Below are 71,750 nucleotides of genomic sequence, written 5' to 3'. Positions count from 1 at the left end.
ATTCAATGATTCAGGCACATTTATTCAGAATTATGTGAAGAGCATGCAAAGCCATACGTTTCAAAGAGCCATTTTCTGGTTAATTTATTTTTTATATTTATGAATGCATAATTAAGTTCAGTTAGTGCATTTAATACTAATAGCATCCCTTTGGCACAGAGAATCATTCTATATTATACCTCAATATGAAACCATTATGATCCTGCCTGCTCTCTCCCCCCTCCTCTCCAAACCACATATTTGCCTACCAGCTTTCAATGACAGCCCAGGAAATAAAGGATAACCACACAAAAAAAAAATCACGTGAAAGAAACATGTGGTTTTCAGACACGTGAACAAATCAGAATTATATATATATATATATATATTGCTATGTTGCTGGAATGAATGTGCCAAAACTTGCAACTGGAAAAAAAGACAGCGAAAGCAAAGGCCAGGGTAACATAACCAAAGATAGGGAACATTTCTGGGAAAAGGGAGACATTTTATTTAAATCACATTGTCAGTTATTTAATTTTTTTATCACTGAAAAACATTTTTTTGCATCAATTTACAATTAATTTTGTTCTTGCATTTCAAAATGATTTCCTTGCAATATTTAGTTTTGCTGTCAACTTTGGGTTCCTGTTTTTCTTTAGATGTCATTATTTTTTGTTTGAAATCCTAAGAATTTTTGTTCTGGACTTCAGTACTTTTCCTTGATCTTATTGGCACAAAAGTAACTCACTCACTAGAGGATTGCACCATATAATAACACTATTACCCCCTGCCACAGTTTCAGTAAAAACCTGAGGGATGGGGCTGGAGAAATGAGACCACTCAAATCCATTGACTGCGCTATGGATGCAAGGACTGACCATCCGTGATATCAACATTATAGTTATAACCAGGGGCCTGTTGCACAAAAGTAGAATTAAGACATCCGGGATAAATGACTCAGCTGAGCTCAATGAAGCCAAAACATGTGCGTCCAGGCTTAATTGGTTGCACAAAGACCAAGCCAGGATGAGCAGACACGGATTCATTAAGCCAGGTGAAACCAATCCTGGATAGGTGCGCGCTCACGGCTCACTCAAATAGACCCCGCCACAGATCACAGATTAACTGATTTACCATGGCAACTAGAGCCGCGTACTTTTCCCCGTCGGAAGCACAAATCCTCATGGAGGCATACGAGGAGGTAAAAGATATAATTAAGAAGAAAGGCAACACCGCCACAGTGATAAAGCAAAGAGAAAAAGCGTGGCAAAGTATTGCAGACCGCCTGAATGCGTAAGTAGTGCACAATTACACACTCACCGCTCCGCTGAAACATCACAATTACAATTCAAATATTTAATTCACATCTCCAAAAATGCAGTTGTACTGTAATTATGAAACGGTTAATTTTTTTTATTGAAATGCACTGCAGATATGAGTGAAATTGTGTAAAGTAACTCCATCACACTGTATAAAGCTATGATAAAATTTTTGATATTTTTACTGAAAACAAGACAAAAATACCAAGTAATTTTTTGCAGTGTGACTCCATTAAGTGTGTGTGTGTGTGTGTGTGTGTGTGTGTGTGTGTGTGTGTGTGTAGATTAAACATGAACGGGCCAAAACGGACATGGCAGCAGGTCAAAATCAAATACAAGAACATTCTGCAGAATGGTATGGTCCCTGACTAATATTTAACAAAGCACAAGCATATATTGTACCCAGAAGGTGCCTGCTCACACATTGTCTGTACTGTTTTAGCAGTGAAAAAGAATACCCACAGACAAGGCACGGGTGGTGGGTCACCAAAGCCTGACCTTACCCCAGCAGAGGACATGGCCTTGGAGCTAAATAAAGGCAGGCCCGTCTTAGAGGGGATCCCTGGGGGGAAAGAGACGAGCATAGGTTCCTCCCAAGATGCCACCCGCTTCATTCAAGGTATGTCCTTCCATCTCTACATGGGATACAACCACATTCATATTGAATCAATTTGGACTGTCTGACTTTGGTTTACCTATTGCCTTGCAGTGTCTGGCAGCACTGTGTTCCTGTTAGAGCCACCAGCACAAGCACCAGACGATGCTGATCCAGTGAGTACTCCATCAAAGGCATACTGTAGGCCTGGCATGTCTTGTCTACTAGCTTCAATATGAATCCGATTAAATGTGATAGGGTGAAGGCCCCAGTGCAGCAGCAACAGCACATGATGGAGACGATGATGAGGAGGAGACCATCTCTCTGGATTCCAGAAGGCATGAGGTATCATGTTAAGACTGTGAAAGTACTATTTACTCTACAATGGTGAGGAGTCCTCATCAAAATCAAAAAATCTAATTTCTTTTACAGGACCCAGATGCTATACAGTGGGAAAACCAGCCTGGCAACATAGTGCGTATTAATAAAAGGACACCACATCCTGCCAAATTCCAGCTGCGCTAATTGTATTGTGTTCACAGAGCTCACAAGCTATCAGAAAGTTGTATGGCAACCACCTCCGGTGCCAAATAGAACTGGCAGACATAGACATTCAGTACAAGAAGAAAAAGATGGAAAATCTTGCACTGGAGTTCGAAATAAAAAAGAGGACAATTAGGAAACTGGACCTTGAAATAAAAAAACTTGAGAGGGAGGTGAGATATGCCTTCAATGTACACTGTATGCTAACTGTAACACAAATGTATTAATCATTATTTTTCTTTCCTCCCCCAGCTCCAAGAAGATGACACAGCTCAAAATAAAAATTAGGTATATTCTCGTAAAGTCAAGTGAGCCATGACATATGAGCTCTTATTGTGAGCACACAGGACGGTGGCATCTTTCTAAGGTTTTTTTTATTTTCCCAGCAATCAGTACAACCAAGTCATCGTTATAACGCATCGCCCTCTTTTGCCCACCCCCCCCAGCACCAGGTGTGGCCACTAGCCTATATGAAGGCCCAAAATTGTGTGTTCCTTTCTGCTCTGACAATGGCATGCCCATTCGTGCGAGATGTGGTGGATGAAGAAGCACTTGTGCTGAGGAGAGCCTTCAGGTGAGAAAGGGTCTTCAGGGACCGGTTGGACCCACTGGCCTTCCCTGATGACCATCTATATGAAAGATACAGGTTTTCTGCAGATGGCATCAGGTATCTATGCAGACTACTGGGTCCCAGGATTAAGCACCGCACTGCACGGAGCCATGCACTGAGTGTGGAGCAAATGGTTTGTGTGGCCTTGCGCTTTTTTGCTAGTGGAGCCTTCCTGTACTCAGTGGGGGATGCAGAACAGCTGAACAAGGCCACAATTTGCCGCACAATAAGGAGTGTGTGTCTGGCTATCAAAGCATTAGCAGATGTCTTCATCTCCTTCCCTGGCCACAGAAGACTCTGTGACATCAAAGAGGAGTTCTATAGGATTGCAGGTAAGAGGATCTACAAATTACAGGACAACTGTTAACACATAGTAGGATACTCATTACTTTGTGTGACAGGTTTCCCCAATGTCATTGGTGCAGTGGACTGCACACACATAAGGATAAAAGCCCCCTCAGGTGCCCATGAGGCCGATTTTGTGAATAGGAAATCCTTTCACAGCATTAATGTTCAGGTGAACATAACTTTTTGATATTGTCCATTGACGAACACTCTGCATTGCCAGTGATGTGCATTGATTGGTGTAATATTCCTCATCTTATGATTTCAGATGGTCTGCAATGCTGACTGTGTGATCAGCAATGTTGTGGCAAAATGGCCTGGCTCAGTCCATGACTCCAGAATCTTTCGGGCCTCTGAAATCTATCAGTGCCTATCACAAGGTAAGCCACACAACCCCTATTTATAACCATCATGGCTGTGTCAAGAATATCACTGTGTTTATGAGGTAGTAATGATGAGATTTTGTGTTGACAGGTGAATTCTCTGGTGTGTTGCTGGGAGACAGGGGGTATGGCTGCCAGCCTTTTCTCCTGACACCTTTCACAGACCCCCAGGAAGCACAGCAGGCCTACAACCATGCCCATGCCAGGACCAGGGCCAGAGTTGAAATGACCTTTGGCCTCCTGAAGGCACGCTTTCACTGCCTTCACAAATTAAGGGTCAGCCCTGTTAGGGCATGTGATATTACTGTGGCTTGTGCTGTCCTCCACAATGTGGCCTGCCTGAGGAAGGAGAGGGCCCCCAGAGTGCCACCAGCCATGGACTGGGACAATCCGGCAATCTTCCCTGATGACGACAGTGGTCGGCTGCTGAGGGACCAATATGTGTTGAATTATTTTAGTTAGTATGTGTGCTTTCAATTTTGGTTAAATATGTCCTGCGGTGGCAGAGGAATTTGGGTTTTTTTGGGTTCGTTTTTTGACGAATTTGGCCTCTTATGATGTTTGTGCGGTATACTGTGTGTAATACAAGGCTGCAGGGAGGCTACTGCATCCATTCATTTGTCTGTTCAGTTGATGTGTATGGATTTGTCCTGCATTTATTTTAGTGTGCAGACATGCAGGGTGTGTTATACACATTCAAAGGTCTGTATATGTATCATTTTGTATAATATGCTTAGATTCTGTGCTTTCCATCTTGTAGAGTCACTGTGACTTCAGTTTTGAAAGGAGCTGATGGTTTACCTGCTTTGTTTTGTCCTTATTCAATAAAGGAACATAATGTTACACATTGTGTTTTTATATTCATATGGAATGTGTATTTGTTTATATGACAGAGTACTAGGGCCACACTGAAGAAAAAGGATAAAGTCATAAATTTATGAGGCTGGTTCTTTCTGCAGAAAAGCTACATATTGTTTTTACAGTTTTGATACTTATGACAATGTGATACTTAATATTCTGGCACATCAGCATGTCTTTGTTTATGAAACCATACTGAAGTACAATTTCACGAAATGCCCCACATCTGTCATTTTAACAACTGTCCTCCTTTAAAACAACTGGTTACAATATTATGACTTGTGTTTTTTTCCCCTCTGTGGCCCTAATATTCTAGCATTTTATATATAGCCTTATAGTCTATGGGAAACTGTAAATTATCTAATGATAGCAACATCATCTAAAAATCATTTTTTTATCCAAAATCATTGAAATTAATGATCACAAACGTTTAAATAACAGTGGGTCTAGTTATATGTGATAACAATGTATAGTGAGCAGTGAAATAACTATTGGTTTCCATTTGTGGTGACTGCTGACTGACATTAGGGATGAGATTAAATAGATCCTGGAATTTAGCCTGGTCTGGAGCAGGCTAGCTCCACAGAATAAATCTCCATGGTAATTTATACCATAACATATCCTCCTGCCCCCTATCCATCTTTAGTGCAACCGGATTACGGATCAATTGAGCCAGGATCACCAAGATATCCTGGCTTAATCCCTTATCCTAGTTTTGTGCAACAGGCCCCAGGTTTTTAGCCTATACAGCAGTTGTTTACATTTACTTTGTTTACAAACAATGGAGTAAAACAAGTGTATATTTTGGGTTCTGGTGGGTACGACAGTTGAACTAAGCTCATGAGGCATTTATACATTTTATATTTAAGAATCAAATGGGTTCGTATCATTAACTTAGAAGTCCAAAAATGTATGTGGCAACTAAGGATTGCCCCTTTAGCAAGCAGTGACCTTCATACAGCAGAACTATGTCTCCGTTTCAACGTGATCCATTAACCTGCCTACAAAACATTTATTCTGTCCACTGTTCTGTCAATGTCTTGCAAAATCATTCCCTTGTCCCGCATTTGGGCTGTTTAGATGTGGTCACCTGTTCCAGGGTTTTCCTTTCATATTTCAAGGTAGCACGTTAGTAGGTGGGGTGCACCGATCGGTATCACCTCATTAGTAAGTACGTGTTAACACCAGTGCTGGTTTGCCCATCTCGTTAGTCAGAAGGTGCTAGCCCAGGTGGTATTTAAGAGTGGCTGGGCCAGTGCTCCGGTGGTCCTTGAGAGAGTGGGAATGAGTGATGTTGGAAGTGCTTGAACGCGGAATAGCACTTCCTCTTTGAGTGTGATAAAAACAAAGCCTTTTATCATGTGTTCTCCCCTTTGGTTTGCTTAACTTGCCTTTAGCTCCATATTATAACTTGGTGTGGGTTTTTATTTTGGTTAGCCTTTTCTTGGACAAATTTAGTGGGCATAGTCAACGTTGCTAGTCAACATTCAGTGGACAACCCCTGTGAGATTCTTTGAGAACCCCTACTAAAACCCAACTGTATCCGTTTTTTGTTTTGGTTGTCAGTGATTTGCTTTGTTAATTCCTTTTGTTGTGAGCGACATGGAGTTTGTAAGGAGAATAACATTATTTCAACCCCACATGTGAAAGTGAGTTTTTCACCAGCATTTTACATGTGAAACTGCAAATGTGATTTTCATGTGAATGTTTTTCAGATGTAAAACTGCATATCCAATTTTCTTATGAGGTGAAAACATGTTATTCTCCTCACACGTGAAAAAGGTGGCGTTAACATGTGAAATCTAAATTGAATACAGTAAATACGGTTTCACGTGAGAAATTTAAGCTCAATGTGAAAAACAGCTATTTCACATGTTAAACTACACATTTAACATGTGCTTTCTTTGTTGTTGTAAGGGCACAGCATCATTGTCTATCGATATTATATTCAACTCACATTCTGAGATGTTAGACAGTTAGAAGGACATAGTTAAAAGGACATCAACCTAAAAAAAGTGGGAGGAATAATGTTAGGGAGACAGGGAAGAGGGAACAGAAGAAAAAAAGAACAGAGCAGCAGGGAAGCGATACCTCTCCACCATGACTTACCTTAACAACGTTCTCTCCCACCAGGCTGCTGTTGCGTAGACAGTCAAGACAGATGGCTATCTGTGGGTCACTCCTGTGGTAGTCTCCATCCCCACCACCATCATCCTCGTCATCCAGCCTGGATCTCTTCGATCGGGGGCCGTCTTCTATGACAAAATAAATGGATAAGTATGTTACGTGTGAGCAAGAGAATATACAAGTTGAGCTTGTTTTCCTTGAATTCATATAAAACTGTGAAAAGACCATTCACAATAGGGCGGTTTTGATTGATACCGATGTCTTTTGCTTTTCACCTAGAAATGCAATATCATAAAAGGCCTTTGAGACAAACTGTCGATCGTCATATTGCCATGGGGATGGCATTTGTGTCTGGTGGACCGAATCCATCCATCTTTTTAGTCATTCTGTTGTTTCCATGTGATTTGTACATCATAAACAGGGGGATCTCATCAATGCCTTGTAGAGAGTGCTGTTAAAACATCCCCCTTCCTCCTCCCCCTCTCTCAGCCTCACAGCCACCTACAGTCACTGCAACAATGCAACCTGAGTCACAACTCCTCTCTGTCTTTGTCTGCTCACTGATCTCTCCCCACATAGAGCCTCCTTACCCATCGCCTCAATAACCAATCACAGCCCACCTCTGCCCACCCGAGTGGGTTCATTCTGGTCCCTCCTGAGGAGGGTCTTGGTCTTCATGGATACACTAACACAGATCATTTACCTTCTCCATTCTCCTTCCACTTTCGACTCCTCCAGAACTCGATCTCCTGCTGTTGTTCTTCTAGTCAATAAACAAAAAGAGAATATATGAATACACAGGGTAGGGGTTATATCATTCAGGTCAAGTAGAAAACAGCTTGGCCTACGATCAAATGCAAGATTTATATCTGATGTTGGTGGATACTAAAATGACATCACTCACTTTCTCTCAGCCCAGGAACGAGTTTGAAAATGATTTCCTCTAAAGTGTTGTCCAACCTGGTGATAGAATGAGACGTAAAGGAAGAATACAAGTACACACACACTTATTCCCAGACATTGCATCTGTGGGCTGGGCACTGGGTGAGGTCTTCAGCTGTAACCTTGGCTCCAGAATGGTGTCCAGCTGTTGCCTGGATCTCACTCCATCGTCCCCCAGCCCAGCCCACACCAGTCTTACCATCTCACTAGTCGGGTGGACAACTAAAGGGTGTAAACTCAGATCTGCCAAATTCCGGCGCCAGTTCAGTAGTGCAAAGGCCAGCATGTTTTTACTTTACTGATGGTAATCTATTCAGTAGCATTCATTATCATCCTGTGATTCTCAATAGGGAAAATATAAATGCAGATGAGATTCTGTTAGATGTAAAATTGGGTGTATTACCTTAACATCTCCCGAGGGTTGGTTTCATGGACTTGGATGCCACATTTGGGGCAGTCGTTGCTGTCTTCAAAGTGTTGGACAATACAACTTTTACAAACTGTTGACAGATGAAAGGAGAGAGAGACAAAGAATGGTTGATTTTCTCCAAATACAGACCTAAAGTAAATATGGATTTTTATCACACCATTCAGGTGGCAAAGAAATGCCAAGATGACTGCAGTTTCTCTTTTCACATCCATTTCTCTCAGATAACATTCACAATAAAAGGATTATGTGTTGAAAACCAGAAGGAATAGCATTATAAAATCTAATTTCTAAAGTTTGAACTTGATACGCATCAGAGTATCTGTTGAGAAACTGTTGAGAAACTGTTGACTAGCAGGGAGATAAGGAAGTAGTGGGCATAGCCTGGCCGGTTCTAGATGCATCCATCACACTGTAGCCAATACGACAGAACACACAAACACACAGCAACAGCGGTCAATACCACAACACACACACTATAATGTATAGCTTTATCTTTCTTTGAAGAACACCTAATCCGATTCCATGCAATACTGAGCGGAGGATTAGGCCTATATCCTATGATGTGACGTCACCAAACATCAGAAAAAATAAATTCGAAAAAAATCAGATCAGCAAGATCTGTCACAAGAGCAGAAATATAGGTCAGTCTGCACTCTAGCAATTTCCATGTAAACAGTATATGCTTATTCACTATGCACTGGCCTATAGCCTAGATCAACGTATAGTATTATACAGAGCCATGATTACGTTCCATCTCAAAAAACAGATAAAGCAACACGTTACGGCGACACTCCCCCATGTGACCTACTTGTTGTGTGTATATACTGACATGTATGTGTAACTGATAGATGCGCACACACACACACGTTACATGTTAATGTTTTTAAATGTACGTACAGTGACTATTTAGAGCCATTTACTTTTTTCCACATTTAGTTACATTACAGTCTTATTATTTTTACCCCTTTTCTCCCAAATTTCATGATATCCAAATTGGTAGTTAGTCTTGTCGAGAGCTTAATCCAGAAGCCAGCCTGTGTCGGAGGAAACCCCATACACCTGGCGACCGTGTCAGCGTGCATTGCACCCGGCCCGCCACAGGGGTCGCTGGTTCACAATATGACAAGAACATAGAGCTGGCCGCCTGGCCAAACTGAGCAATCAGGGGAGAAGGGCCTTGGTCAGGGAGGTGACCAAGAACCCGATGGTCACTCCGATAGAGGTCTAGAGCTTGTCTGTGGGGATGAGAGAACCTTCCAGAAGGACAATGATCTCTGCAGCACTCCACCAATCAGGCCAGACGGAAGCCACTCCTCAGTAAAAAGGTACATAACAGCCTGCTTGGAGTTTGCCTAAAGTCACCTAAAGACTTTCAGACCATGAGAAACAAGATTCTCTGGTTTGATGAAACCAAGATTGAACTCTCTGGCCTGAATGCCAGGAAACCTTCCCTACGGTGAAGCATGGTGGTGGTAGCAGCATCATGCTGTGGGGGATGTTTTTCAGCGGCAGGGACTGGGAGACTAGTCAGCAGCGAGGTAAAGATGAATGGAGAAAAGTACAGAGAGATCCTTGATGAAAACCTGCTCCAGAGTGCTCAGGAACTCAGACTGGGGCGAAGGTTCACCTTCCAACAGGACAACAACCCTAAGCACACAGCAAAGACAACGCAGATGTGGCTTCAGGACAAGTCTCTGAATGTCCTTGAGTGGCCCAGCCAGAGCCAGGACTTGAACCCGATCGAACATCTCTGGAGAGAACAGAAAATAGCTGTGCAGCGATGCTCGCCATCCACCCTGACAGAGCTTGAGAGGATCTGCAGAGATGAATGGGAGAAACTGTCGCCATTGGCGTCAGCTAATGGGCATCCTAATAAAGTCAACAACAACAAATAAACAATCCTCACATACATCCATCTGCTGTCTTAATCAACCAATAGTATGTCAGAACAACATGTCACATGTTCTTTCAATAGCCAGCACACCGCCGCACACACCTTTGTTTCCATTAAAGTCCATTTAGGGACGAGTGTTGAAAATGTATGTGAGCTACAAACACTATAGTGGAATGCATTGCATTCCCCATGAAATGTGTCAAAGTGGTTATACTTGTCCCATATAAACTAAACTAATGTAAAGCTGTTTAATTGCATTCTGACTACTGTATTTTTTTATTTATTTAAAATTGAACCTTTATTTTTTTTAACTAGGCAAGTCAGTTAAGAACAAATTCTTATTTACAATGACAGCCTGCACCGGCCAAACCCTAACCCGGATGACACTGGGCCAATTGTGTGCCGCCCTATGGGACTCCCAATCACGTCCGGTTGTGATACAGCCTGGAATCGATTCTGGCTATGTAGTGACGCCTCTAGCACTGGGGTTCAGTGCCTTAGACCACTGCGCCACTCTGGAGGTTACAATGAAATAGCGTAGACGAATATCAAAGACATGTTTTGCTGGGGATCTCTGAAATATACTGACATACACAGGGAAAGCAATCATAAAACAGCCAAACCATGCTGTACTAAGCAGCTGCTGATATTTTTCATTAGGGCTAGGGTTCAATCTGACTTCTATGACAGTAAAGAAGTGACTTTGGCTTCAAACAAACTGGACCCAAACTGCTCATCCTGTGTGGAGGATATTTGTTGTCATGGTGACTGAACCCACTGATCACTTGAGATGTGTCATTCCTGGAAGTGAGCTTTTGCATCTGCCGTTCTCTTCCAATAAAACATTCAGTTCAGATGGAGAGGGCAGAAATGGAGAAGGAGACCATGTAATATGATATGTAAATCATGCAGGATGACACAGAGGAGATGGACAGAGCGCGCTCTTGACATTCATAGCACTGTGACTGTGCAAGGCCATTGTATAAAACAACAAATAACACAGCCAACTGATTCTGCGAGCTCTAAATCCCAGCCACTTTTTAGTGGTGCCATAGATGCCATTTGACATTTTATTAAATGTCCGTACTAGACCAAAATAAACAAGAATTTCTAGTAGGGGATGTTCGGTGTAATGTATATCTAATAGAATACACAAATATGCCTGGATATACCGTAACCTATGCAATAGTGAAATTGTGTTTTTCTGGTATAGCCTACATTACATGACGCCATGATGATTGTGGCACCTGAGAGAGCGAAAGAGAGAAGGGGGGGGGGGGTGGTCTTACAGGTGTGCAGGCACTCTGTCACCGTGGTGGGCTTGATCAGGTATCCTTTGCACACGTAGCATGTGATAAAGTGGTTGAAATCCTTGACCAGGTGCTTTCTCGGTGAGGTCATCTTGGACCAGAGCAGGAGTGGTGATGAATGGGAGTGTTGTGTATTTGGAGGAAAGGAATGATGGGAGGATGGGGGCTGGAGGTCAGTGTTCACAGGACTTTCTGCAATGCTCCACACTGTTGGGTTTTCCCCTTCAGTCGCTTCATCTTAATTCAGGTTTCCCCTCCAGGGAGATATCAAGTGTGCTGCATTTTCATCTCTGTGGTGCTGTGGGTGTCTGTGAAATAAAGTAGAAAGCAGTGTTATTTGGGTATATCCCATGCTACACGCATGACATGGTTATGTCAGAAATATATCAACTTGATTGCAAAGTTGCATTAGTTTAATGAAATTGAATAAACATGTACCAAGACATCACTTAATCTTCTACATATTTGACCAAAACAAATGCATACAGGTGCATACGTGCGTTTCACCTTTATGCCCCGCCCCCTCGATGCTTTCTTAGCATCGAAAGCAACTTCAGTTCCTTCCAAAGATTGCTATGATGTAAGTGTTTAATCCCTTAATAGTAACAGTAATATAATGGAAATAGTATTTTGGAATCCAACGTTTGGAGACTACTTTGGTTAGCCTATTCAAGCGGAATGACACAATGTATCGAGAACAATATGTACCCATTGGACTTGCAAGATATTTACGCTGCAGGATCATTATGCTTAGTTGCATGATCCCAACGTTGTTTACAATTACAGTTTAGAGTTCAGGCATTGACTAGCTTGGGTAGGCTATGACTAGAATATTCTGAGAGGAAATGTCATATGATAGAATTGTCACAGATTTGATAGCAAAAAAATCGTCAACACGCAGCAAGGAAATACATCGAGGATGGTCCCCTTTATAGTGACACAATTGTGTCTTATGTCCCTCATCATCACCAGGAAATCATACGCGTCATTCTTTGCGTCACCCACGATATTGCGCGAACAACATTATGGATGGTGAGTTTGACATAGTAGGCTACATACCCTGAAAAACTGATTTAAGATTTAAGTTGCTGCCATTTAAGTCGTGTAGGCAAATTGTTGGGACCGTACACCGTTACGTCGATCACTAAGATATAAAATAAACTAACGCCACGGCACACACTTGACTAAGATCAAAAAGCACATGTCCATAACTTGATAGCCCATATGACACATGATCGCATTCCCAACCCACCCAAACTTTACTATCACAGCACCTACCGGAAAAGGATACGAACAAGCATCGCTTGCTCGGCTTCTGAGTATCGAGTAGTAAACGCATTGCTTACCTTCCAGTTCAAGGCTCCATGGTCGAGATGGTGTGATCTTATCCGATAATTATACAACCTACACGCTGTATGGTGTGCGCACCGACGTTACATTAAAGTAGCGCTGAATACGGAACTGGTTTCAGAATATAGGCTAGATGATAGGAGAGAGCGGCGGAGGAGGATCCAGCGCTTGTTTACGCATTGCTGCTTTATTTTCATTCCACGACAGATACATTCTGATTGGACACAAACTAGGACGCAGCCTTCAATTAACAACTTCTGTAGTCCAGTAAAATGTTGTCTATAATATGATTAACACAACCCACTGGGCACACAACTTCAATTCAACGCGGAAATGTTGGTAATATTAGGTTGAGAAGTTGATCAATGAGATTTCCGCCTTTATTCACGACTCAACAACAGCCAGGAGTTTGTTGTATTCCCAATGTGTTATCACTATGCTTTCAAGAATCTAAAAGCACAACCAAATTCCAAACAATGTCTGATTTTTGGTTTAGTTGTCATATAAATGTGTTAGCACTGCGCTTTCAACCTTTTAAACGAACAAGAAAGTCCTAATCGGAATTAAATGTCAGATATTTTGTATTTATACTAAAACTCAATGAGTTGTTACAGTGTTTCATATAATAGAACAACCAACCAAATGGCCTGGATTGCAGTGAGATTACATTAAAAGTACACAGTGCAAGTGTGCGACCTTTGCAGGTCATCTGGAATATGCAAGCGTTCTATGATGACATAAGAAGACATTTATAGTTAAGGTAACCTCAAAATGTGGCCATGGATATGTTACTCATTTAAAGGTTGAATAAATACTGTTACGTTAGTTTGTAAGATAGCCTTAACTTTAGGCTATTTATTGTATTACAAAAGTAATATTGAATTGTGTTTGGTTAGGACTAAATAGGACTAAATCAAATCAACTTAGGTTTTTGGTTGAGATGGAGACGTGAATTCAACATATGAATTATTAACTTGATGATTACATTTGAAATCAACCAAACCTTGAAACCATAGGCCTATATGTTTTGTATATTTTTTGTTGAACCCTGGGTTGAATAGAAACAATAGATATTGATGACTTCACAAAATGATGCTACAGTATATAGGCCTAAATAGTCTCATTGATGATATATTATAAGTATGGTCCCATTTCATTTGGTCTGTTTAACCTACCCTTTGGAATGACTTCGATAGCAACAGTGAGTCTATTTAGTTATTAAGAGATGCCTCAATAATCATTCTCACAATAGCAAATTGGTAGTAGTCAATGACTAATATCAAAGCAGGGCTTGGTTAAAACCCTGGATGGGAGACCAAAGGGATAGCTGTAGATAGATCAACTCTCCAGTAGGAGGTGCTGTCCAGCCTATTGTATTTTTTTCTGATAGTGGATATAACGTTGAAGATCTTAAGTTGTTTCAAAGGTACAAATTCCACATATTTTATACAAGGTTTGTCTATGTTGCAAATTGGTTACCATGATGACATAATACATTTCACCCTGAAAACAACAGTTTTGTTGGTTACTTTTTGCAAATCCAATGTATTTTTCACAGTATGTTGACAAATTATGTTTAAACAACGTTAATTCAACCAGTTTCAGCCTTGGGTTCATCAACCGAGCATCAACCGAGAGATACTTCCTGCACCGACAGAGATGGCCGCCTCGCTTCGCGTTCCTAGGACACTATGCAGTATTTTTTAATTTTTTTTATACGTGTTATTTCTTACATTGGTACCCCAGGTAATCTTAGGTTTCATTACATACAGTTGGGAGGAACTACTGAATATAAGAGCAACGTCAACTCACCATCATTACGACCAGGAATATGAGGATACTACTAGGATACTACTCTTCAATGTCCAGTCTCTTGACAACAAGGTTGATGAAATCCGAGCAAGGGTAGCATTCCAGAGAGACATCAGAGACTGTAACGTTCTTTGCTTCACAGAAACATGTCTCACTCGAGAGACGCTATCGGAGTTGGTGCAGCCAGCTGGTTTCTTCACGCATCGCGCCGACAGAAACAAGCATCTTTCTCGTAAGAAGAGGGGCGGGGGGGTATGCCTTATGATTAACGAGATGTGGTGTGATCACAACAACATACAGGAACTCAAGTTCTTCTGTTCACCTGACTTAGAATTCATCACAATCAAATGTCGACCGCATTATCTACCAAGGGAATTCTCTTCGATTATAATCACAGCCGTATATATTTCCCCCCAAGCAGACACATCGATGGCCCTGAACGAACTTTATTTGACTCTATGTAAACTGGAAACCACATATCCTGAGGCTGCATTCATTGTAGCTGGGGATTTGAACAAGGCTAATCTGAAAACAAGACCCCCTAAATTCTATCAGCATATCGATTGTGCAACCAGGGCTGGTAAAATCCTGGATCATTGTTATTCTAACTTCCACGACGCATATAAGGCCCTCCCCCGCCCTCCTTTCGGAAAAGCTGACCACGACTCCATTTTGTTGCTTCCAACCTACAGACAGAAACTAAAACAAGAAGCTCCCGCGCTCAGGTCTGTTCAACGCTGGTCCGACCAATCTGATTCCACGCTTCAAGACTGCTTCGATCACGTGGATTGGGATATGTTCCGCATTGCGTCCAACAACAACATTTACGAATACGCTGATTCGGTGAGCGAGTTCATTAGAAAGTGCATCGGCGATGTCGTACCCACAGCAACTATTAAAACATTCCCAAACCAGAAACCATAGATTGATGGCAGCATTCGCGCAAAACTGAAAGAGCGAACCACTGCTTTTAACCTGGGCAAGGTGACCGGAAACATGATCGAATACAACAGTGTAGCTATTCCCTCCGCAAGGCAATCAAACAAGCTAAGCGTCAGTATAGAGACAAAGTAGACTTGCAATTCAACGGCTCAGACACAAGAGGTATGTGGCAGGGTCTACAGTAAATCACGTATTACAAAAAGAAAACCAGCCCCGTCGCGGACAAGGATGTCTTGCTCCCAGACAGACTAAATAACTTCTTTGCTCGCTTTGAGGTCAATACAGTGCCACTGACATGGCCCGCTACCAAAACCTGCGGACTCTCCTTTACTGCAGCCGACGTGTGTAAAACATTTAAACGTGTTAACCCTCGCAAGGCTGCAGGCCCAGACGGCATCCCCAGCCGCATCCTCAGAGCATGCGCAGACCAGCTGGCTGGTGTGTTTACGGACATATTCAATCAAACCTTATCCCAGTCTGCTGTTCCCACATGCTTCAAGAGGGTCACCATTGTTCCTGTTCCAAGAAAGCTAAGGTAACTGAGCTAAACGACTACCGCCCCATAGCACTCAATTCTGTCATCATGAAGTGCTTTGAGAGACTAGTCAAGGACCATATCACCTCCACCCTACCTGACACCCTAGACCCACTCCAATATTCTTACCGCCCCAATAGGTCCACAGACGACGCAATCGCAACCACACTGCACACTGCCCTAACCCATCTGGACAAGAGGAATACCTATGTGAGAATGCTGTTCATCGACTACAGCTCAGCGTTTAACACCATAGTACCCTCCAAACTCGTCATCAAGCTCGAGACCCTGGGTCTCGTCCCCGCCCTGTGCAACTGGGTACTGGACTTCCTGACGGGCCGCCCCCAGGTGGTGAGAGTAGGTAACAACATCTCCACCTCGCTGATCCTCAACACTGGGGCCCCACAAGGGTGCGTTCTGAGCCATCTCCTGTACTCCCTCTTCACCCACGACTGCTTGTCCATGCACGCCTCCAACTCAATCATCAAGTTTGCGGACGACACTACAGTGGTAGGCTTGATTACCAACAACGATGAGACAGCCTACAGGGATGAGGTGAGGGCCCTCGGAGTGTGGTGTCAGCAAAATAACCACACACTCAACTTCAACAAAACAAAGGAGATGATCGTGGACTTCAGGAAACAGCAGCGGGAGCACCCCCCTATCCACATCGACTGGACAGTAGTGGAGAGGGTAGTATGTTTTAAGTTCCTCCGCGTACACATCACGGTCAAACTGAATTGGTCCACCCACACAGACAGAGTTGTAAAGAAGGCGCAGCAGTGCCTCTTCAACCTCAGGAGGCTGAAGAAATTCAGCTTGTCACCAAAAGCACTCACACATTTCTACAGATGCACAATCAAGAGCATCCTGTCGGGCTGTATCATCACCTGGTACGGCAACTGCTCCGCCCACAACCGTAAGGCTCTCCAGAGGGTAGTGAGGTCTGCATAACGCATCACCGGGGATAAGCTACCTTCCCTCCAGGACACCTACACCACCCGATGTCACAGGAAGGCCATAAAGATCATCAACGACAACAACCACCCGAGCCACTGCCTGTTCACCCTGCTATCATCCAGAAGGCGAGATCAGTACAGGTGCATCAAAGCAGGGACCGAGAGACTGTAAAACAGCTTCTATCTGAAGGCCAGCAGACTTTTAAACAGCCACCACTAACATTGAGTGGCTGCTGCCAACATACTGACTCAACTCCAGCTCACTTTAATAATGGAAATTGATGGAAATTGATGGAAAAAATGTATCACTAGCCACTTTAAACAATGCCACTTAATGTAATGTTTACATACCCTACATTACTCATCTCATATGTATATGTATATACTGTACTCTATATCATCTACTGCATCTTGCCATCTTTATGTAATACATGTATCACTAGCCACTTTAAACTATGCCACTTTTATCTTTACACACCCTACATTACTCATCTCATATGTATATACTGTACTCGATACCATCCTCTGCATCTTGCCTATGCCGTTCTGTACCATCACTCATTCATATATATTTATGTACTTATTCTTTATCCCTTTACACTTGTGTGTATAAGGTAGTAGTTGTGGAATTGTTAGGTTAGATTACTCGTTGGTTATTACTGCATTGTCGGAACTAGAAGCACAATCATTTCGCTACACTCACATTAACATCTGCTAACCATGTGTATGTGACAAATAAAATTTGATTTGATACTGATTTGATTTGGTATGGTATTGGTTGAGGGATCTGCGGACCTATAGATCTGAAGTAGCCTAGAGTGGCTACTTCAGAGTGGTGCAGCGGTCTAAGGCACTGCATCTCAGTGCATGAGGCGTCACTGGTTCAAATCCAGGCAGTATCACATCCGGCTGCGATTGGGAGTCCCATAGAGCGGCGCACAATTGTCCCAGCGTTGTCCGGTTTTGGCCGGTGTAGGCCGTCATTGCAAATAAGAATTTGTCCTTAACTGACTTGCCTAGTTAAATAAAAGTAAAAATATATATATATATTAAAATAAAAGCCTATGCCCTCAGCTACCTAGCCCATAAAAATAATTTGCTATATTTCAGGAGTAACTCTTATTCCTATGGAATGTATTATTGCATGTATCAATCAATAACTTTATGTGTCAGCCACCTTTCAGCCCGTTTACGTCAGTCTTAGACAGGAAATGCCCTCAATTCTGTCCAGGGCTGTGTTAAATCAAATCAAACGTTATTTGTCACATGCTTTGTACACAACAGGTGTAGACTAAGAGTGAAATGCTTACTTATAGGCCCTTCCCAACAATGCAGAGAGAAATACAATAGTGAAATAATAGAAAAGTAAAACACCTTTAATAATAAAAGTAATTATAAATACACATGAGTAACAACAACTTGGCTATGTACGCGGGGGTACCAGTACCGAGTCGATGTGCAGAGGTATGATTGAGGTAGATATGTACATACAGTATAATTAAGAGTGAAGTGACATATAGTAAACAGTAGCAGCAGCGTATGTGATGAGTCAAAAAAAGTGTGTGCAAAAAGGTCAATGCGGGTAGCTATTTGGTTAACTATTTAACTAACCATTGAGCCGTCTTATGGCTTGGGGGTAGAACCTGTTCAGGGTCCTGTTGGTTTCAGACTTGGAGCATCGGTACCGCTTGCCGTGCGGTAGCAGAGACAACAGTCTATGACTTGGGTGGATGGAGTCTTTGACAATGTTTAGAGCCTTCCTCTAGAGATCCTGGATGGCAAGGTGCTCGGCCACAGTGATCTACTGGGCTGTACGTACTACCCTCTAAAGTGGGTAGTGCGGTCGGATGCCAAACCTTTGCCATACTAAGCGGAGATGCAGCACATCAAGATGCTCTCAATGGTGCAGCTATATAATTTTTTGAGGATCTGAGGGTCCATGCCAAATCTCTTCAGCCTTCACGACTGTGTGTGTGTTTGTGTGAACCATGTAATTCCTTAGAGATGTGAACACTGAGGAACTTGAAGCTCTCGACCCACTCCACTACAGCCCCATCAATGTAAATAGGGGCTCTCCTTTTCCTGTAGTCCACAATCAGCTCTTTTGTCTTACTGATGTTGAGAGAGAGGTAGTTGTCCTGGCACCACACTGCCAGGTCTCTGACCTCCCTATAGGCTGTCTCATCGTCGTCGGTGATCAGGCCTACCACTGTTGTGTCATCTGCAAACTTTATTGACATGTTAGTCTACCAGGGGTGGACTGGATATCTGGCATTTTGGACAAATGCCAGATGGGCTGATCCATGATTAAAACAACAATGATACATATGTACTTGGGAATTCAAAAATTGATTTAAATACATTACACAACACTATTCAGTGTACTTGATGCTGTATTGATCAAACAGATGGATCAGTGACTTCACTTGGACTCTGAGCCACTTGGTATTGACAGGTCCCAAGACTGATTAGGGCTGCAGCAAGTTCAAGTCACCACTGTAGCTCATTTGAAGGAGAGAAAAAGGCCTGAGCCTTACAATCAATGGGTGGGAGTGAATCTGACACAAATATATTCCTTATACATTCGCCTGGTGCCCTGAAGATGTCTAGTGCTGTCCTCTGTGGGTAACGACCACTAACGGAGGTGCATTATACTCAGAGGAACCTTCAACTGTCATTATCCAAGGAGGTGAAGCGAAGTTGTTTGTGATAGGAATGTAGGAGTTTATTTGGTGCAAAAAGGAAAATAAATTGAGAATGTAAATACAGTTGAAGTCAGAAGTTTACATACACTTAGGTTGGAGTCATTAAAACTCGCTTTTCAACCACTCCACAAATTTCTTGTGAACAAACTATTGTTTTGGCATGTCAGTGAGGACATCTACTAGTGCATGACACAAGTCATTTTTCCAACAATTGTTTACAAACAGAGTATTTCACTTATAATTCACTGAATCCCAATTCCAGTGGGTAAGAAGTTTACATACACTAAGTTGACTGTGCCTTTAAACAGCTTGGAAAATTCCAGAAAAGTATGTCATGACTTTAGAAGCTTCTGATAGGCTAATTGACATAATTTGAGTCAATTGGAGGTGTACCTGTGGATGTCTTTCAAAGCCTACCTTCAAACTCAGTGCCTCTTTACTTGACATCATGGGAAAATCAAAAGAAATCAGCCAAGACCTCAGAAAATAAATTGTAGACCTCCACAAGTCTGGTTCAGCCTGAAGGTACCACGTTCATCTGTACAAACAATAGTACGCAAGTATAAACACCATGGGACCACGCAGCTGTCATACCGCTCAGAAAGGAGACGCGTTCTGTCTCCTAGAAATGAACGTACTTTGGTGCGAAAAGTGCAAATCAATCCAGAACAACAGCAATGGACCGTGTGAAGATGCTGGAGGAAACAGATACAAACGTATATACACAGTAAAACTAGTCCTATATCGATATAACCTGAAAGTCCAATCAGCAAGGAAGAAGCCACTGCTCCAAAACCGCCATAAAAAAGCCAGACTACGGTTTGCAGCTGCACATGGTGACAAAGATCATACTTTTTGGAGAAATATCCTCTGGTCTGATGAAACAAAAATAGAAGTGTTTGGCCATAATGACCATCGTTATGTTTGGAGGAAAAAGGGGGAGGCATGCAAGCCGAAGAACCGCGAAGCACGGGGGTGGCAGCATCATGTTGTGGGGGTGATTTGCTGCATGAGGGACTGGTGCACTTCACATAATAGATGGCATCACGAGGGAAGAAAATTATATGGATATATTGAAGCAACATCTCAAGACATCAGTCAGGAAGTTAAAGCTTGCTCGCAAATGGGTCTTCCTAATAGACAATGACCCCAAGCATACTTCCAAAGTTGTGGCAAAATAGCTTAAGGACAACAAAGTCAAGGTATTGGAGTGGCCATCACAAAGCCCTGGCCTCAAACCTATAGAACATGTGTGGACAGAACTGAAAAAGCGTGTGCGAGCAAGGCCTACAAACCTGACTCAGTTACAGCAGCTCTGTCAGGAGGAATGGGCCAAAATTCACCCAACTTATTGTGGGAAGCTTGTTGAAGGCTACCCGAAACGTTTGACCCAAGTTAAACAATTTAAAGGCAATGCTACCAAATACTAATTGAGTGTATGTAAACTTCTGACCCACTGGGAATGTGATGAAAGAAATACAAGCTGAAATAAATCATTCTCTCTACTATTTTTCTGACATTTCACTGTCTTAAAATAAAGTGGTGGGTTAGACAGTGAATTTTTACTAGGATTAAATGTCAGGAATTGTGAAAACTGAGTTTACATGTATTTGGCTAAGGGGTATGTAAACTTTCTACTTCCAGTGGCGGTTCTAGACCATTTCAATTGGGGGGGGGGGGCAAGCTGGGGCCAGTTGTACTGTTAGAGGGGCCAGTTACATTAGATGTCATTGTTGTCATCGTTTTCTTCACTGCATTGCAGGCATTAGCAGGCAAAAGACCATGTTCATAATCATCATCGTTTCCACTGTCTAATAACCGATGTAAAAAAAGAATGATAGCAAAAATTTGTTATGTAAAAATGATTTCATGCTCCACATTTAGCGGGGCCACAAGGGGGTCCAAAATTGTTGTCACAGGGGCACTGCCCCCTGGTTGTGCTTTTGGATGGTTGAAAGCATAGTGATAACACAATGGGAATTCAACAAACTTCTGCCTGTCTTTTTGAGTGGGTGAATAAAGGTTGAAAACTCATTGATTAACGTCTCAACCAAATATTACCCACTTTTCCACGTTGGAATGACGTGGTATGCCCAGTAGATTGCATCACATTCCTGTCCATTGCACATTCAGCACATCTAGCCTGCTTGTTTAGTTACCATGTCATGTAAGAGGACACACATAAACATCTCCATTCTGTTAGGGTATATTATGAAAGCTTCACATAGGAAGATAGTCCATGATCATTAGATAGTATGCAACACCACGTTGACCAAAGAGAGATCAACCACACTTGTGAGGCTTTGCATTTTTGCAAGGTAATTGACTGGCTGCATTGACAATGTTCCTGTTTCCCATTTTTTCCCCACCAACCAAATACCAAATGGCCACCTGGAAAATGTCTCCCTCCCAGGATTCCTAACAATAATCTTCATTTTAATGAGTTATGTGTCCTTTTATCTAAGATCCGACATTTCTGTGATTAAGCTGCCTGCCCTCTGGGACACCCTGTCCCTGTTTGATGATGAGGAGGAAGAGTTTGAGGAGGCGAATGGTGTTTTTATGGTAAGAACATGTCAAACAGTAAATGACATAATATGCACATTTGTTATTTTCTTTAAATTACTGAGTGACAATTAGTTGTGGCTGGTCCTGTATTAATTTATATCACCAAACAATCTCATGTGACTATACCTCTGTTTTTGACACATCTATAACTGTCCACACTTACCCTATAACCCCATCCCCATGTGATGTATCAATATTTGACATGAGGCGAGTCTTTCCATCACATTTGACAGGCATCATCTGCTGCTTCTACAGTATTGCATGCATAACCCTCTATTTCACACACACACACACACACACACACACACACACACACACACACACACACACACACACACACACACAGGGTGTTCTGCATATTTCCTCTGTGTGTTGCTGTCTTTACACAGCGCAGCAGCAGTCTAGGGTCACACGATTCTCACCCACTCTCTTTGACACAATGCATGCCTTAAGTTACACACAAATCAAATCAAATGTGTCACATGCACCAAATACAACAGGTGTAGGTAGACCTTACAGTGAAATGCTTACTTACAAGCCCTTAGTCCTTAACCAAAAATAGTGCAAATAGTCTGGGTAGCCATTTGATTAGATGTTCAGGAGCCTTATGGCTTGGAGGTAGAAGCTGTTTAGATGCCTCTTGGACCTAGACTTGGCGCTCCGGGTATCGCTTGCCGTGCGATAGCAGAGAGAACACTCTATGACTAGGGTGGCTGGAGTCGTTGACAATTTTGGGGCCTTCCTCTGACACCGCCTGGTATAGAGGTCCTGGATGGCAGGAAGCTTGGCCCCAGTGATGTACTGGGCAATACCCACTACTTTCTGTAGTGCCTTGCGGTCGGAGGCCGAGCAGTTGCCATACCAGGCAGTGATGCAACCCGTCAGGATGCTCTCGATGGTGCAGCTGTAGAACCTTTTGAGGATCTGAGGACCCATGACAAATATTTTCAGTTTCCTGAGGGGGAATAGGTTTTGTCGTACCATCTTCACGACTGTCTTGGTGTGTTTAGACCATGATAGTTCGTTGGTGATATGGACACCAAGGAACTTGAAATTCTCGACCCGTTCCACTACAGCCCCGCTGATGTTAATGGGGGTCTGTTCGGCCCACCTTTTCCTGTAGTCCATGATCATCTCCTTTGTCTTGCTCTCATTGAGGGAGAGGTTGTTGTCCTGGCACCACACTGCCAGTTCTCTGACCTCCTCCCTATTTGTCGGTGTTCAGGTCTACCACGGTTGTGTTGTCAGCAAACTTAATGATGGTGTTGGAGTCGTGCTTGGCCCCGCAGTCGTGGGTGAACAGGGAGTACAGAAGGGAACTAAGTACACACCCCTGAGGGGCCCCAGTGTTGAGGATCAGCATGGCAGACGTGTTGCTACCTACCCTCACCACCTGGTGGCGGCCCATCAGGAAGTCCAGGATCCAGTTTGCAGAGGTAGGTGTTTTGTCCCAGGGTCCTTTGCTTAGCTTCGTGAGCACTATGAGCTTTGTGAGCACTATGGTGTTGGACGCTACCGCCATGAGTGCTATGGGTCTGTAATCATTTAGGCAGGTTACCTTCGCTTCCTTGGGCACAGGGACTATGGTGGTCTGATTGAAACATGTAGGTATTACAGACTCAGTCAGGGAGAGATTGAAAATGTCAGTGAAGACACATGCCAGTTGGTCTGCACATGCTTTGAGTACACATCCTGGTAATCCATGTGTACTCAAATCCCTGCGGCTTTGTGAATGTTGACCTGTTTAAAGGTCTTGCTCACATCGGCTACTGAGAGCGTTATCACACAGTCCTTCAGAACAGCTGGTGCTCTCGTGTATGCTTCAGTGTTGCTTGCCTCGAAGCGAGTATAAAAGGCATTTAGCTCATCTGGTAGGCTCGCGTCACTGGGCAGCTCACGTCTGGGTATCCGTTTGTAGTCTGTAATAGTTATCAACCCTGCCACATCCGACGAGCTACAGAGCCGGTGTAGTAGTATTCAATCTAAATCTTGTATTGATGCTTTGCTTGTTTGATGGTTCGTCCCAGGGCACAGTGGGATTTCTTATAGGCCGGATTAGTGTCTCGCTCCTTGAAAGCAGCAGCTCTAGCCTTTATCTCAATGCGGATGTACTTAAGCTCACTGTGGGGACGACGTCGTCAATGCACTTATTGATGAAGCCGATGACTGAGGTGGTATACTCCTCAATGCCATTGGATGAATCCCGGAACATATTCCAGTCTGCTCGCAAACAGTCCTTTAGCGTAGCATCCGTGTCATCTGACCACTTCCGTATTGAACGAGTCACTGGTACTTCCTGCTTTAGTTTTTGCTTGTAAGCAGGAATCAGGAGGATATAATTATGGTCAGATTTGCTAAATGGAGGGCGGGGGAGAGCTTTGTATGCATCTCTGTGTTGAGTAAAGGTGGTCTAGAGTTTTTTCCCTCTGGTTGCACATGTGACATCCTGGTAAAAATTTGGTAAAAGTGATTTAAGTTTGCCTGCATTCATGTCCCCGACCACTAGGAGCACCGCTTCTGGGTCAGTATTTTCATGTTTTCTTATGGCCTTATAGAGTTGGTTGAGTGCAGTTTTAGTTCCAGAATCGGTAAGTGGTGGTAAATAGACGGCTACAAATAATATAGATGAGAACTCTCTGGGTAGATAGTGTGGTGTACAGCTTATCATATTGATGTCTAATATTACATCGCGCACCAGCTGTTATTGACAAAAAGACACACACCCCCACCCCTCGTCTTACCAGACGTAGATTATCTGTTCTGCCTGTGCATTGAAAATCCCTCCAGCTCTATATTATCTGTGTCGTCGTTCAGCCACGACTCGGTGAAACATAAGATATTACAGTTCTTAATGTCCCTTTGGTAGGATAATCGTATTCGTAGGTCATCAGTTTTATTTTCCAATGATTGCATCTTAGCAAGTAGAATTGATGGCAATGGGAGTTTACTTGCTCACCTACGGATTCTCAAAGGCAGCCCGATCCGTGTCCTCTTTTACTCTGTATTTTCTTCACGCAAATGACGTGGATCTGGGCCTGTTCCCGGTGAGAGCAGTATATCTTTCTCGTCGGACTCTTAAAGGAAAAAGCTTCTTCCAGTGCGTGGTGAGTAATCCTAGTTCTGATGTCCATAAGTTATGTTCAGTCATAAGAGACGGTAGCAGCAACATTATGTAAAAAATAAATAAATAAGTTACAAACAACGCAAAAAAAACACACAAAATAGCACATTTTGTTACGGACATGTAAAACGGTCATGTAAAAGGTCAGCAATCCTCTTCGGCGTCATCTTTTTTTTTTTCTTTTTACCCCTTTTTCTCCCCAATTTCGTGATATCCAATTGTTGTAGTAGCTACTATCTTGTCTCATTGCTACAACTCCCGTACGGGCTCGGGAGAGACGAAGGCTGAATGTCATGCGTCCTCCGATACACAACCCAACCAGCCGTACTGCTTCTTAACACAGCGCGCATCCAACCCGGAAGCCAGCCGCACCAATGTGTCGGAGGCTACACCGTGCCGCTGGAAACCTTGGCTAGCGCGCACTGCGCCCGGCCCGCCACAGGAGTCGCTGGTGCGCAATGAGACAAGGAGATCCCTACCGACCAATCCCTCCCTAACCCGGACGACGCTAGGCCAATTGTGCGTCGCCCCACGGACCTCCCGGTCACGGCCGGTTACGACAGAGCCTGGGCGCGAACCCAGGGACTCTGATGGCACAGCTGGCGCTGCAGTACAGCGCCCTTAACCACTTAACCCGGGAGGCCCTTCGGCCTTAGTGTTCTTGGGCACAGGGACAATGGTGGTCTGCTTGAAATATGTTGGTATTACAGACTCAGACAGGGAGAGACTGAAAATGTCAGTGAAGACACTTTCCAGTTGGTCAGCGCATGCTTGGAGTACACATCCTGGTAATCTGTCTGGTCCTGCGGCCTTGTCAATGTCGACCTGTTTAAAGGTCTTACTCACATCGGCTGCGGAGAGCATGATCACACAGTCGTCCAGACAGCTGATGCTCTCATGCATGTTTCAGTGTTACTTGCCTCGAAGCAAGCATAGAAGTTATTTAGCTCGTGTAGTAGGCTCGTGTCACTGTGTATGGAGTAAAGGTGGTCTACCGTTTTTTTCCTTCTGGTTGCACATTTAACATGCTGGTAGAAATGAGGTCAAATTGATTTAAGTTTCCCTGCATTAAAGTCCCCGGCCACTAGGAGCGCCGCCTCTGAATGAGCGTTTTCCTGTTTGCTTATGTTGGTATACAGCTCATTGAGTGCCGTCTTAGTGCCAGCATCGGTCTGTGGTGGTATGTAGACAACTACAAAAAATACAGATGAAAACTCTCTAGGTAGATAGTGTGGTCTACAGTTTATCATGAGATACTCTACCTCAGGCGAGCAAAACTTTGAGACTTCCTTAGATATCGTGCACCAGCTGTTGTTTACAAATATACAGTGCCTTGCGAAAGTATTCGGCCCCCTTGAACTTTGCGACCTTTTGCCACATTTCAGGCTTCAAACATAAAGATATAAAACTGTATTTTTTTGTGAAGAATCAACAACAAGTGGGACACAATCATGAAGTGGAACGACATTTATTGGATATTTCAAACTTTTTTAACAAATCAAAAACTGAAAAATTGGGCGTGCAAAATTATTCAGCCCCCTTAAGTTAATACTTTGTAGCGCCACCTTTTGCTGCGATTACAGCTGTAAGTCGCTTGGGGTATGTCTCTATCAGTTTTGCACATCGAGAGACTGAAATTTTTTCCCATTCCTCCTTGCAAAACAGCTCGAGCTCAGTGAGGTTGGATGGAGAGCATTTGTGAACAGCAGTTTTCAGTTCTTTCCACAGATTCTCGATTGGATTCAGGTCTGGACTTTGACTTGGCCATTCTAACACCTGGATATGTTTATTTTTGAACCATTCCATTGTAGATTTTGCTTTATGTTTTGGATCATTGTCTTGTTGGAAGACAAATCTCCGTCCCAGTCTCAGGTCTTTTGCAGACTCCATCAGGTTTTCTTCCAGAATGGTCCTGTATTTGGCTCCATCCATCTTCCCATCAATTTTAACCATCTTCCCTGTCCCTGCTGAAGAAAAGCAGGCCGAAACCATGATGCTGCCACCACCATGTTTGACAGTGGGGATGGTGTGTTCAGCTGTGTTGCTTTTACGCCAAACATAACGTTTTGCATTGTTGCCAAAAAGTTCAATTTTGGTTTCATCTGACCAGAGCACCTTCTTCCACATGTTTGGTGTGTCTCCCAGGTGGCTTGTGGCAAACTTTAAATTACACTTTTTATGGATATCTTTAAGAAATGGCTTTCTTCTTGCCACTCTTCCATAAAGGCCAGATTTGTGCAATATACGACTGATTGTTGTCCTATGGACAGAGTCTCCCACCTCAGCTGTAGATCTCTGCAGTTCATCCAGAGTGATCATGGGCCTCTTGGCTGCATCTCTGATCAGTCTTCTCCTTGTATGAGCTGAAAGTTTAGAGGGACGACCAGGTCTTGGTAGATTTGCAGTGGTCTGATACTCCTTCCATTTCAATATTATCGCTTGCATCTTTTTGTATCCAAATCCGGCTTTAAACTTCTTCACAACAGTATCTCGGACCTGCCTGGTGTGTTCCTTGTTCTTCATGATGCTCTCTGCGCTTTTAACGGACCTCTGAGACTATCACAGTGCAGGTGCATTTATACGGAGACTTGATTACACACAGGTGGATTGTATTTATCATCATTAGTCATTTAGGTCAACATTGGATCATTCAGAGATCCTCACTGAACTTCTGGAGAGAGTTTGCTGCACTGAAAGTAAAGGGGCTGAATAATTTTGCACGCTCAATTTTTCAGTTTTTGATATGTTAAAAAAGTTTGAAATATCCAATAAATGTCGTTACACTTCATGATTGTGTCCCACTTGTTGTTGATTCTTCACAAAAAAATACAGTTTTATATCTTTATGTTTGAAGCCTGAAATGTGGCAAAAGGTCGCAAAGTTCAAGGGGGCCGAATACTTTCGCAAGGCACTGTACATAGACCGTCACCCATTGTCGTACCAAAGGCTGCTGTTCTATCCTGCAGATACAGTGTATAACCCACCAGCTGAATGTTATTCATGTCGTCGTTCAGCCACGACTTGGTGAAACATAAGATATTATAGTTTTTAATGTCCCATTGGTGGGATATAGGTGCTTTTAGTTTGTCCAATTTATTATCCAGCGATTGTACGTTGGCCAATAGGACCGATGGCAAAGGCAGATTAGCCACTTGTCGGTGGATCCTCAGCAAGGCACCCCAATCTCCTTCCGCGATACCTCTTCCGTCTCTTTCTCCTGCAAATGACCGGGATGAGGGCCTGTTTGGGTGTCTGGAGTACATCCCTTTCATTAAATTATTTGTTGAATTTAAGGTGAGCAATCGCTGTTCTGATGTCCAAAAGCTCTTTTCGGTCATACGAGACGGTAGCAGCAACATTATGTACAAAGCCAATTACAAACAATTCGAAAAAACAAACAAAATAGCATGGTTGGTTAAGAGCCAATAAAATGGCAGCCATCCTCTCCGGCGCCATTAAAACAACATGCATTTCTTAAGTTACACACAACATACAACACAACTCCATGGCGTCATCAAACCACATTCACATGTCCAGACTCCAGAGTAATTTAAAATGTGTGCTGTGCCTCAGATCAAACACAACTGAATCTCAGTGCTTTCCTCAAGCATTGTTTGAATTCTAAGATGTGCAATCAATCCTACTTATTCAACCGTCCCTGAAATTTGATGAAGATAGCACGGAACAAACTCTGTTTTATGTCAAGGTGGGTGGTGGGTGATCTGACACACCTGGCCCTCTCTAAAGGCACAGAGCAGATGGTATAACCAGTTAAAGGGTCAAGGAATGAGAGGTATTGATATGCAAAGAGACTGGCCCTTCAGCTGTGTTGCATTACAGATTTAGTTTTACAAGAATCCATGTGACACTCTGAGGGGAGGAAAGATGGTCAAGGAGGCAGAACTTCACCCCTGATCCCTGTGCTGGTGGTCTTTTTATGTCTGCCATATTATTTATAGTTTTATTGTCCTATTCAACATTCCCTATCCAAAAAGTATGCCAACCATGCCAGAGATAGGATTGCCACTTCAGCTAGAGTTTAAAGAACATTACCTCATGATAAAGTAATATTTATTGGACAATGTCTGACGTTTCATGTCTGAAAACCTACTTCTGGACTAAAACCTTTTTCAATGGAGATTTTATATTTAAAGTGCTTTTTAGTCCATGTCGAGTAGACTTCATCTGAGTCTGGGGAACCAGCCCTGTCATTCTAAATCCCATTACCACTATGCTGTACGTGTTTAAACTGGAAAACAGAGCACAGTCTTTATTGATTTAAAAACAACCAAACCTTTAAAATAATTCATTAAATAATTCATAAAAATGGCTAACTTTTTAAAAACGTTTTTACTACTTTACTCTGTTTGCTGCAGTCTCCGAGCAAGAGACCTAACAAACTATCCTGCATAAATAGGTTTAATATTTATTATTTTATTTTTTTTAGCTTTCGGGTCAAGGGTTTTGTTTCTGTTCTGCTTGCTTGTTATTCCACTCATGCCGTGGCTCATGACTTACAACACTTTTACAACTTGACAACATGAAAATATCTTGTTCACTTGTATGTTGTTCTGAAACTGTATCTCAGTCCTTATGTACGTCGATGTCCTGTCACCCATTTATGTTGATAGCTCACTCTTGCCCGGTTTACATCTTCAACTACCATCAGATAAACATTTTCAAGGAGTGACTTTTTCCTGTAACAAAAGAAAGTATGACACTGTTTTAAATTTTTTTAAAGAAAATAAACAAAAACACTTAGTGGAGATTAAAGATGAGAAATGCAAAAAAAAACATAACTTGCCAAATGAGGATGGAGGTAAGCAGGAGTGACGTATCTCCCGGTCGTTCCAACGTTAGGGGTAAGTGATGAGGGTGGGATGTGATTGGCTGGATGTAGCAGACAGGCTGTAAAGCAATGTTTTCAAGAGGGCCAACCTCCCCACAGGAGTAAGATTTTGATCTGACGGCACAAGAGATCATATCCCCCTCACCTGTCAATACAGGGCTGAACTGAGAAACTATACTTGCAGGTAGAGGGAGACCCTTGCAGGGACAACTTGAGGCCATGGATCCTGCCACTGCAGAAAATGTAAATATACGGTATTCATATAATCAAACAACTTAATCAAACAACTTAAACTTTGACAATAATGATGTGCAATGTTGATTGATGATACAATGACAAAATGTTGCTTTACAGCCTGTCAAATCAACCAGCATTGCTGTAAAGGTTCTCAACAGTAGCTGTGAGGGGTTTGGTACAAACATGGATTATAATATCTACTGTAATCAAATATGTATACTGATTATATCCATGGCACTACTTGAATGTTGATCTTTAAGCTTTTGGATGTTTTTATATTTGCCTTTCAGTGTTTGTGGGTCTTATGTTTTTCTTTCTAGCCTGGTCAAATTGAATGGTGAACTCCGAGATCAGGCTGGTTTCACCAGGCTAGTTTTATTTTCATCCGCACTTGTTTAATTATACTACAAATACTGCGCAAATATTTGTGAAGTTATTATTATAATAGTAATCCCATTGGTTTGTGTTACATATTTAAAGTTTTCATTGTGATGTATGGTAGGATTAATGATCACTTGATCAGAGAGCAATTGAGGTGCAACCATGTCCACCCACTGCCCTGTAAACACATGTGCAGTTCGTGGTATTACATCAACAGGGTAGACTATTCAAGTTCCAATCGATGTGAATCAATCAGGCACTTAGATACAAAACAAGAACAGGTGGAGATTCTAAAATGTTCCCAATCATGGAATCTCACTTCAGTGAAAAGTGAAATAACTATTAGGCCTACTGCACAACGTTTTAAGAAAGAAAACTGAGAGTATCTTTGGGAGCAGGTATCGCAACAATTTTTTTTAAAAAGAGGATAAAGTGCTGTTTGTCCTTTAGAATGAATATGATCTTTAAGAGGCATGCTAGCACCTGGTATGGTCTTTCCAGACATCGTCAAAGTCCTAATAAAGTAGTCTCTTCTATGTCAGGGCAAGAGACACATTTTAAATGTAGATGTAATCGTTACATCTTAATGTTCTGTGTCACTGAGACATATTCTTAGTATAATTAAGACATGCCCGAATACTGCGCCACCCACATTGCTAAAGATAACATTTATGGTGCTATTTGTCAATTGGACATGGGAATAAGGTAATTGTGACAGCCTGGATTAGTCCGGTGTAACCATTAAAAATGAGCTATGTTTCACTTGTTCATTTTGAGCTCTACAGATTAGTGTGTGCTTGTAAAAATACGACAGCTGTTAAACACGTAGCCCATCCATGTGACTCAGTAGAAAGATGTACAAATGACCTCGACTAACCTGTACCCCCTTCACATTGACTCAGTACCGGTACCCCCTGTATATAGCTTCGTTATTGTTATTTTATTGTGTTACTTATATATTTTTGTTACTTTAGTTTATTTAGTAAGTATTTTCTTAACTCTATTTTCTTAAATCTGCGATGTTGGTTAAGGGCTTGTAAGTAAGCATTTCACGGTAAGGATGTATTCGGAGCATGTGACAAATAAAATTTGATTTATCACCGGCTCCAATAAAAATAGTTTAAGGGCAGGAGGCTGCTGAGGGGAGAACGACTCATAATAATGGCCGGAACTGAGCAAATGGAATGGAATCAACCACATGGAAATCATCTATTTGATACCATTCCATCTATTCCACTCCAGTCATTACCACAAGCCCATTGTCCCCAATTAAGGTGCCACCAACCTCCTGTGAGTTTCAGGTAGTAATAATTGTATTGACCAGTGTAAGTAATGCAATGGTACAGAAATCCAATACGATAAAAACGACACAGAAAATGCAGTCCGTCCGTCCGTCAGTTAGTAGACCCACTGAGAAACAAACAACTACTCATATCAGTCTGTACATAATAAGTCACGGGGTAGTAGAACACAGAACACAAGTCATTGATTTGTATAAATAGATGTTTGGATGCTGTAACCCTACTAAGTCATCTCTTCCTGTCCTGTCTGTGTCGTAGCTGAGGGTTGTAGTTACAGTATGTTCTATGTGGCAGAGGCTACTGGGCCCTGGGCCAGCTGTTGGTGGGAACTACTGTTTGAGGGGGGAGTGGAAGGCCATTAAATGACTGGAGCCTTTGGTCACCGTGCATGGCGGCATGTAGTCATAGAGTTGGTTCCGCAATTCAGGTTTCACTTCCATTCCTGGTACTGACTGATAGAGGCGATGGCAGCCAAAGGCATCCGACTCAGTCCCATGGCTTTCTTAGCTCACCCCTTCCTTCTCCCAAACGTGCCAGCCGGGCCGTGACAGGAAACCTTGCCCTGTGGCGGAGCCAGGCGAGAATCTCGGGTTAGAACATGATCTCATTGCTTGCCAGCTTCAAATACATATAAGACGTTGAACTGAGGCCTGCAACCGTAGAACACAGACAGTTGACACTGACCATTGACTGGGGATTTGAGCTGATGGGTATTCAAAGAGTGGGTCTTTATGTCTTTTTCAAATCAAATCAAATTTTATTCGTCACATACACATATTTAGCAGATGTTATTGCGGGTGTAGCGAAATACTTGTGTTCCTAGCTCCGACAGTGGAGTGGTATGTAACAATTCCTCTGGCAATTTTTCGAAAGCTATCTGCTTTCGTTCCACTAGATTTTTATTGTGATCCACAGAATGACCACAGTAGCAAAGAATTTAGGGTTAGAGTCTGCAATTAGGATTTCGGATGTTGGACTGTGTTCATGACGCTGAGCTGCAACCTCAACAACTCTGAGATGAATATTAACTTCTACAGTAACAGTTTGAGAACGATAATCACATGAAGACCGAAATTCTCTGTGAAAAGCCTTCTTACACCTGCTGTTGGGTGTATTCTACTCACTCCCTCTATCACAGATGCCAATGGGCAAGGGGTCACAGGACACAGGATTGTCTCAGTTGCTCACATATTCCTAATACAGTGTTTTGTATTCAAGGTTACCGCCAAAAAATGCGAGCCTGGAGAAGCGGAGTATTCAGAGGGAGAATACGAGACATCGGTTAACCAGGAGAAACAAGATGACCTGCGATCTCACAAGGACAGCCTGGCTAACACGGATGTCCCCTTGAATTTAAATGTAAGTCGGATACTATCGTAGCATCCTTAGTGCAATGCCAGCGATCTTGTTAAGAGGTTCAGCCCTAATGAGGTATGTTTATGTGTTGAATTGACAGACATAAGGTTGCGGTTTGAATCTTGGTTGGGAAACCCTGTGAATTTGCTGCAGTAGTTTTGGCACAAAAAGAGTAATCATAAAGATCATGGTACCAAGTATTATCCCCAGTTGCGAAGCAACTTTATAGGAGGGCAAGATGTATAGAATATCTCTACTTGAAATGTTTGATTCTGCAGGTAGACAAATCTGGACATCTGAGGTTAGAGACAATTGATGACCTCCAGAATATTCTGCAACTGAGGAAGTCAAGAAAGAGAGCGAGAAGAGTACAAGTTCGCAAGCCACCACCCCCACCAGAGACTGTGGTAAGACAGGCCTAGTAGTTGAGTAGGATGACTTTAACCATTTGCACATTGTTACAACATTGTATATATACATAATATTACATTTGTAATGTCTTTATTCTTTCTGAACTTCTGTCAGTGTAATGTTTGCTGTTAATTTTTGTTTATTTCACTTTTGTATATCTACTTCACGCCAATAAAGCTCCTTGAATTGAATTGATAAAGAATCGAATTTGAGATTTAAGAATAGAGGCAATTAATAAGATTTGACCCAGCATAAGAAGACTGATAACTACTAAGTAACTGCTACGTTCAGGGGTGGACAGGGACCAGAAATTGGCCCTGGCATTTATAACCCACTGGACAATTTTTTCCTTGAGGCACCCATTATTAGTGAAATTATTATTATTTTGCGCAACCCCCCCCCCCCCCCAACAAGTCAGACAGGCCCACTGGGCTAAAAATGTACTAGCCCATCTGGCATTTCTGACAGTCCGCCCCTGGCTACATTTAGCTGAATCACCATCTCTCCTTGCAGCCTTATTATGTGAATGAGGAAGATTTCTTCAAGGCCTGCGAGGAGAACAAACTGCCATTGATCGAAAGGTATCTGGAAAAATCGGGAGATATCAACGCTTGTGACAATGTGAGTGTTTAGACAACACCGACCAAGCTGAAGTTTGCCAATGCACGTCAGCTCAGCTGTGTCATCGTGTGTAATGTATGTTGTAATGCAATGTCCTCCTTCCTATGCCTTTACAGTTCAGACGCACAGGCCTGCACAGAGCTTGCACACAGGGACACGTGGATGTTGTGAAGAGGCTACTGGAGGCTGGAGCTTCAATTGAGTACAAAGACAAGGTACTTTAATGGAAAAGCTCAAAAATAACTGCAGGTCCACGGGAGGCAAGCTCTTGGTATTGCAGTCTTTGATCCTTTACTGTAAAATCAGTTGGTGTTGATGAGAGAAAGGAACAGATAAAAACAAGGTGGATTTTTGTATAATGTATAATCCCATTGGTTGCCTTCATTTAGCTGGATGCTACTGCTGTCCACTCTGCCTGCCGAGGAGGAAGCACATCTGTGTTAGAACTGCTGCTCAACAAAGATGGCAGCTTCTCTGCCAGGGATAAGGTAAGACTACAGAACACAAAGCTAACATGCCACTGTGGGTCAGAACACGCACAAATATCACTAAATGCATCAGGGCCAATGTAATCTCTCATGACAAACCTGGAACTGAGATTAGGTTCAATGTGGTTTATCCTTACATATCTTAATTTGAGCCAGTTTGTTACAGCTGGGAAATAATGTGGATTATAATTCATTTACATTTTTTGTAGGGGTTGATACATTTTCCAGAAGAGAAAATGAAGTCTGAAATGTCAAAGTGGAAAATAGAAACTTCAGAAGCCTCTAAACCTTAAACACACTACAAGTTTGACATTTCCACAATTGCAGGAAAGTTATCCTGCAACAGGGTGATCAAATGAAGATCTTACATCTGTAAATGTTTCTTTGTTCATTCATTAGCTCCGCAGCACTCCCCTTCATGTTGCAGTGAGAACCGGTCACTATGAATGTGCTGAACAACTAGTCCACTGTGGAGCTGACGTCAATGCCAAAGACAGGGTGAGTTATTCTCATTCAGTGTGGGAATTAATTTGCTCCGATATATATACCTTAGAATCTAATCAGAATTTTAAACTGGGTGGTTCGAGCCATGAATGCTGATTGGCTGACAGCCATGGTATAGCTGACCGTATACCATGGGTATGACACAAAAATGTGTACTGTTCTAATTACATTGGTAACAAGTTTATAATAGCAATAAGGCACCTTCGGGGTTTGTGGTATATTGCCAATATACCACGGGTAAGGGCTGTATCCAGGCACTCTGTGTTGTACATAAGAACATCCCTTAGCTGTGGTATATCGGTAATATACCACACCTCCCCGGGCCTTATTGCTTAACTAAGTATGAAACACCAATGTAATGGGTCTTTAACTATGGTTTTGTTTATTTATTTATTTTACACAGGAAGGAGACACTCCCATGCACGATGCAGTGAGACTGAACAGATTCAAAATCATCCAACTACTCCTGCTTCATGGAGCCAATCCAAAACTCAAGAATTGTGTAAGTATTTTACTAACTTACGTGCATCATGTAGTCAGAGAATCATACTAGTGATAGCAAAAGGTGACAGGATTTATCCATGAACACGGTGCCATCTTGTGGTGATGAGTAAGATTTAATCTGAGATCAGAAGAAATACACCCAATATTTAATCACAAGAAAACATCAGTCAAAGGTTATTGCTGTAACATACCACTAACTACTATTGAGATAATAAATACATGTTTGTTTTTCTCCAACACAGGTGGGAAAGTCAGCATTGGATAGCACTCTGGAGTGGCAGAGTGGGGCTAAATCGATTCTCAGCAACTTCAAGGATGATGCAAAAACTCCTGTCAAGTCAAGTAAAGTCCTGTTCAATTAAATTGCATTTTATACGGGTCGGAACTCACTCAGAATGAGTAGATAACAGCGAAAGATAGCCCAGTTCCTTTGTGCAGAGTAGTTGTCAAAGTGATTATTTATCTGTTGATTAAAGACATACAGCCTCCAAGGTTTCATCATAGATGAAGAGGCGAAGGGAGAGGATGTACTCAGCCCAAAATCTGTCCACGGGAGATAAGCCCGTCACACAACTGTCTTGTCAATAGATATTTGGTGTAATTTACGCTAGGCTGACTTCAAGGACCGGAGTCAATTTTTGTGAACTAGCAGAGGTTTGGTCTGGAACTTTGAGCTAACTGCATTTGCTCCCAGGGATGTTTGTTTCTTTATAGGCAGCTTATTGGAAGTCTGAAATGCTAAAGGTTGACAAATGAACTATGAGGGGGGAAAGAGAAAGTTCAACGTTTGGAAAATGTGACTTGCCTTATGACATCAGCATGACTATAGTATACAGTCACATTTTTAGAAAGAAATGACTGAATTGATACATTCTTAATTTCTCTTTAATATAAAAAGATAGTCACAAAACAATACTGTTCCGCAGAAAGCAAGCCTGTGGCTTCAACCTGGTTTTGTGGTAGTCAGTGAGAATACAGGATTTGAAAATGCTTGTGTAGTATTAATACACTTCCTGAAGTAACTGCAATGTTTCCACTACATGTTTACCTGTAAATGTATTAAATAGACAGCATTGCCTTTGCTATCTGAATTTGATTCCTTTGTCTAAAAGGGCATTTACATAAACACATTCTCTATTCATCCGAAAGTATTTTACTTTCTACTATGCAGTCTCAATCTTAGCCCTCTGAGGCTGGAACATCCTCCTGTCTCTCAATGGCTGCTCTTTCTTCATAGTGTGTACAATACCCAAGGCAGTCTTTCTTGTTTCTGGAATGACAACACAGTACATTAATTGGTTCCCTTGTGCCACAAATTCTGCTTTGAGACTGATCAACATGTAGTAAATATAGTTTAATGACTGTTATTTGATAAATTACAAAAAAATAACATTCCATAGATGGTTAAACGGGACAGTGAGTAGCCCAAGTGAAGATAACATTTGTGATTTGACACAACATATTCAGCGCGATTGACCAATAAACAGCAGCCTATTCACCTCCATGTAAGTGGACAGCGCGACAGTTGGAGGAGATTGCAGATTTGCCAGGCCAAAAAGTAGGCCTCTGGACCTCATTCAGGACAACAGCACGGACACAGGTTGGCCTCATCACACCTGCATAAGTCTGCACTCTATTCTAGTAGCCTACATCAAGTACTGTAGAAGGTAATGTAAGGATACAAGTTGCCAATGTCGTAGGGTCCCCTCAACTCAAGGGACTGAACAAGGAGGAGGGACACAAGACACATTTACATTAGTAAAGTTCATTTCAGGATGATGTTAACGTGCTCAAGGTTCATATGATAGTCTTACCCTCTTAGGTGACAATCTCATTTCGATCGTACCTTTTCTGCCCCGCTCGTCACAGTTACATTCTAATTGAAAGAAAACATTGCGGTTACACGCACCGTTTGAAAATGGCAGGTGGATTAACAGGTGAACAATGAACCGCGATGGGGTGTATTTGTTTACCTTTCCTTTGCACATCTCCACGAGACTGATGGAATGTGCGATGGTGTATCTTCTCATGGTGGAGTCTCGGATTGCAGGTGCGTAACTTATTTCAAAGAACACACCTCTTTCAACAAGAATAAGTTACATCACTTTTACTATAGAAAAAAAAAAGGTATCCACTCCAACCAAAAGAAAGCAAGTGAGTCACCAAATAAGTTGTTAATTCAAATACTGACAAGTGCCTTGAAAAACTATTCAGACCCCTTGGATATACAAAATACTCTAATGTCAAAGTGGAAGAAAAATTATATTTAGTATATGATATAACTAAAATATAGTTGTTGCATAAGTATTCAGCTCCTCTGAGTCCATACATGTTAGAAACACTTTTGGCATCGATTACAGCTGTGTCTTCTTGGGTAAGTCTATAAGAACTTTTCACACCTGGACTGTGCAATATTTGTCCATAATTCTTTTCATAATTCTTCAAGCTCTGTCAAGATGTTAGGGACCATTTTAAAATGTCTCGCCATAGATTTTCAAGCAGATAAGTCAAAACTGTAACTTGGGCAGTCAGGAACATTATTTGGCCTTGTGTTGTAGGTTATAGTTCTGCTGAAAGGTGAATTCAACTCTCAGTCTCTGGTGTAAAGTAGACTGAACCAGGTTTTCCTCTAGGATTTTGCTTGTCCTTAACACCACCCTGTTTCTTTTTATCCTATAAAAACTCCCCAATAGTTGCCAATGTCATGCATACCCATACCATGATGCAGCCACCACCATGCTTGAAAATGAGGCAGTTACTCAGTGATGTGTTGGATTTTCCCCAAACGTAAGGCCTCACATTCAGGCCAAAAAGTGTATTCCTTTGCAATATAACCTTAGTGCCCTTCTTCATGAGGCTTTTGAAAAGCTTCCTGGTCTTTGTAGTTGAATCTGTGCTTGAAATTCAATACTTGACTGAGGGATATTACAAATGTATTTATGGGGGACAGAGGAAGGGTTAGTCATTCAAAAATCATGTCAACCCCTATTATTTCGCACATAGTCCATGTAACATAATGTGATTTTTTTAAGCCACATTTTTATTCCTGAACTAATTTAGGCTAGCCAAAACAAAGGTGATGAATACTGATGCAATGACTATATTGTAGTTATGAATTTATCTAAAAAATAAAAAAAATAATTCCACTGACAGTACTTTGTGTGTAGATTGTTGACAAAAAAAATATCAATTTTGATCCCACTGTAAAAATAAAATGTGAAGAAAACCAAGGGGTGTGAATACTTTTGCAAGGCACTGTATACATACTTACCCCATTTACTGGAGAAGGGTTGTTTTTCTGTCACTGCTACACAGATGATGTCAACATCGAATGTCATGCAAGCTGCCTATTGAAACATGTAGAACACCAAAATGAGCAGAAGGTTATCCTAACATACATTGTCAGTAGTGGATAATGATGCTGAAAAATGTACTTACATGAAACAACTTCTCTGTTTTAGGATAGACAGCCACTAAGTCATAAGCTTCGTACTCTGCAGTTGGTCTCTGGGAAGGGACAGATATTATTTGAAAAATCATGCAATATGAATACTGTCATCAAATGTTTAAACTTCTACTGCACACAGAGTATACAAAACCTTAGGAACACTTGCTCATTCCACGACAGACTGACCAGCTGAAAGACATGATCCCTTATTGATGTCACCTGTTAAATTCACTTAAAATTGGTGTAGATGGAAGGAAACAGGTCAAAAAAGGATTTTTAAGCCTTGAGACATGGATTGTTTGTGTGCCATTCAGAGGGTGTATGGGCAAGAAAAGATATGTGCCTTTGAATGGGGTATGGTAGTAACGTAAACTCACTCACTTTTGTACATCGCCTTGGTCCATACAATTTACCTTATTTTAGCGCCCCAAAAACATAATACTTCCAGATCAATTGTAATGTTAATACCATAGTAAAGCACAATTTCTCCCCTTTCCAACAAAATAAATGACATGACCTTCACGCTGGCCGTTTCTGCATAATTCAAGAAGGCAATGAGCCCCATCGGGTCTTTTTAAAAATGGCGGGTGGGGAAGCGAAACTAATGCGTGATAGTGAGGAGAGATCACCTGTGGGAAAACGGCCTTTTGTCACTCGATCTGTCCAATTTATCACCTTATCGCCTCTAAAATGTAAATAAAACACTATAAAGAGTTAATATAATGGGTCATTACATACCTATTTGAAGGTTTGTGTCGAATTTGAAATCGGGTTTTTAGGGCAGTGCTAAAGTGATCTTCAGAAGTAAACATTGTCTTTTGAGAGTAATGATCGCTTACAGTGACGACGCAAAAAATGACTAGGTATCCCCCCCTTACCCTGTCCCTTTCTTGTTTTTAAACGATGAAAGAAGTGCTACACCTGGTGGAGAGATTGTAAGACAGAAATAGTTGCTTTACACGTGCTGTACGTTACGACATGACACGTCACGATGTAACGGAGGGTCAGTTCTCAACTTTTCTCCAATACTATAGAGCCATTACCATGTCGATCAACGCCTGAATAGAAACGTAGTTCACACCCCAGATTTTGAAGTCAGTTTTCTTTGCAGCCTCTTTTGAATGTCGTGGTTGCACACATTTATACGGAACGGGGTGAGTTTACGTTAGGTGTCAGACACACCGGTTTGAGTGTCAAGAATTGAAATGATTCTGGGTTTCACACAACAGTTTCCCGTGTGTATCAAGAATGGTTCACCACCCAAATCCAGCCAATTTGACAACTGTGGGAAGCATTGGAGTCAACATTGGCCAGCATTCCTGTGGAACGCTTGACACCTTGTGTAAGAGTCCATGCTCTGACTAATTGAGGCTGTTCTATGGGCAAAAGAGGTCAACTCCTTACAAAAGGTGTTCCTAATGGTTTTGTAGTGTATATTGGACTCAAAGTGTGATGGGTCTGAGGCCACAACTGTCAGTCGGTTTAAAACCTTGATTGTTCTGGATTTACCCTGTGCAAAAAACAATATATTTAGTTATTATCCCACTGCATGGAGAAATGTGATAGCTATCATCGTGAAAAAATATTACCTTATACATCAACATTACCTGCACTACGGGAAATGTATCATACAGTTCTGAGACACATTTTGGTTGGCCAATTCCCTGTAAACATAAGCAAACAAATGTTATTAACAAAGGGGAGGACAGCTCTCTTGACGTGGCGAGTTATAAAACAGGGAACACCGAGCCTACCTGTTTCTTTTGTTGCAAATTAACCACATAATTGATGGCAACTGTGCAGTATCCAACTAAAACATGAAAACGTTACAGTACTTGATTAGCAAATCAATCAAGACATCTTTCAGCTAGTTCTGGTCCATCGTACGACGACATATTGAGGGTTGCCTCAAGCGATGAACTAGCGCGTAGACGTTAGCAAAGACGAATCTGAAGTTAGTGTTAGCTTAAGTTTTGCAAATGAGAACAAGATAAAAACATAGCTAGTTACGGTGAGCTGCTAGCTAACATAACGTTATCCAGGCAGCCATGGTCTGCTTTATGCATAAAGGTTTGTGCTAATTAAACAGTTATGCAAATGGTTCAAACATAGTTACGGTGCTGCTGTTGCAATTCTGAACATTCTGAAGTCGTTTTTTATCGGTTGTGTAGCTAATATTCGAATCCATAAACACAGCCATGTTTCCATGTGTATAATTTTAAACTTGCATGTCGACAGTGAGTTAATTGAAATGCCTTATGGGATATGTCGTCTTTTATATTTCCGCATCCGGTTGTTGCTTGCAGCATGCTGTCTGATTGGTCCAGTTTGAAAATTATACCGGCCAGGTTGTTTGGAACCAGATCGAGAGGACTGCAGATCAATGTTTGTGTGAATAAAAATACACAGTATGTCAGTTATTATAGTATTTCAACGTTTTTATAAGTATAGCTACAAAAGATAGGTGCATAACCTTTGGACTCTCTAAGCCAACGCGTTATGTCGTCTTTCCAGTGACGCAACGTTAGTTAGCTAGTTTAGCTAACGGCTAGCCTTTAGCTAGCTTATTCAAATTTTATTTGTCACATACACGTTCAGCAGGTGTTATTGCGGGTGTAGCGAAATTCTTGTATCAGAGTAAAGGACATCATAAGCAATGTAAAATGTCTGTCTTTTAGAGTGATGGATACGTGTTTGGACAAGAAACCAGCGAAAGTGGGACCGATTGTGGTTGAGGATTTGAGAGAGAATTTGTTTGCTGATTGTTGTGCAATTCCATCTGCTATGCCACAGGTTGGTTTCTTGATGTGTCGAGTTAACTTGTTATGCTATATAGCTAGATGTAGGAATTTGTTTCATAGCTTCATCTTTTAACTAAATCCAAATAAAATGCTGTCTACTTATCTGCCTACAGGATTCTGTATCATTTGAGAAAGAGCATCTGCGGGCCTACCTCAGGATACGTCCCTTTACCGCAGAAGAGAATGAAAGTGGTGAATCTCAGGTATTTTCCCATGACACACATTCAGTATACTAAGGAGCATTATGATTGATCCGAATGCTGTGGTACATACTCCTTTTCCTCCGTTTGAATCTAGGAATGTGTCTCCATGGAACCACCAGACACCGTTTTACTCAGGGCACCTAGGACCTCTTTATCAACCAGACGACAAACCAGTCACTCAGACGGTGACAAACCAGTCTCTCAGACAGCCCAACGATTTCAGTTCACCCAGGTAAGGCCTTCGCTGGCTGTTTGATTAGTAGCTATTTGTAAAGATGTACTTTTTCTAAGAAATTAGTGTGGACATTTTTCTTTACCCCCCCCCCCCCCCCCCCCATCCATGCCAGGTGTATGGCCCTGACACTACACAGAGGCAGATGTTTGATGGCACAGTGAAACGTCTGGTAAGGGATGTTCTAGAAGGAGGGAATTCTGTTGTCTTCACATATGGAGTCACCAACGCTGGGAAGACATTCACATTACTCGGTCAGAATCTATTGAAAAATTATTATTATTATTTTTTGTTGTTGCATGTTTCCAATGTGCACTTTGACCTCTGTTTCATACCCGTCGCTCACCACAATAAAAAAATTGTGTGACAGATACAGCTTCATGTTAAACACTTTTGGCATTGTGCCTTTTTAACCCTTAATCTATTTTTTACTTCCAGGCCCTGAGAGTGATGGTGGAATTTTGCCAAGGTCGTTGAACGTGATCTTCAACAGCATTGAGGGCAGAGTTTACACGCGGAACGACATCAAACCACATCGATGCAGAGACTTCACCAGGCTCACAAAGTTCCAGCAGGATGAAGAGACTACAAATAAGCTAAACCTCTTGAGACTGTCAAAGGAGGTGAGGTTTACCAGTAAAACCTCAAGCAGAATGCCCACTTTGCTTTCTCTCTGAAATGTACATGAGTCTGACTACTTTCTTTCCATCTTTCTTTTCTTCAGAGTGGTTTTCTGAAAAGTACGATGAGCTCCACTTGCAGGTCAACAATACTGGAGGGTAAGAAACTTTTTTCCGGGCATTGAATATTTTAAGTACAGCAGCTATGTATTTTGAGAATTTCTTGATACTCAATTTGACACCAAATAAACACTTTAATTGACACTGTTGTTATATCAATGTAAGATTTGTTGTCTGATTGACAGGTTCTTCCTTAAGCGATGTCAGTGATCAGGGGGAAGGAGACAGGTTCTGCCTGGATGTGGACTCCCACACTAAATACTCTGTGTGGGTGTCCTTCTGTGAAATCTACAATGAGAATATCCACGACCTACTGGAGCCCATTCCTAATGGCTCACATAGGAGAACCGTCCTTCGGCTGTCCCAGGACATCAATGGCAACACCTTTGTGAAAGGTAATATCCCTTTGATTGAATATGTGAGGTATTAGTCTAGATGCTATGGGATTTCAGTTCATACAGAACATACATGGTTTCTCTTGTAGCTCTAAAGTGGGTTCAAGTAAACAATTTCGAGGAGGCGTACAAAATCATGAAGATCGGAAAGAAGAACCAGAGTTTCTCCTGCACGAAGCTCAACAACGTCTCCAGCAGAAGCCATAGCATATTCTCCATTCGGATCTTGCGTATTGAAGATGTTGGTGTACCCAGAGTCCACACAATTAGCGAGTATGTGACCAAGTTATTCAGTGTTTTTTTCCCCCTTGCTCTTCTCCAGTTTGTCCTGTTTTTATTCATGGTTGTGTGTTATGTCTAAGGTTGTCGTTGTGTGATCTGGCTGGATCGGAGAGATGTGGAAGGACTCAGAATAAAGGAGTGCAACTAAAAGAGGCTGGCAACATCAACACCTCATTGCTGATTCTGGGCAAATGCATCAACACTCTGAGGCTCAACCAACAAGCCAAGTGAGTATTTGACCTGTAGAGATTAAGGCTTTTACACACACTGACTGTGTGTTTGTTTCTAATAAACCAATATAATGCTCCTTTTATGTACATATCTTCCAGGTTTCGACAACATGTGCCCTTCAGAGAGAGCAAGCTCACACACTACCTCCAGGGCTTTTTCTCTGGTAGAGGGAAAGCCTGCATGATCGTCAACATCAACCAATGCGCCTCCATGTACGACGAGATGCTCAACGTCCTCAAGTTCTCTGCTGTCGCCCAAAAGGTCAGTCGGTGGAGCTTTATAAGGAAGCGGAAGCTTGTGGTTGGTAATATAGGTGGGAAAAAATGCTCATTTATCTTATTTCTTTATGGCCTCAGGTGGTGGTCCTCAATATCAAACCAGTCCTTGCCATTGCCCCGAAGATATCTGCCAGGGAGGTGTCCCTCATCATCAACAATGCTGACTGCAAAGACCTATGGAGTAGGAGGAAGAGCTCCATGGTGGCTTGGGAAACCACTCTGGAGGATTTGCAGGAAGATGAGGATGATGAAGAGGAAAGTTGTGATGAGGGAATGGCAGAGGAAACCATTCTTGAGGTGAGAGAAGAGGACAAGATGGCACTTGAGGACTTCAGCAATGTATGTTTTGTCCATATTCAATATGTTGTGATACTAATTCATTTTCACTGACTGTTAAATATTGATTTTGTTGTGTATTTTAATTGCTCTGGTGGAGGAACTAAGGGAGAATCTTCTGACGGAGGAAGCTGAGAAATTGGCTTTGGAGTCTCACATCCGTGGAGAGGTCACCATCGAGTTCATGGAGCTATTCTCCAAAATGGAAAGTGATTACAAGTAAGGAGTCAATGCATTTCCCTCTCTTTAAAAGAGCTGTCAATCTTAGCTGTTGTCTGTAGATGCATTGACTGAACAATGTTTTTGTCTTGCAGCGAGCGTCTTGCGAAAGAGAGGGAGATCACCGAGGACCGAGTGGACAAGAGGTTGGAAATCCTGAAAAATTTAGTCGGCAAGAGTGTCAGCGAGTGTGCAAGTGTCTCTTGTGACAAGGAAACAACAAGGGTAAGTCTCATTCAGATCACAGGTCATAATATCAGATCTGGCAGAAAATACAACTTCACCACTAACATCCTTACCTGTTCTTGTTTGAATAGCATGATTACTTTAGTTCTGATATCTTTGTTTTCCATCACAGGAGGATAAGGTAGGGCTCTTGGAGGGGATCGTTGACACTATGCGAGACGACCTGGCTAGAATCAGGAGGGATGCGGAGGCTGCACAGACCTGCCTGGTGGACCTGCCTGAGTCTCCTGGCACTGTGGCCAGCCTGATGAAGCAAGTGGACAACTTATCAGAGGAGCTCTTCAAGACCCAACAGCAACTCAAACTCAAAACCAATGGTATGTATAATGTGTCTCACTTAGTGGGATTTGATCATGATAAATATTCTGTATTTAGCTCAAGTGTGTTTTCCTTCTGTTTACAGAAATGGCCGAAATGAGCATTGAAATGAAAACATTGTGCGGACAGCTAGAGGAAGCGAAGGAGGTAAGCCTGGCTTGATATTGATGCCTGATGTTTTTGTTGCATATGAGCACTGAATGAAAGGTTGGGTTAGACTTGATGGTTTTCCATATTTTGATTGCGTGCAGAATTTGGAATCTCAGACACAGAATTTTGAGGCCTTAATGGAAACCTGCCATGAGAAAGACAATGTGATAACCAAGCTGCAGGAAGCAATGGACCAGAATAGTGATGCTTCAACTAGGGATGTAAGTAAATTATTTCATACTTGCACCTGCATTAATGGCATATGTGGGGTTGCTTTGTTATCAGTTGAAGTGTATGTAGTATGATCCATCACAGAACCTCTGTATATGATAATATGCATTCCCTTTCACTGTTTTTGTCAACAGAGGGCCTTGGTTGACTCCATCAAGGAGGAGATCCTGAGCTTGAAACAGAATTGTAAATGTATGAGCCGGGACAGTCCCAGTTCTGAGGAGGGCAGAAAACGCCATGCAGATGTCCTGGAAGATCTTGATGATCAGCCTGCGCTGAAGAAAGGTAGTCCCCCCCCCCCACCCCCCCCCCCCACCCAAACACATGAAAGGGTTTCTTCTTGTATCAGGCTAATAGTCCTTATGTTTCCATTTACTTATAGAGTTCTGTATCTGTTTGACCTTCTCCTTTACTCTCTCCAGGGAGTCTTGAGGTCGAGCGTCTCATTCTGGCAGACGAGTTGGAGAAACTCCAGGTGGTATGTCGCCAAAAAGACATGACCATTTCACAGTTAAAAGAAGAAAACGAGGCGAAGGTTCAGAAGTTGGAGACGGTCAAAGGAGAGATAAAGAATGACGTCGCTGAAGAGCTCAAACGTGAGAGGGTTTCATTCGAACAGACTGTCCAGAAGCTCAGCGATGATCTGGAGGAGCAGACTGATTGTTGTGAAGCTGTTATGGCCTCGCTGGAGAAAGAGAGGAAAGAGACAGCCAGGCTCTCCAAAGACAACAAAGCTCTTGTCAACGGCATCTTCCAGCTCCAGCAGACATCATTGAAAGTGGAGTCTTCGGTGAAAACTCTCCAAACAGAACTAACCGAACAGACTGAGAGGTCCGCCAAGCTTCCAGAGGAGCTAGAAGCAGCCAGAGCACTCTCGAAGGGTCTTAAAGACAAATCAAACCAAAAATACCAAACCATTGAATCCTTGACTTTGGAAACAGAACGACTCCGGAAGGATGCGGAGGAACTGAAGGTCTCTTCTGCACAGAGGAACAACTCCAAGTTCCATGACACCATAGATGCCATGAAGAGGCAGTGTGAGATCGTGGTGGAGAAGTCGGTTCAGAAGAGCCAGCGGATAGCTGACCTGGAGCAGGAGCTCAACCAGGTCAGAGAGCAGCTCTCTGGACAGGAGGAACTCTGCAACCAGCTAGAGACACAGTGGTCGGAGGCCCAATTTAACCTACAGGGCTATGAATTAGAGAACGGGGCTTCAAACAAAATTATGAAGAGTTACGCCGACCTCAAAAAGGTGGCAGGCCACCAGAAGGAGCAGATCGTGGACCTGGAGGTGCAGGTGCAGGCCTCTGGAGGCAGCTCTGAGAAGATTGCAGAGTTGGAGAAGCAGCTGGCTGAGATGGAGGCCCAGTGCAGAGCTCTGCAAGAGAGACTAGAAGAGGCTCAACGGAAACTGGAGGAGGTGGAGAGTCATGGAAAGTCCAAGGAAAAGGTGATTGAAGACATGCGTCTTGCACTGACAGAGCAGGAGAGAACACAGACCGAACAAGAGCAGATTCTGGAAGCCAAGATGAAAGAGATTGAGGCTTTAAGTGAGGGTGAGTGGTCACACACTTTTGTAGAATCCCACCCCCCCCCATTGATTTCAACATGTATCTTCATTCAGAAACATTAAGTGGATTTGTCTGGAATGTCTCAATTTTGGATTTAAGAGCTGACAAGTTTGAAGGGTGGCTGCCTACAGAAAAACACAAACGGTGCCAAGTCCTCTCATGTCCTCAACGACTGTCCCGGCCAGTGCGAGAACGTGAAGTGGGAATGTCAACGGACCGAAGAGCGCTTGAGGGTAAGATCACTACTTGACGTCCCTCCTGAAACTCCAGCCATTTACTTTTCTGTCTGAGATGGGACGGTGTCCGCACACGTGGTGAGGAAAGTAACCATTCCTTTTGATATCCTCCTAGCTGTCTAATGAACAGTATGAGTCGGAGAGGTGGCTTGAAGAGAAGGCCATTCTGATGAAGGTAGCCAATGGGCCAGAGGAGGAGAAGAGTCCGTGCCTGGCCCTGGAGTTCTTGAGAGGGTGTTCAGAAGAGCTCCGCTGTAGGCAGCTGCAGACTGAAGAGGTAAATGGGATCATTCTGACTCTGAATAATGAACGCTTTCAAACTGCTGGGCTTGTAATGGTGTCTCTGGGTCAAAGGCAGTACTTAACAGAGTTTGAGTGCGTAGGCAGTGAATGTGCAGCGGGAACTTCCTTTGATGAAATGAGTACAGAATAAGGTCACAGAAATAGCATTTTGGAGTTTCTGTGACAGTCTAGTTTTTTTTTGGAAACCTTTTACCTCATCACTTATATTCAAGTCGCTTTTTTGTCGTTTTTTTAATCCTCAATTTGGTGTTATCCAATTGGTGGTTAGTCTTGTCCCATCGCTGCAACTCTTGTACGGTACGGACTTGGGAGAGGCGAAGGTCGAGAGCCGTGCGTCCTCCGAAACACAACCCACTGCTTCTTGACACAACGCACGTTTAGCCCGGTGGCCAGCTGCACCAATGTGTCGGAGGAAACACCGTACACTTGGCGACCGTGTCAGCGTGCATTCGCCCGGCCTGCCACGGAGTTCGCTAGAGTGCGATGGGACAAGGACATGCTTGCCGGCCAAACCCTCCCCTAACCCAGGCGACTCTGGGCCAATTGTGCGTCGCCTCATGGGTCTCCTGGTGGCGGCCGGCTGCGACACAGCCTGGTATCGAGCCAGGATCTGTAGTAACACAGCTTGCACTGCGATGCCTTAGACCGCTGCACCACTCTGGGAGGCCTTAGTCGCATGATCTTTGATCCATCTGATGTAGTGTAGAGACCTCTTCAGCAGAATATTACCAGCCTATGTCTTATCACATTCTTCCAATGAAATTATATGTAGTTGCAGGGAAAGCTGGGAGAAGTTCTGACAGGCGGAATTGACAGTATGTCTCACCATAAGGACTGTCCGCCTCTAATGCTAATGGTTCTGTTTTCAGGAGACCTTGCCAACGCAGCCCTCTGAGAAAGAAGAGAGCAGGGAGGAGAGTGGCTCTCTGGTCGAGGCCCTCAAATTAGAGATGCAGAAACTACAGGAGAGGAAAGCAGACAAAGAGAGAGAACTCAGGGAGCTCGCCAACTTCCAAACACAAGAGGTCAGTATAGATCAAAGAATCATTGGGCTGCTTCCCATTCTGAGTGGTTGACTGTTTCCTTGTCATTTTTCAGCCACAACATCAGGGATAGACTCATCCAGGGCCTAAATTTAACTTTTTGGCCCACCAGCCACTTTGGCAGGTAGATTTTCTTTTTTTACCTTACTGTGAAATGCTGACTGAAAAAAATGTAATCTGAAAGTAACAGAAAAAATATTTACACAACAATAACAACGCGGCTATATACAGGGGGTGCCGGTACCGAGTCAATGTGCGTGGGTAGAGGTTAGTCGAGGTAATTTATAAAGTGACTATGAATAGTTAATAAACGACGAGTAGCAGCAGTGTAAAAACACTGGGGGGGGGGGTCAATGTAAATAGTCCAGGTGGCCTTTTGATGAATTGTTCCTTTAGTCCTAGTCTCAGCACTTCACGTGCGTAAGCACAGCCCCCAGCCAGGCAGTGTTGCAGCACAGAAAGACTTTGAAAACAGCTACTGCAGCATTTAATTTGCTATAAATGTGATCATACTTGACTTTTTATTCACATATGCGAGTGAAATGCTCACAATGTGGAGCCCTGACCACCCACCAACATGGCTGGTGAAGTAGACATCTTACCTGATAATTCAAAAATCTCCCAGCATTTGGCAGGTGTTCATTTTAGCCCCTGGAGTCATCCCATTATGGGTGTAAAAAAAACATTCCTATTTTATATTTTGTGGTCTGTGTGTATAATGTTGGCCTGTCTGTCTGGGCAGGAACTGGACTTCTCGGAGGTGTCCACAGACGGCAGCCGAGAGCATTGCTTCCCCAAACCAGAGCTGGAGATCCAATTCACCACTCTGCAACCCAACAAGCTGAACATCCGGAGGCAGGGAGAGGACAAAATCAGCCGCTCAGCCAGGAAGAGAAAAAGCAACGAGATGGAGAAGGTACAGATCAGATCAAATGTGAGTTTGATAACAGATAGAATATCTGAAAATAAGGTCCAGTAGATCTCAAGTTCATTTGACTGAAAACCATAACATTGCATATCTCTTGAATCTCATTACACTTCCTCAAAATGTTAGACATGGAAAGCCTGGGGTTGACCTGCATTTTTTTATTTTGCTTGTGCATGTATGTGAGAGGATGAGAACATCTCAACAGACTGGGTATTACCCAGCAGAACCCAGCCCTTCCAGAGAGCAAGCAGCATATGCATAACAAACACGGCAGTGACCACGTTTACATGCACACAGTATTCCAGATAGTTGCTCATTTCCCGGGTCTTATTCAGGATAAGGTGTTAACGTGCACCTACTCTTACAGCATCTACTCTTCCTGGTTTCCAAACAGGTTTATAACAACAACAACTTAACCACCTACATCAGGGGTGTCGAACGTATAGCAAGATCTGGCCCGTGCGGGGATCCAATCCGGCCCGTGGGTAGTTTGAGAAAAAAAATGACAAGAACCAAACTGAAACTGTGTAGGAATGATAATGGACCTGCATTCGTACAGTTTTTTTTGTCCAGCTCGCTAATAATCACTGAAACAAAAGCTACAACAACAAAAACAAACATTTTGATGGATAGGAAATATAACCAATTTTCCATGCGGCCCTCCGGACTTCGTTGAAGAACGAATGTGGGCCTCCCTCGACAAAATTAGTTTGACACCCCTGGCCTACATCATAAACAAAACAACGCATCATACAATAAGTTATTACATCACCACGCTGTCACTACAAATCTACAATATAAAATGTACAGTATTACAATGTGTTTGTGGTTTTACAGTCCGCGTTGTGCCATGAGGTGTTTTATCAGTGTTTATAAATCTGATTTTACTGCTAGCTTGAGTTACTTGATGTGAAAGAGTTCCATGTAGTCTATAGTTAGAAACATGCAGTTTCCCTTGTCATTACTTGATGATCTAGAATACAAAATAAAGCCTTGCTCACCAGAATGATGTCATAAATCAATAGAATGAATGCATCAACAATCTAGTTGACATCGGTAAAGTTGTCTTTCATTTCTGTTTCTCTCGCAGAGCGAAAACGTTTAGGTACCGGGGAGATGTTTCCGTGCAAAAATGTTGAAATGACATCAGTTTGTTTTAAGGAAATGAAAAGCTGTGAACTATTTGGGATGTTTCTGGTAGTATTTCAGTTCGTCTTCGACTCTGTGGTTGAAAGTTTTTTATTTTATTTTTTAAGTCAGCTTTTATGACGGTAAAAAAAAATTGGCCTATACAATACAGTCCCTAAGCGTACATTTGCATTTTCTCACGGTATTTCTCAAATTAACATTTGGTCTCTAATTTTACTGCAAGAAGCACTTCATTCTGCAGGAGTTAATATTATCAGAGGCATACAGTCCGTTCCACATTAGTTACTATTCCAACTATTACTCTTTCTATCTGAACTTCAAAAGGTCTTAGACTACTTAGACTGCTGAAAAAAAGCGAACTGGATAAGATGTTCACATGCCACAGTACCCCGTCGAATTTCCCAAGCATCTTATTCGGGTTTCTCAAAATCAGAATACAAGCTTATTTGGGTTATTTTAAACAGGATATGATGTTTATATGCGTTGACTCAAACAGAATACTTGCGTATCCTGAATAATAATGGGATATTGGTGTGCATGTAAACCTGGTCAATGTCACTCCTCTCTCGCTAAACTGAGAAACTACCTAAAAAGCACCCTTCTCTGTTCAGCAGGATTGAGTTGTGCCAAAGAAACAAGAGTAATGCCAACAGATAATGGGTTTATAAACAGGTGTGAGAACCTGGAAAATCCCTTGAGTCCCTTCACATTCCGGTCTCGTGACAGATTGGATAGTATTTCAAGGTCCTGGTTGCAATTCCTCCTTTTTTAAAGTTATTTTGGAAAAAACTAGCGCAATTCCACGGTAACTGAATGATGCTGAGACTTTTCACTTTAAAATGTAAAAAAAATAAATCATGTTTTACCTTTCTTTAACTAGGCAAGTCAGTTAAGAACAAATTCTTATTTACAATGACGGCCTACGCCGGCCAAACTCGAACGACGCTGGGCCAATTGTGCGCCGCCCTATGGGAATCCCAATCACGGCCGGTTGTGATACAGCCTGGATTCAAACCAGGGTGTCTGTAGTGAGGCCTCTAGCACTGAGATGCAGTGTCTTAGACCACTGCGCCACTTGGGAGCCCAAGTGTGGGTCAAATGTATGTCAAACAATGGAATTGCCCATAACACAGATTTAACCAGATCCCTTTGAATGTAAGATCTCAATTATGCTATACATTCATCAAAGGACTGCATCATTCTGACTTGATTGCCTGACGAATTGAGCCCTTCATTGTAATACAACAGTGTGTGTGTGTGTGTGTCCTCTCACAAATTCTAAAATGGTCTCTCTGTGCCTCAGGACCCTGTGGAAAGTGAAAACAAAAAGAATATAAAGTTGAGGAGGGACAACAGAGTGAACATACAGGTAAGAAGAGAATCTAGACAAACATTTAAATATGTTACAACTTTGATCTTTCTCATAACTCATTTGAAAGCCACTAGTAAAGGTTATCCTGTGTGTACGTCATGTCAACAGTCGCCGACCGTGCTCTGTGTAAAAGCAGACCAGAAGAAGCAACAGACCCCAGCAAGTCTGAAATGCAAAAAGGATGGAACCCTCCAGATGATTGGAGACTTCATCCAGAGTTCCCCAAGTCTGCTCGGAAGCAAAGGTTAGCAAGACTTGGCTGTTCTCCTTCACTGTTGTCAGTGTACTGCACACACATCAGTCATTCTGCCAAAATGTTATTCTATTTTATAACGGTCTTTCTCTCCATAGTGAAGACAGTTATGGGGATTGTAAGTGGAAGACCTACAGAGCGAAAGAAAGACACAGCAGTGAAACCGAAGAGGACCAAGAGGAAACTGTACAAGACCGACATCTCCTCCCCTTTGGACATCCCGTCTCATCTGGTGAGTGACAACTGAGTGGGACTTGGCCTCCGAAGCTCAGGCTTTTCACGTTCTGTTTGAAAGCCTGGGAAAGTTCTCCTCAGACGACGATAAAAGGGACTAGAATATGGTGGAGTGTAGATGGGAACTAGTGACATGTAGCCGCTTAATAAATATTTCATGTAGGTAGAGCACCAAACGGAGGTTGTGCTTAAAAAAATATTCCCCACTTGCAAACAGCTAGCTAGCATAAGATACAAATAAGTAACACTGCATCGGCTTCTAAAACTCTGCCTGACATGGTAGGAAAAACAAGGAAATGCCTCTCCCGAGGGGAAATGTAATAGCGAATCAAATGCGAGCATTAACAGCCAGGGTTTCCATTCAAATGCAAAATACACGTTTTCCATACTTCTAATATTTGTGTCAACAAGACAAGATTTGGAAGGATGGCCTCGCGAGACTAGGTAGGACTTGGATAGTTTGCTCTTTTAATGTGAAAATATAAAAAAGATGAATTGGACATGGATCGTGTCAAATCTTTATCTATTTAGGTGGTATTAACAAACCACTGGTGTGAGCTAACATTGGGTTGTCTTGTTCTTATGTTGCAGATCCTTGGTCTTGATCAAGATGAGAGAAAGCAACCGTCTCATTCTCAAGAGGCAGCTACAGTCGAGAACAGCAAGGAAATTAATACAAACTTGGTCCAAAGTGTCTGAGAGTTTATTTCTTACTCTCTCATACATACATACATACATACAGTGGGGCAAAAAAGTATTTAGTCAGCCACCAAGTGTGCAAGTTCTCCTACTTAAAAAGATGAGAGAGGCCTGTAATTTTCATCATAGGTACACTTCAACTATGACAGACAAAATTAGAAGAAAATAAATCCAGAAAATCACATTGTAGGATTATGGTGGAAAATTAGTATTTGGTCAATAACAAAAGTTTATCTCAATACTTTGTTATATACCCTTTGTTGACAATGAGAGAGGTCAAACGTTTTCTGTAAGTCTTCACACACTGTTGCTGGTATTTTGGCCCATTCCTTCATACAGATCTCCTCTAGAGCAGTGATGTTTTGGGGCTGTTTCTGGGCAACATGAACTTTCAACTCCCTCCAAAGATGTTCTATGGGGTTGAGATCTGGAGACTGGCTAGGCCACTCCATGACCTTGAAATGCTTCTTACGAAGCCACTCCTTCGTTGCCCGGGCGGTGTGTTTGGGATCATTGTCATGCTGAAAGACCCAGCCACGTTTCATCTTCAATGCCTTTCCTGATGGAAGGAGGTTTTCACTCAAAATCTCACAATACATGGCCCCATTCATTCTTTCCTTTACACGGATCAGTCATCCTGGTCCTTTTGCAGAAAACAGCCCCAAAGCATGATGTTTCCACCCCCATGCTTCACAGTAGGTATGGTGTTCTTTGGGTGCAACTCAGCATTCTTTGTCCTCCAAACACTACGAGTTGAGTTTTTACCAAAAAGTTATATTTTGGTTTCATCTGACCATATGACATTCTCCCAATCTTCTTCTGGATCATCCAAATGCTCTCTAGCAAACTTCAGACAGGCCTGGACATGTACTGGCTTAAGCAGGGGGACACGTCTGGCACTGCAGGATTTGAGTCCCTGGCGGCGTAGTGTGTTACTGATGGTAGGCTTTGTTACTTTGGTCCCAGCTCTCTGCAGGTCATTCACTAGGTCCCCCCGTGTGGTTCTGGGATTTTTGCTCACCGTTCTTGTGATCATTTTGAGATCTTGCGTGGAGCCCCAGATCGAGGGAGATTATCAGTGGTCTTGTATGTCTTCCATTTCCTAATAATTGCTCCCACAGTTGATTTCTTCAAACCAAGCTGCTTACATATTGCAGATTCAGTCTTCCCAGCCTGGTGCAGGTCTACAATTTTGTTTCTGGTGTCCTTTGACAGCTCTTTGGTCTTGGCCATAGCGGAGTTTGGACTATGACTGTTTGAGGTTGTGGACAGTTGTCTTTTATACTGATAACAAGTTCAAACAGGTGCCATTAATACAGGTAACGAGTGGAGGACAGAGGGGCCTCTTAAAGAAGAAGTTACAGGTCTGTGAGAGCCAGAAATCTTGCTTGTTTGTAGGTGACCAAATACTCATTTTCCACCATAATTTGCAAATAAATTCATTAAAAATCCTACAATGTGATTTTCTGGATTTTTTTTGTCATTTTGTCTGTCATAGACGAAGTGTACCTATGATGAAAATAACAGGCCTCTCTCATATTTTAAGTTGGAGAACTTGCACAATTGGTGGCTGACTAAATGCTTTTTTGCCCCACTGTATAGACATGTATAAAAAAATAGTTTTGACCTCTTTTGGAAATCAGTGTCTTGGTTTTCTAACAACCTATGTATGTGAATATTGTCATTTTGTTTCTCATTTTCCATTATGTTTGAGAGAAAAAAACTGAATTGTGCTTTTTAGAAGAAATTATTTTTATATTGACAAAAAAGTGTACACACTACAGGGAACATGGCAAATGCCATATGTTTTTGTCAATGTACATTGGCGATGCAGCCCGTGATCAGAGAGCAGTACACATGGGACACATTGGAGGATAGAGTAGGCGTGGTTTAATCCTGCTCGACTGGGGCCAAGTGTATGTCACGGTCATTTATTCTCAGTGGCACCCAGGTGTGGCTGTCATCTAAGGAGAGTGATACATTTCAACTCTCACCCCTCGCCCCCTCTCTGTGGTGGGCCCCTGACAGGTCCCACTCACAGCTAGTCGGGTTCAGCCTCCGGTGGGCAATTAATGGGACATTGGCCAGTGTTTGTGTCTGTCATTGCTGTTGTCATTGAAAACATGTTTCCATTGATTACATGCTTTTTGTTCTCTGCAATACTTGGCTGTTGTTTTTTTGTCGGCTTGTCCCCTTGCATGTTGGGTTTGATGTGCTTCTCGAAGTCTTGAGCCTCCTTGGCAGTGGAAAACGTTTGTGTTGAGTTCTGGAAGGTTAAGGTGAGCTTTGATGGGTGGATGAAGCCGCAGCTCAGGTTTAGCTTGCATAGTTGGGATCTCACCATGTTGTAGGTCACCTTCTGTTTTGGCACTCAGGTCTGGGTATATGCGGCTCCTCTTCCCTGCATATTTTGTAGGTCAGACCTCCAGATTCCGCTGCAAGGCAAACAATTTGTCTCTTGACTTCAAAGCTCTGGATCCATACAATCATACAGCCAGAGCCATTGCAGATTTGACCGGTGCGGTGCGCAATGTTAATCAGCGGCATGGGAACCAGCTTCTCCAGCCGAACAGTTCATAGAAAAGATTGCTCTTGAAGGAAGTTGAGTTGCCTGCTTCCACACCAATTTCAAGTCCTGTGACCCGCACATTGAATTTACAGGAATTATTTTAGAGCGATTCTGTTTTTTAGGAGTTTATTATCCTTTCCAACTTAGCTTGTGCTGTTTCCAGGTCATGGAGTCACACCTCTGTTGGATTGGCTCTCTCCAGGCTTTCCACTTTGGTTGAATAGGGATCAACCAATAATTAATTTACCGGTTTTAATTGTAAATTGAGGGCAGAGATAATCAATCTCCTTGCCAACTATCTCAGATAGTAGCGGCCAGCTCTTTCTGTTGCCAGGTATTGAGAGTCGCCATGTTCCCACAGTTGAATTGTGGACAGACAAATTCTACCTGCTGGAGCCTAAATAGACCTGCTAGTTATTGCTTGTCACGAAATGAATGTCTTACACCTTAATATGATGTTTAGTATTGACAAGTTTTAGGAAATAAGTCATTTAATTCATAGTAATTTCCAAAAGAAAAGACACGAATAGGCCGCCCATTTCAATACATGCCACCGGAACCAGAAATGAATTGTACACCTCTGTTTGTAAATCCTCACCAAGCCAGATTGAGTCCTTTTGAAAAGATATAAGAACTCCTCTTCTCAACTGAGGAAGCCAGCGTACCAAAATCTCTCTCCATGAACTCAAAAGGGTATTGTATAACATGAATAAAGGCAAATGGCTCCTGAGGTATATTTTAAACATTTTGGAACCAATTGGGTCCACTGAACTGAAATAATGAACACAGCCGTTCATTTGGACTGTATGTAAATGCAGCACTAATTCAGCTTTTATTAACTAAACATAAGGATGCCACCCAGTGCTCTCACTATCGTCCTCTTTCTTTGGTATACACAGATATTAAACCATTTTCCAAAATTCTGCCATCCCACCTTGAAACTTACTTACCCAAATTGGTACATTTGTACCAAAGCAGGTTTGTTAAGCTATTATCCTCAGATAACCTCCGTCTATTACATATCTTATATGCTTCATCAGAAGCCAAAACTCCAATCTCTCGTCGCATAAAAAGCTTTTGATAGACTAGAGTGGTAATATCTTTGGTCGGTTTTGGAACATATGGGACTTGGCTCCAATTTCATTAATATGATTCAAATATTACAGAATTGGTTTTGTTCCCCACAAAGGGGCTTTATTACAGACAGAAATACTCCAGTTTCATCAGCTGTCCTGGTGGCTGGTCTCAGATGATCCCGCAGGTGAAGCCGGATGTGAACATTCAATTCTCTGGCGACAGCTCTGGTGGACATTCCTGCAGTCAGCATGCCAATTGCACGCTCCCTCAACTTGAGACATCTGTAGCATTGTGTTGTGACAAAACTGCACATATTACAGTGGCCTTTTATTGTCCCCAGCACACGGTGCACTTGTGTAATGATCATCCTGTTGAATCAGCTTCTTGATATGCCACACCTGTCCGGTGGCTGGATTATCTTGGCAAAGGAAAAAATACCCATTAACAGGGATGTAAACAAATTTGTGCACAAAATTTGAGTGAAATCAGCTTTTTGGAACCTTTCTGGGATCTCTTTTTTTTTTTAGCTCATGAAACATGGGACCAACACTTTACCTGTTGCGTTTATATTTTTGTTCAGTATACACTACCAATCAAAAGTATTAGAACACCTACTTATTCAAGGGTTTTTCTCTATTTTTACCATTTTCTACATGTGGAAACTCCTTCAAGGCCAGCATCCCAGAGTCACCTCTTCACTGTTGACGTTGAGACTGGTGTTTTGCGGGTACTATTTAATAAAGCTGCCAGTTGAGGCCTTGTGAGGTGTCCGTTTCTCAAACTAGACGCTCTAATGTACTTGTCCTCTTGCTCAGTTGTGCACTGGGGCCTCCCACTCCTCTTTCTATTCTGGTTAGAGTCAGTTTGCACTGTTCTGTGAAGGGAGTAATACACAGCGTTGAATGAAATCTAAAGTTTCTTGGTAATTTCTCGCATTGAATAGCCTTCATTTCTCAGAACAAGCATAGACTGACGAGTTTCAGAAGAAATATCTTTGTTTCTGGCCATTTTGAGCCTGTAATCGAACCCACAAATGCTGATTCTCCTAAAACTCAACTTGTCTAAAGAAGGCCAGTGTTATTGCTTTTTAACCAGAACAACAGTTTTCAGCTGTGCAAAAGTTGATAATTGCAAAAGGGTTTTCTAATGATCAATTAGTCTTTTAAAATTATAAACTTGGATTAGCAAACAAACCTGCCATTTGAACACAGGGGTGATGGTTGCTGATAATGGGCCTTCTAGTTCCTCTGCTGATAATGGGCCTCTGTACGCCTACGTAGATATTCCATAAAAAAAATCTGCCGTTTCCAGCTACAATAGTCATTTACAACATTAACAATGTCTCCACTGTATATCCGATCAATTTAATGTTATTTTAATGGACAAAAAAGGTGCTTTTCTTTCAAAAACAAGGACATTTCTAAGAGACCCCAAACATACCCATATATACAGTTGAAGTCAAAGTTTACCGACACTTATGTTGGAGTCATTAAAACTTGTTTTTCAACCACTCTGCAAATTTCTTGTTAAACTTTGGCAAGATGGTTAGGACATCTACTTTGTGCATGACACAAGTAATGTTTTCAACAATTATTTACATATAGATTATTTCACTTATAATTCACTATCACAATTCCAGTGGGTCAGAAGTTTACATACACTAAGTTGACTGTGTCATTAAAGAGCTTGGAAAATTCCAGAAAATGATGTCATGGCTTAAGAAGCTTCTGAAAGGCTATTTGACATAATTTGAGTCAATTGGAGGTGTACCTGTGGATGTATTTCAAGGCCTACCTTCAAACTCAGTGCCTCTTTACTTGACATCATGGGAAAATCAAAAGAAATCAGCCAAGACCTCAGAAAAACAATTGTAGACCTCCACAAGTCTGCTTCATCCTTGGGAGCAATTTCCAAATGCCTGAAGGTACCACGTTCATCTGTACAAACAATAGTACGCAAGTATAAACATCATGGGACCACGCAGCTGTCATACCGCTCAGGATGGAGACACGTTCTGTCTCCTAGAGATGAACATATTTCGGTGTGAAAAGTGCAATCCCAGAACAACAACAAAGGACCTTGTGAAGATGCTGGAGGAAACAGGTACAAAAGTATCGATATCCACAGTAAAATGAGTCCTATATCGACATAACCTGAAAGGCCACTCAGCAAGGAAGAAGCCACTGATCCAAAACCTCCAGAAAAAAAGCCAGACCACGGTTTGCAACTGCACATGGGGACAAAGATCGTACTTTTTGGAGAAATGTCCTCTGGTCCGATGAAACAAGAATAGAACTTTTTGGTCATAATGACCATCATTCTGTTTGGAGGGAAAAGGGGGAGCAAGCCGAAGAACATCATCCCAACCGTCAAGCACGGGGGGACTGGTGCACTTCACAAAATAGATGGCATCATGAGGTAGGAAAATTATGTGGATATATTGAAGCAACATCTCAAGACATCAGTCAGGAAGTTAAAGCTTGGTCGCAAATGGGTCTTCCAAATCGACAATGGCCCCAAGCATACTTCCAAAGTTGTGGAAAAATGGCTTAAGGACAGCAAAGTCAAGGTAGTGGCCATCACAAAGCCCTAACCTCAATCCTATAGTAAATTTGTGGGCAGAACTGAAAAAGTGTGTGCGAGCAAGGAGGCCTACAAACCTGACTCAGTTACACCACCTCTGTCAGGAGGAATGGGCCAAAATTCACCCAATTTATTGTGGGAAGCTTGTGGAAGGCTATCCGAAATGTTTAACCCAAGTTAAACAATTTAAAGGCAATGCTACCAAATACTAATTGAGTGTATGTAAACTTCTGACCCACTGGGAATGTAATGAAATAAATAAAAGCTGAAATAAATCATTCTCTCTACTATTATTCTGACATTTCACATACTTAAAATAAAGTGGTGATCCTACCTGACCTAGGACAGGGTATTTTTACTCTGATTAAATGTCAGGAATTGTGAAAACTGAGGTGTATGTTAACTTCTGACTTCAACTGTACATATACATATATTTTTTTAATATACCTTTATTATTCCCCGCAAACCCTACCATCCCTAATAATAGTCCCACTAAGTGCAAACCAGATGGGATGGCATATTTCTGCAGAATGCTCTGGTAACAATGATGATTAAGTGTGCCTTGAATTCTAAATACATCACAGAGTCACCAGCAAAGCACCATCACACTACCTCCTCCATGCTTCACGGTGGGAACCACACATGCGGAGATCATCCGTTCACCTACTCTGCATCTCACAAAGACACGGCGGTTGGAACCAAAAATCTCAAAGGACATATTTCTACTGGTCTTATGTCCATTGCTCGTGTTTCTTGGCCCAGGCAAGTCTCTTCTTCTTATTGGTGTCCTTTAGTAGTGGTTTATTTGCAGCAATTCGACCATGAAGGCCATGTGTAACTCTGTTGTTTTTGTCGCACTGCTTTGCTTTATCTTGGCCCGGTCGCAATTGTAAATGACAACTTGTTCTCAACTGGCCTATCTGGTAAAATAAAGGTGAAAAAGTAAAAATGTACAGTCTCCTCTGAACGGTTGATTGTGAGATGTGTCTGTTACTTGAACTCTATGAAGCATTTATTTGAGGTGCAGTTAAATGCCGATTTCTGAGGCTGGTAACTCTAATTAACTTTTTGTTTGCAGCAGAGGTAACTCCCTTCCTGTGGTGTTCCTCATGAGAGCCAATTTCATCATAGCGATGGATGGTTTTTGCCACTGCACTTGAAGAAACTTTCAAAGTTCTTCATTTTACGCATTGACACCTTCCTAGTGTCTTAAAGTAACGATGGACTGTTGTTTCTCTTTGCTTATTTGAGCTGTTCTTGCCATAATATGAACTATACTGTATGCCACCCCTATCTTGTCACAACACAACTGGTGGCTCAAATGCATTAGGGAAAAAAATTCCACAAATGAACTTTTAACAAGGCACACCTGTAAATTGAAATGCATTCCAGGGGACTAGCTCATGAAGCTGGTTGAGAGAATGCAAAGAGTGTGCAAAGCTGTCATCAAGGCGATGGGTGGCTACGTAGATTTGTTTAACAGTTTTTTGGTTACTACGTGATTCCATGTGTGTTATTTTATAGTTTTGATATCTTCACTTTTATTCTACAATGTAGAAAATAGTAAAAATAAAGAACAACTTTTGATTGGTATATATATATATATATACATGTGTGTGTATATATACACTGTATATATATATATATGATATATATATCAAATCTAATCTGTATACTATATATATATATATATATATATATATATATATATATATATATAAAAATATATATATATATATATTAAAAAAATTATATATATATATATATATAAAAAAAAATATATATATATATATATATATATATATATATAAAAAAATGGGCCCACAAGGAAGGGGTGATATGGGGAGGGTTTTCAATGGTCACCGGAGCAGGAGGATGGATGTAAAAGCAACTTTGGATGTAGGGGGTGGGGTGGGAAGTAGATACTTAACACCCCGGCTATCCTACAATCTAAACTCGATGCCCTTAATCTCACACAAATTATCAATGAACCCACCAGGTACAACCCCAAATCCGTAAACGCTGGCACCCTCATAGATATCCTCCTAACCAACTTGCCCTCCAAATACACCTCTGCTGTTTTCAACCAAGATCTCAGCGATAACTGCCTCATTGCTTGCATCCGTAATGGGTCTGCGGGCAAACGACCACCCCTCATCACTGTCAAACGCTCCCTAAAACACTTCAGCGAGCAGGCCTTTCTAATCGACCTGGCCCTGGTGTCCTTGAATGATATTGACCTCATTCTGTCAGTAGTGGATGCCTGGTTATTCGTCAAAAGTGCCTTCCTCACCATCTTAAATAAGCAGGCCCCATTCAAAAACAATTTAGAACCAGGAACAGATATAGCCATTGGTTCTCTTCAGACCTGACTGCCCTTGACTAGCCGAAAAACATCCTGTGACGTTCTGCATTAGCATCGAACAGCCACCGTGATATGCAACTTTTCAGGGAAGTTAGGAACAAATATACACAGGCAGTTAGGAATGCTAAGGCTAGCTTTTTCAAGCAGAAATTTGCATCCTGTAGCACAAACTCAAAAAAGTTCTGGGACACTGTAAAGTCCATGGAGAATAACAGCACCTCCTCCCAGCTGCCCACTGCACTGAGGCTAGGAAACACTGTCACCACCGATAAATCCACTATAATTGAGAATTTCAATAAACATTTTTCTACGGCTGGCCATGCTTTCCACATGGCTAGCCCTACCCCGATCAACAGCCCTCCACCCCCCACAGCAACTCGCCCAAGCTTCCCCCACTTCTCCTTCACCCACTTCTCCTTCACCCAAATCCAGATAGCTGATGTTCTGAAAGAGCTGCAAAATCTGGACCCCTACAAATCAGCCGGGCTAGACAATCTGGACACTCTCTTTCTAAAATTATCTGCAGAAATTGTTGCAACCCCTATTACTAGCCTGTTCAACCTCTTTCGTATCGTCTGAGATCCCCATAGATTCTAAAGTTGCCACGGTCATCCCCCTCTTCAAAGTGGGAGACACTCTAGTCCCAAACTGCTACAGACCTATATATATTCTACCCTGCCTTTCTAAGGTCTTTGAAAGCCAAGTTAACAAACAGATTACCGACCATTTCGAATCCCACCGTACCTTCTCCGCTATGCAATCTCGTTTCAGAGCTGGTCATGGGTGCACCTCAGCCACGCTCAAGGTCCTAAACGATATCATAACCGCCATCAATCAGCGACATTACAGTGCAGACGTATTCATCGACCTGGCTAAGGCTTTCGACTCTGTCAATCACAACATTTTTATTGGCAGACTCAAATTGGTTTCTCAAATTATTGCCTCGCCTGGTTCACCAACTACTTCTCTGATAGAGTTGATTGTGTCAAATCGAAGGGCCTGTTGTCCGGACCTCTGGCAGTCTCTATGGGGGTGTCACAGGGTTCAATTCTCGGTCAGACTCTCTTCTCTGTATATATTAATGATGTCACTTTTGCTGTTGGTGATTCTCTGATCCACCTCTACGCAGACAACACCATTCTGTATACCTCTGGCCCTTCTTTCGACACTCTGTTAACTATACAACTCTCCTTCCGTGGCCTCCAACTGCTCTTAAATGCAGGTAAAAGTAAATGCATGCTCTTCAACCGATCGTTGCTCGCACCTGCCCGCCCTGCCCGCACCTGCCCGCCCATCCAGTATCACTACTCTGGACGGTTCTGACTTACAATATGTGGACAACTACAAATACCTAGGTGTCTGGTTAGACGGTAAACTCTCCTTCCAGACTCACATTAAACATCTCCAATCCAAAATTAAATTTAGAATTGGCTTCCTATTTTGCAACAAAGCATCCTTCACTCATGCTGCCAAACATACCCTCGTAAAACTGACCATCTTACCGATCCTCGACTTCGGCGATATCATTTACAAAATAGCCTCCAACACTCTAATCAACAAATTGGATGCAGTCTATCACAGTGCCATCCATTTTGTCACCAAAGCCCCAAATACTACCCCCCACTGCGACCTGTACGCTCTCGTTGGCTGGCCCTCGCTTCATACTCGTCGCCAAACCCACTGGCTCCAGGTCATCTACAAATATCTGCTAGGTAAAGCCCCGCCTTATCGCACCCATCCATAGCACGCACTCCAGCAAGTATATCTCATTGGTCACCCCCAAAGCCAATTCTTCCTTTGGCCGCCTCTCCTTCCAGTTCTCTGCTGCCAATGACTGGAACGAACTGCAAAAATCACTGAAGCTGGAGACTCTTACCTCCCTCACTAGCTTGAAGCACCAGCTGTCAGAGCAGCTCACAGATAACTGCACCTGTACATAGTTCATCTGTAAATGGCCCATCCAATCTACTTCATCCCCATATTGTATTTAATTATTTTGCTCCTTTGCACCCCAGTATCTCTACTTGCACATTCTACCAATCCAGTGTTTAATTGCTATATTGTAATTACTTCGCCACCATGGCCTATTTATTGCCTTACCTCCCTTATCCTACCTCATTTGCACATGCTGTATATAGACTTTTCTACTGTATTATTGGTTGTATGTTTGTTTATTCCATGTGTAACTCTGTGTTGTTGTATGTGTCGAACTGCTTTACTTTTATCTTGGCATGGTCGCAGTTGTAAATGAGAACTTGTTCTCAACTAGCCTACCTGGTTAAATAAAGGTGAAATAAAATAATAAAAAATATATAGATATGGGAGGTGGTCTATATATGCTATGGATGTTGGCCCACCTCTTTCTTTTCCTTTACATTTTATTATTACCAAAATCCTGTGTGATTAATATGATAATTTCTCCCTGTTTTTTTTTGTGGGGGGGCAGCCTACGGTACTTGTGGTATAAACTAAGTGTGTACATTGACATGAATATTGTACCTGTAACCCCCTCCCCATTGAGAATCCATAATAGGCCTACAGTATACATCTAGCTAGATGTGATGTCCTCAAGAAAACCTTGGCGTTGCAAAACTGACCATTAATGGCATTAGGTTGTTCAGAGTTAATGCATTACCTCTGGTGCACCTCCATTTTATGCTTCTTGTGTATGCTGTGGAAGGAAAATGGTCACCTTTTATTTGAAGTAGGAGTTAGAGGCCACATTAAAAGAGAATCACAATCTGTTTAGCAGGATAACAAGAGCATTGATCTATCTTGTTTACTATCATCAGCACTTTTTAAACAGGGTTAGATAGCAATCTGCGTCTCAGGGCCCCGTGGAGAGTGAGCTCAAGAACAACATCTGGTTGAGGGGCGACAACAGAGTTAACGTGGAGGTGAGATGAAAATAATATGGGATCCACGCTCAAATATTTCAATATCTTACAAATTGATACCTAATCTCTGTTGAACTGCACTTGTTGGCCTTACACAATATCTAGTCCCATGTCAACAGACCCCTACAGTTGTCAGTGTAAAAGCAGAACAGAGGAAGCAAAAAGATGGAACCCTTAGAAGATCTGAGACTTCATTCAGAGTTCCCCATCTGCTCAGGATTAAAGGTTAGCAGGGCCATTGATTTATGTAGCTAGTTCACTACCATCAGCACTTTAATAACCGTTTAGATAGCAACAACACTCCCCAAATGATGCATTAAGTATATTAGAGCTACTCTATTGAATTGGCATTGCCTTCCCTAAACTCTGAGGCAATGATTAATACAGGGATTAGTTGGCCTTTCTGTTTGTCCCAGTCTCTGAGTGATTGATTGACTGACAGCTTAGCTCGGACATGGCCGTTCATCATGCTCCTCTCTGTGCAGCTAACGGAAAGAAGCAGAGAAGAGTGACCACCTCAGCAACACAGTACAGATACAACATGACTGAGTTGAGCCACACGGTAAGCACTTGGGGGAGGGGGGGAAAGCATATTATTCTTACATAATTCGAGGGTGGTTGTTTTTCATGACACTTTTGCTGTATGAAATTGTGGTGGAACAAGGCCAAAGCAGGAAGAGTTGCATTATTAGCACACTGCACGTTGTTGTCTGTGTACATTGCTGGCCTGTGCATTATTAGTCTCGCGGGGCCATCCTTACAACAGAATGTGAGAAACCTGGGCCCCCAGGCTAATACATGCCGTTGATATGCCTATTCAATTTGTCATGTCTATGGATATCAGTTTGTGCTGACTGCTATGTGGGTATAAATATATTTGGTATTTGGTATTTTATTAGGGTCCCCATTAGCTGTTTCAAAAGCAGCAGCTACTCTTCCTGTGGTCCACACAAAAATACAGAATGACATAATACAGAACATCATTAGACAAGAACAGCTCAAGGACAGAACTACATACATTTAAAAAAAGGCACATGTAGCCTACATATCAATGCATACACACAAACTATCTAGGTCAAATGGGGAGAGGCGTTGTGCCGTGAGGTGTTGCTTTATCTGCTTTTTGAAACCAGGTTTGCTGTTTATTTGAGCAATATGAGATGGAAGGAAGTTCCATGCAATAAGGGCTATATATAATACTGTACGATTTCTTGAATTTTTTTCTGGATTTGTGGACTATGAAAAGACCCCTGGTGGCATGTCTGGTGGGATAAGTGTGTGTCAGAGCGATGTGTAAGTTGACAATGCAAACAATTTGGGATTTTCAACACATTAATGTTTCTTATAAAAATAAGAAGTTATGCAGTCAGTCTCTCCTCAACTCTTAGCCAAGAGACACTGGCATGTATAGTATTCATATCAGCCCTCTGATTACAATTAAGAGCAAAACATGCTGCTCTGTTCTGGGCCAGCTGCAGCTTAACTAGGTCTTTACTTGCTGCACTGGACCACGTGACTGTGCAATAATCAAGATTAGACAAAACTAGAGCCCGCAGAACTTGCTTTTTGGAGTGTGGTGTCAAAAAAGCACAGCATCTCTTTATTATGGCTAGACCTCTCTCCATCTTTACAACCACTGAATCTATATGTTTTGACCATGACAGTTTACAATCTAAGGTAACGCCTAGTAATTTAGCGTCCTCAACTTGTTCAACAGCCACACCATTCATTACCAGGTTCAGCTGAGGTCTAGCATTTAAGGAATGATTTGTACCAAATACAATGCTCTTAGTTTTAGAAATGTTCAGGACCAGTTTATTATTAGCTACCCATTCCAAAACAGACTGCAACTATTTGTTAAGGGTTTCAGTGACTTCATTAGCTGTGGTTGCTGATGCGTATATCAAATCAAATCAAATCCAATTTTATTTGTCACATACACATGGTTAGCAGATGTTAATGCGAGTGTAGCGAAATGCTTGTGCTTCTAGTTCCGACAATGCAGTAATAACCAACAAGTAATCTAGCTAACAATTCCAAAACTACTACCTTATAGACACAAGTGTAAGGGGATAAAGAATATGTACATAAAGATATATTAATGAGTGATGGTACAGAGCGGCATAGGCAAGATACAGTAGATGGTATTGAGTGCAGTATATACATATGAGATGAGTATGTAAACAAAGTGGCATAGTTAAAGTGGCTAGTGATACATGTATTACATAAAGATGCAGTAGATGATATAGAGTACAGTATATATGTATACATATGAGATGAATAATGTAGGGTATGTAAACATTATATTAGGTAGCATTGTTTAAAGTGGCTAGTGATATATTTTACATCATTTCCCATCAATTCCCATATATGGTTGAATCATCAGCATACACGGACACACGTGCTTTGTTTAATGCCAGTGGCACGTCATTGGTAAAAATAGAAAAGAGTAGAGGGCATAGAGAGCTGCCCTGCGGTACACCACACTTTACATGTTTGACATTAGAGACACTTCCATTAAAGAAAACCCTTTGAGTTCTATTAGATAGATAGCTCTGAATCCACGATATGGCAGAGGTTGAAAAGCCATAGCACTTAAGTTTTTTCAACAACAGGTTATGGTCAATAATATCAAAGGCTGCACTGAAATCTAACAGTACAGCTCCCACAATCTTCTTATTAGCAATTTCTTTCAACCAATCATCAGTCATTTGTGTCAGTGCAGTAGATGTTGAGTGCCCTTCTCTATAAGCATGCTGAAAGTCTGTTGTTAATTTGTTTACAGAGAAATAGCATTGTATTTGGTAAAACACCATATTTTCAGTTTGCCAAGAGCTGGCAGCAAACTTATAGGTCTGCTGTTAGAACCAGTAAAAGCCACTTTACCACTCCTGGGTAGCAGAATGACTTTGGCTTCCCTCCAGGTCTGAGGACAAAGACTTTCCTCTAGACTCAGATTAAATATATGACAGATAGGAGTGGCTATAGAGTCAGCCACCATCCTCAGTAGCTTTCCGTCTAAGTTGTCAAGGCCAGGAGGTTTGTCATTATTGATCGTTAACAATAATCTTTCCAAACTTGCACTGCTTTTCCTTCATTCTTTGTTTTTTTATGCATTAATATAATTGCTCACTGTTTGTTGTGGGCATTTCCTGCCTAAGTTTGCCCAATTTGCCAATGAAATAATCATAAAAATAATTGGCAACGTCGAATGGTTTCGTGATGAATAAGCCATCTGATTCGATGAAAGATGGAGTTGAATTTGTCTTTCTGCGCATAATTTTATTTAACGTGTTCCAAAGTTGTTTTCCAACATTCTTTATATCATTGATCTTGGCTTCATAACAAAGTGTATTCTTCTGTTTGTTGAGTTTAGTCACATAATTTCTAAATTTGCTGTAAGTCAGCCAGTCAGATGTGTAGCCAGACTTATTAGTCACTCCTTTTGGCCCATCTCTTTCAGCCATACAGTTTTTCAATTCCTCATCAATCCATGGAGCCTTAACAGTTCTAACAGTCAGTTTCTTAACAGGTGTGTATTTATCAATAATTGTAAGAACCAATTTCATAAATTAATCAAGTGCAGCGTCTAGATACTCCTCATTAATCACATCAGACCAACTAATATTTCTAACATCATCCACATAAGAGTCACAGCAAAATCTTTTGTATGATCTCTTGTACACTATTTTAGGCCCAACTGTTGGAACTTTGGCTTTCCTGGATACAGCCACTATATTGTGATCACTGCATCCAATGAGTCAGATATAGCTTTTGAACAAAGTTCTACATTATTAGTAAAAATGTGATCGATACATGTGGATGATCTTGTTCCTGTAGTGTTTGTAAACACCCTGGTAGGTTGATTAATAACCTGAACCAGATTACAGGCACTGGTTACAGTAAGAAGCTTCCTCTTGAGCGGACAGCTTGATGAAAACCAGTCAATATTCAGGTTACCAAGAAAGTAGACCTCTCTGTTTACATCACATACACTATCAAGCATTTCACACACACTACTTAGATACTGACTGTTAGCACTTGGTGGCCTATAGCAACACCCCAAAAGAAAATGCTTTAGATGTGCCGAGTGAACCTTCAACCACAACACTTCAATAACACTTGACATAAGATCTTCTCTAAGCATTACAGGGATATGGCTCTGAATATATACAGCAACACCTCCCCATAAGCATTTCTGTCTCTTCTATAAATGTTATATCCTTGTATTGCTACTGATGTATCATCTTATGAATTATCTAGGTCAGTCTCAGAAATGGCTAATATATTAATATTATCTGATGATAGCAAGTTATTGATTTCATTAACCTTATTTCTAAGGAAAAATATATATATTCATATGGGCTATTTTCAGCCCTTTCCTGGGTAGCTTAAAATACAGACATAATATTGAAAAGAGCAGACAAAGCAAGAAAAAAATATATACATTCAGCAGTCCATTAATCAATTGGTGTGTGTGTGTTCTGCAGGGTTAAGGCTGCGAACCCATAGGCTTGGCTATCTCATTCCTTCCAGGCTTCTGGGAGGGAGGGTGGACAATGAGTCTGTCATAATGGGTGTTCGCAACATCCCCACGCGCTCTGGCAGCTTTCATGGCTGGGATCAGTTCTTTCCTCTTCTGGCGCACAGCTTCGGGATATTCCTTGTTGAGGAAGATTCAAGCTCCTCTCAAGTTCTTGGCTCTTCCCAGCACAGCTACCTTGTCTTTGAACCTCATGAACTTGACCACTATCAGCCTGGGCCTATTACCTGGGCTGGTGGTGGGTTTTCCAATCCTGTTGGCGCGCTCCACCTCAATCTTCCTGTGGTCTATCTTCAATTTCTCAGAGATCATTTCACTCACTTTTTCATCAGACTCCATCCAGGTCCATCCAGGATTCTGCAATTCCGTCCACAACCATGTTGTTTCACCTTGATTGTCCCTCGAGATAATCTAATTTATCTGTCATTGCTATCATGGATTCACACACAGAACTGGCTCTCTCAATGACTTACAGATTGCTGTCATCTTGCCGTTTTCTTGTTTCAACTGCAAACTGTTCTTCAGGTCCTGGACCTCTCTGGTCAGGTCATCCATTCTTTTATTAGTAGAATCCACAAGTATTTGGACAAAACACTTGAAACTATTTTCTTGTTGTTGTAGCAACTGCTTATAGGTCTCTTTTTGTATGTTTAAAAGATCCTTCACGTGATAGACTCCACTGGCACTATCCTCAACGGTACTCCCGCCGGCTTTGGTCTTTGTCATGGTAGCTAGCAACGTATGTTAGGCTGTTACTCCTCGCAGTTCCAGACAGGGCAGGTCACGGGAAAAATGTAAAACAACAAACAGCAGGGATCTAGACAGCCACAAACCCTGGACAATCCGTGGTCACAACCACAATGGCTAACCGCGTCGCGGGCTGCGTTCAAGAACACCTCGCTAGCTTGATGTCTAGCTAGCTAGCAGCTAGGCTAGCTGCGATGCCAAATAGCTCCTCAGACCCATCCTTGGTCAGCAGGATCACTGGAAAGATACAAGCAGTCCCAGAAACAGATGCTAACTGTGTCGTGGGATCCAACATAAGAAGCTAGGTAGCTACCAAGAACTTTCCAATATACTTTTAAACAACTAACTTTCCAAACAAACAAAACCGAGCTCTTCCTCCGTGTACAACTGAATCACCCAATGGATTCTCTTCCTATGTACACTACACGACCAAAAGTATGTGAACACCTGCTCGTCAAACATCTCATTCCAATATCATGGGCATCAATATGGAGATGGTCCCCCCTTTGCTGCTATAACAGCCTCCACTCTTCTGGGAAGGCTTTCCACTAGACGTTGGAACATTGCTGCGGGTACTTGCTTCCATTCATTAGGCCTGGCTTGCAGTCAGTGTTCCAATTCATCCCAAAGGTATTCAATGGGGTTTAGTCAGGGCTCTAGTTCTTCCACACCGATCTCGACAAACCATTTCTGTATGGACCTCGCTTTGTGTACCGGGGCATTGGCATTCTGAAACAGGAAAGGGCCTTCCACAAACTGTTGCCACAAATTTGGAAGCACAGAATCGTCTAGAATATCATTGTATGCTGTAGCGTTAAGATTTCCTTTCACTGGAACTAAGGGGCCTAACCCGAATCATGAAAAACTGCCCCAGACCATTATTCCTCTTACACCAAACATTACAGTTGGCACTATGCATTGGGACAGGTAGCGTTCTCCTGACGTCCTCCAAACTCAGATTCATCCGTCAAACGGTGAGCCAGATGGTGAAGTGTGATTCATCACGCCAGAGAACGTGTTTCCACTGCTCCAGAGTCCAATGGCTGCGAGCTTTACACCACTCCAGGCGACACTTAGCATTGCGCTTGGTGA

The 71,750-nt window shown here is 42.1% G+C and overlaps 3 protein-coding genes and 1 pseudogene across 11 annotated transcripts in view; 2 read left to right on the top strand and 2 right to left on the bottom strand.

Moving 5' to 3' along the window:
• LOC110491399 (polycomb group RING finger protein 5-B) overlaps window positions 1-12,913 on the bottom strand; it is a 22,876-nt gene extending 9,963 nt beyond the window's left edge. The window contains exons 1-6 of one of the 4 annotated variants that reach the window (XM_021564812.2): window positions 12,682-12,913; window positions 11,315-11,643; window positions 8,105-8,201; window positions 7,664-7,719; window positions 7,463-7,522; window positions 6,742-6,884 (exon numbers count right to left, since the gene is read on the bottom strand). In XM_021564812.2, the coding sequence (XP_021420487.1) occupies window positions 6,742-6,884; window positions 7,463-7,522; window positions 7,664-7,719; window positions 8,105-8,201; window positions 11,315-11,426 (468 nt within the window). In that variant the 5' untranslated portion in view covers window positions 11,427-11,643; window positions 12,682-12,913. Of the gene's footprint in view, window positions 1-6,741; window positions 6,888-7,462; window positions 7,523-7,663; window positions 7,720-8,104; window positions 8,202-11,314; window positions 11,644-12,681 lie in introns of all 4 variants that reach the window. The other 3 variants (XM_021564813.2, XM_036946244.1, XM_021564811.2) reach the window with 3 other exon arrangements.
• A 17,348-nt stretch (window positions 12,914-30,261) lies between these two features.
• On the top strand, window positions 30,262-37,062 carry LOC110492837 (ankyrin repeat domain-containing protein 1). Of its 2 annotated transcripts, none has more exons than XM_036946242.1 (9): window positions 30,262-30,419; window positions 33,314-33,454; window positions 33,730-33,858; window positions 34,376-34,483; window positions 34,600-34,698; window positions 34,873-34,971; window positions 35,371-35,469; window positions 35,879-35,977; window positions 36,222-37,062. In XM_036946242.1, the coding sequence occupies exons 1-9, from the start codon at window positions 30,396-30,398 to the stop codon at window positions 36,339-36,341; spliced, it is 918 nt and encodes a 305-aa protein (XP_036802137.1). In that variant the 5' UTR covers window positions 30,262-30,395; the 3' UTR covers window positions 36,342-37,062. The 2 variants fall into 2 exon arrangements, with proteins under 2 accessions (XP_036802137.1, XP_036802138.1); XM_036946243.1 differs by lacking the exon at window positions 30,262-30,419 and adding an exon at window positions 32,744-32,816.
• Window positions 37,063-37,091: 29 nt separating this feature from the next.
• Window positions 37,092-40,158, bottom strand: LOC110491400 (annotated as a pseudogene).
• Window positions 40,159-41,738: 1,580 nt separating this feature from the next.
• Window positions 41,739-53,990, top strand: LOC110491398 (kinesin-like protein KIF20B). Of its 5 annotated transcripts, none has more exons than XM_036946238.1 (27): window positions 41,739-41,835; window positions 42,106-42,220; window positions 42,342-42,431; window positions 42,526-42,663; window positions 42,779-42,917; window positions 43,102-43,286; window positions 43,388-43,442; window positions 43,589-43,798; window positions 43,888-44,071; window positions 44,161-44,307; window positions 44,410-44,572; window positions 44,668-44,886; window positions 45,026-45,144; window positions 45,240-45,369; window positions 45,503-45,707; window positions 45,794-45,855; window positions 45,960-46,079; window positions 46,224-46,374; window positions 46,512-47,645; window positions 47,760-47,893; window positions 48,012-48,173; window positions 49,069-49,224; window positions 49,985-50,176; window positions 52,623-52,688; window positions 52,800-52,935; window positions 53,043-53,176; window positions 53,770-53,990. In XM_036946238.1, exons 2-27 carry the CDS (start codon window positions 42,110-42,112, stop codon window positions 53,875-53,877), a joined length of 4,650 nt encoding a protein of 1,549 aa, XP_036802133.1. In that variant the 5' UTR covers window positions 41,739-41,835; window positions 42,106-42,109; the 3' UTR covers window positions 53,878-53,990. The 5 variants fall into 5 exon arrangements, with proteins under 5 accessions (XP_036802133.1, XP_036802131.1, XP_036802134.1 ...); XM_036946236.1 differs by having other exon boundaries at window positions 45,020-45,144; XM_036946239.1 differs by having other exon boundaries at window positions 45,020-45,144; window positions 49,985-50,158; window positions 53,770-53,989.
• Window positions 53,991-71,750: the final 17,760 nt, after the last annotated feature.

This window comes from Oncorhynchus mykiss, chromosome 16, assembly GCF_013265735.2.
Source record: "Oncorhynchus mykiss isolate Arlee chromosome 16, USDA_OmykA_1.1, whole genome shotgun sequence".
In the NCBI taxonomy this organism is placed as follows: domain Eukaryota; kingdom Metazoa; phylum Chordata; class Actinopteri; order Salmoniformes; family Salmonidae; genus Oncorhynchus; species Oncorhynchus mykiss.
This window is presented reverse-complemented; position numbering and strand designations above follow the sequence as displayed.

What these genes read in the sequence shown, in the direction of transcription:
- LOC110492837 (XM_036946242.1), top strand. Translation starts at nt 30,396, where the DNA reads ATGGATCCTGCCACTGCAGAAAAT. An exon ending in ATCCTGCCACTGCAGAAAAT is followed by an intron (nt 30,420 to 33,313) that starts GTAAATATACGG and finishes TTTGTATTCAAG; the next exon opens with GTTACCGCCAAAAAATGCGA. An exon ending in ATGTCCCCTTGAATTTAAAT is followed by an intron (nt 33,455 to 33,729) that starts GTAAGTCGGATA and finishes TTGATTCTGCAG; the next exon opens with GTAGACAAATCTGGACATCT.
- LOC110491398 (XM_036946236.1), top strand. Translation starts at nt 42,110, where the DNA reads ATGGATACGTGTTTGGACAAGAAACCAGCGAAAGTGGGACCGATTGTG. An exon ending in ATGAAAGTGGTGAATCTCAG is followed by an intron (nt 42,432 to 42,525) that starts GTATTTTCCCAT and finishes GTTTGAATCTAG; the next exon opens with GAATGTGTCTCCATGGAACC. An exon ending in CAGGTCAACAATACTGGAGG is followed by an intron (nt 43,443 to 43,588) that starts GTAAGAAACTTT and finishes TCTGATTGACAG; the next exon opens with GTTCTTCCTTAAGCGATGTC.